At 38.5% G+C, this 72,089-nt stretch overlaps 3 protein-coding genes and 1 non-coding gene across 4 annotated transcripts in view; 2 read left to right on the top strand and 2 right to left on the bottom strand.

The window, feature by feature from the left end:
* Nucleotides 1–42,313: 42,313 nt before the first annotated feature.
* On the bottom strand, nt 42,314–43,899 carry LOC143631710 (uncharacterized). Its single transcript, XM_077100384.1, has 2 exons — nt 43,820–43,899; nt 42,314–43,641 (listed from the first exon to the last, which is right to left on the bottom strand). Exon 2 carries the CDS (start codon nt 43,400–43,402, stop codon nt 42,314–42,316), a length of 1,089 nt encoding a protein of 362 aa, XP_076956499.1. The 5' UTR covers nt 43,403–43,641; nt 43,820–43,899.
* Nucleotides 43,900–44,112: 213 nt separating this feature from the next.
* On the top strand, nt 44,113–44,219 carry LOC143631734 (small nucleolar RNA R71). The gene has a single exon (XR_013153420.1). It is a non-coding gene; the product is annotated as a small nucleolar RNA R71 (small nucleolar RNA).
* Nucleotides 44,220–61,256: 17,037 nt separating this feature from the next.
* LOC143631709 (uncharacterized) lies at nt 61,257–61,829 on the bottom strand. The gene has a single exon (XM_077100383.1). The coding sequence runs from the start codon at nt 61,827–61,829 to the stop codon at nt 61,257–61,259; it is 573 nt and encodes a 190-aa protein (XP_076956498.1).
* Nucleotides 61,830–71,953: 10,124 nt separating this feature from the next.
* The window catches only part of LOC143631721 (protein LATERAL ROOT PRIMORDIUM 1-like), a 2,004-nt gene continuing 1,868 nt past the window's right edge, over nt 71,954–72,089 (top strand). Inside the window, exon 1 of the mRNA XM_077100391.1 lies at nt 71,954–72,089. This exon is cut by the window's right edge and continues 1,293 nt beyond it. The gene's annotated coding sequence lies outside the window, so the exon portion shown is untranslated.

Raw genomic sequence — 72,089 nt, 5'->3', positions numbered from 1 at the left:
CCGAAGTGTGGAAAGTGTACTTTGCATCATACTGGAGAATGTCGAACGACCATATGTCAAAGAGGCAGAAATATTGGGCATTATGCCCCAAGTGGTAGAACTATAATAAATACTTCAAACCGACAGTTTCAAACAACCCAACCTCGTCGTTCACAAACATCTAGTCCCCAACCAATTCGCAACAATATAATCAGCAAACTCCATCTACAATGAACCCCATACATGTTATAAATGCGGTAGTAGGAAACACTTTAGGAGACACTGCCCCAAATTGAATCCCGATGTAGTAAAAGGACAAAACAAGGGCAAACATCAACTTCCAATCCAGCTAGGGGACGCGCCTTCATAAACGGATCAGACGAAGCGCGACAAGGCCCACATTTAGTAACAGGTACATGCTTAGTTTCTAATCATTGAGCTTCAGTCTTAATTGTTACGGACGCCAATAAAAGTTTTGTATCTACTAACTTCTTACCATTGAGGAAAATTTCGGTTACTGAATTAACAAATCCTTATACTATAGAACTCGCTAACAATAAGTCTATGATTGCTAACCAAATAGTTCGTAACTGACCTTTATCCTAAATGACACATCCTTCCTTATCGACGTATTCCCAGTAGAATTAGGAAGTTCCGATGTTATAGTCGGTATGGACTGGCTATCTAAGTTTAAAGGAGAAATTGTTTGTAAGGATAAGACTGTTAGGATACCTCTTTCAAATGATGAAGCAATGATTGTTCAAGGTTTGAAATCTGGTACCGTATTACCCTCGTATCCCAACTAATGGCTCTAAAGTATTTTCGCCAAGGTTGTACATTATACTTAGCGAGTGTAATAGTTTAGGAACCCGATGAAAACCGAATATAAGACATCCCAGTGGTACGAGAATATGCAGATGTGTTTCCCGGTGAGTTACATGGTTTACCACCGACCCGACAAGTCGAATTCCATATAGACCTAATACCAGGAGCAGCTCCAATTGCTAAGTCACCCTACCGACTTGCACCTTCTAAAATTCAAGGATTGTCCAACCAATGGCAAGAGTTACTAGATAGAGGTTTTATATGACTTAGTTATTTACAATGAGGAGCACCGGTTTTATTTGTGAAAAGAAAAACGAAAGTTTTGGGATATGTGTATTGTTTACCGGGAGTTAAATAAAGTGACTATCAAGAACATATACCCTTAACTTGAATTGATGACTTGCTTGATCAACTCCGGGGTGCGAAGTATTTTTCAAAAATTGATCTCAGATCAGATTTTCATCAAGTAAGAATTATGGAAGAAGATATCCCAAAAACAGCCTCCTGAACTCGGTAAGGTCACTATGAATTTTTGGTTATGCTGTTTGGGTTGACAAATTCACCTGCAGAAATTATGGATCTCATGAACCGAGCTTGCAAACCCTACCTTGACAAATTCGTAATAGTAATTATCGTGACATCTTGATACAATCGAAAAGTAAGAAAGGACACGAGCAACATCTGCGGGTAATCTTAGAATTGTTGTGTCAAGAAAAATTATACGCCAGGTTGTCCAAATGTAAATTCCGGCTGTAAGAAGTACAATTTTTAGGACACATTGTGAATCAACAAGGAATCCAAGTAGACCGATGAAGTATTTTATTACAAAATTGGGTCTGAATTCCCACAATTCATAATCTTCGTGAACTGATTCTTGATGAAAACACAAATCCAAGTATTATATCCACCCATTTATTGATAAGATATATAAAAATGATAACGAATTTTACCGGTGGCCTGGTATAAAGAAGGATATAGCCTTATATGTAAGTAAATGCATGAATTGTGCATGAGTTAAGACTGAATACCAAAGGCCTTCGAGAATGTTGCAACAACCCAAACATCCCACAATGGAAACGGAAATAAATTACCATGGACTTCGTAACACACCTTCACAAAACCTCCCAAAGACACAATGCCATTTGGTAATTGTAAACCAATAAACCAAATCCGCACACTTCATTACAATCTACAACAACTACACTATCAAAAAACTCACTCAAATTTGCATTGATGAAATTATATCCCGACATGGAGTACCACTTTCAGTTATTTCAGACCGAGACAATCACTTTACTTCACGTTTTTGGAAAGCGATTCAAGAAGCTTTGGGAACTCTAATGGATCTGAGTACCTCTTATCATCCCCAAACAGATGGCCAATCCGAACGAACCATCCAAATCTTAGAAGACTTATTTCGTACTTGGGTACTGGATTTCAAAGGAAATGGGGATCAACATCTCCTGTTAATTGAATTCTCATACAATAACAGTTACCACAATAGTATACAAGCATTACCTTATGAAGAATTGTACGGGCGAAAATATAGATCGCCTCTGTGTTGGACTGAAGTGAGTGATATTCAAGTTACAAGATCTGAATTTATTCATGTAACAACTGATAAGACTCATAAGTTTACACGAAAGTTGAAAGCCGCCCGTAACCGACAAAGAGCTATGTCGATATTCGTAGAAGACCGTTATCGTTTGAAATAGGAGACAAGGTATTTTTAATGGTATCGCCATGGAAAGGTGTTATAAGTTTTGGAAAGACTGGTAAGTTAGCCCCGAGATACATTGGACCTTTCGAGATTATTGTTTCGTAGCCTAACGATTGAAATTACCCCTAGAACTGAGCACTATTCATGATGTATTTCATGTGTCGAATCTGAAAAAGTGTCTGACTGATGAAATGGCAATAGTACCAATTGAAGATGTTCATATTAATGAAAAGTTAAACTTCGTAGACGACCCATGGAAATTGTAGACGGAAAAACCAAGCAGTTACGACACAACAAAATCTCATTGGTAAAAGTTCGGTGGAACTCGAAACAAGGACCCGAATTTACTTGGGAACAAAAGGACAAATTCCGAAAGACATACCCACACCTGTTCCCTAAAAAGAAAAACGATGACATATCAAATTTCGGGGACGAAATATCTAAACGGGGGGAGAATGTGACATTCGTGACAAAACGGGGTATACTTTATTCACTACGTAGCGAGTAAACGATAAATCGGTTAATTCTTACCGATTAAACGAGTAACCGACTGATACTGACTAAGACCCGTATATATAAACCGAAGGGTCATATATGAGTTATATATATTATAGAGGCTAACATATTGATATTTAGGCCCAGTACGTTTAAAACCATTTAAACGAAAAAGGTTTCGTTTATTAATACGCTATGAGTTTAAACGCAATCGTTAACATCAAAACGAGCATTGTATCATCCGTCAAGCCGAAAAAGATTTATAAAACACTTATATGACATGTTCTAAGCATCGTGAAAATGTTTTGGGTTTTTACAACTATATAAAATGTTTTTATTATTTTGCAGAATTTAGCCGAAAAACGTTCATTTTCGCGTTGTTTATTAAACCCGAACTATTTTTCTCGCGAAAAACCAAACCCGAACTTAAATTGGACTTGAGATGGATCAAGAGTAAACATTAAATGACAAATATATTTTAAAACAAGGGTGTGGAATCACCCCAAAAGTTCCGATCGGAACATGGGGGTGTCCCACCCCTTTGTTATCTTGTTTTACAAGCTTCTATGCTTGAGATATTTTCCCCTTTTCACACATACAACCTTTGCTCACCCATCTCTCATAGATTTTCAGCCAAAAACCTACAAGGTATTAATCAAAACTCATAAGATTTTGCTTGTTTAACAAAGTTTAAACATAGAAAATTAGTTCTTGATTAGTTTTAAACATGTTTAACCATCCAAAAATCATAAAAATAAAGTAAAATAATGTTTTGATGTTAAGCATGTCTACAAAGCAAAATCATATAGATTTTTGGTAAAAAAACGCGGCTTAGAACATGAATACAATGTTTTTACGGTTCGAAAGTTCGGTTTGAAATCAAAACCGAAACCCTAATTAACAATGCTGTTCTATGGATGATTTATGCTTGGTTTGATGTTATATGATATGTAGATACACTTACTTTATGACCCAAGACCCGGGGAGTTGTTTAAACCATCGAAAACCACCGAAAATTGACAAGGTAATACCGTATTACTCGTTTAGGGGCTGTTTGTGCTTCGATTGTGACGTGCTTGTTGTTAGGTTATGAAACTATCCAGGTAAATTAGGGATCATGTAAATGAGTCCTTGTTAAAACTTGGTAATTTTTTGATAAACGGATAATATTTGGCGAATTGATTACCATTTATTATCGTTTATTTGGGAAAAATAGTTAAACTTTATGAAAAATTAAGAAATTTGGCTATGAACTCATAAATGCTATGTTAAGATCACTGGAAAAATTTGGGGAAATTTATAGAGGTCTAAATAGTTTTAACAGCCGAAAAACACGCAAAAAGGTATTTTGGCCAAAGAGTTATATTCTGGAGATTTTGCAGGAGCTATTTCATGCTATTGTGACCACTTGGAAAAATTAATGGATTTTTCGGATGTCGTTTGGTATAAACGGGCTATTTATTACTTAATTATAACACATTAAATGAATTTTTATAAATAGATAATTAATTATAAGAATTCTGAAAATATTTTTATAAAATTCTCCATATTTTAATTTATTTTTACAAAAATTTTCATTTTCATAATTTATATATAAGTGCATAATTAGTTTTGATTAATCAAAGATTTAAATTATATTTGTTTTAACGAAACCGGCAGTTTTGTGTTTAACGAACTGATTGGTATGTCAAAATATCAAAAGTGGTTAAATATCATAGTTTTAAATGAATTTGATAAAAATGAACTTTTTACGAGATTTTCGAACAATCCGAGTGTATTGTACGCGTTTTGTGCAATCAAACCCGTATGAAAACTGAAACGAACCCTGCGATAAATCCCGATACCGAAACTTCAAAATTCTTTCATAAATCGAATCAGTTTATCAATCAATATGTTTACTTAAGTTTGTGTGATCTTACCGAATCCCGAAACGCATAAACGATCAACATGGCCAGGCTTGGAAAACGGTGAAACTGAGCCAAATCTGGTTTTGAACATTTCATCGTGTACAACGTCACAATCTAAGACTACAGTCATGTTATGGGCTTAATAGCTATACCCAGACTAGTTATACAGCCCGATTTAGCTTAAACATTGTACTAGTATTTACAGTACGATACCGGTTATAGGATTCAAGCTATAATGGAGGCACATTACTTACTGACATATATTGCTAGCTCGAACTACGATAAGGTGAGTTTCACGACCCCACTTTCTAAATTGTTTTACGAACTTTTGGGGTGGAAAGCATGTACTTATATACTTGAAAACTTGTGATGATGTGAATTATCTAAGTACTAACACTTGAAAGTCCCCACAAACAGAAATGATTAACTTCGTGCCAGTGACGTGTGGATAGTACTATCGGTTTGACAAACCCAACTGAAGGCGTCAGAGGGGTATGCCGGATATACTTGTTAACACAGTTGCACTTTGTCATATAAATTTATTACATTCTTCTATGTGGTGTTAGACATAGTACATACTTGGGGCAAAGTGGCTATTAAATGCCAACGGGAGTACATGGGCAAGGGTGGCCATGCGTGCGAGCTGTCTTGGTTTCACTTGTGGCTTAGTATAAAAACATCATGCACATACATACATAATTACATACGTACTATGAACTTTACGAATTCGTATACTGATTTTGTTCGTACTCGTGAAACTTGAAACTCACCAACTAGACGTAGTTGACCCGTTTTAACATGCTTTTCAGGTAAACTGAAGTAGGAATGAATTGCTTACGTGCTTGGTGTTAGAAGTGAAGTACTTAGATATATATATATATATATATATATATATATATATATATATATATATATATATATATATAAATTTAAGTAAAAGTTCCACACAAATCGGGTTTTAAAATAGGTTTTCACCTACAACTAAACCACACACGAAAGGCAAGTGTACCTATCGTTTGTAATAAAGTGTTGGCAAGAACCGAGTATCAATCCATGGACACGGCAACTTTCTAGTACTAAATCTTTGTAAATGACCAAACGAACAAAGAAATCTTGATTTGAATATTTAACTAATTAAACTAGCATACAATGAAAATAAGCAAGTAAAAACTCAAGAATATAATCAATCCAACAAACTACCTAAACAAGAATCCACTCTACTAATATGATAAAATATTAATAATACAGTAAAACATCATGAATCTAAACATAAATACTAGATTACAAATAAGCAACCTAATACTAGCAAATAATCATCATGATGGGTTTTCAATCAAGAGATAAACATAGACTAACTTGTTTGTCAAAATAATAAAATCTCATAATCAAAGGAAAGCTAGCATGAACAGCATTCTAACCACCTAAGATTACACTAAAGTAGCCAAATTCATTAAAATTAATATAAACTTATGAAACTTTAACTAGCAAGTCATCACCAAGTCAAGAATCATAACAACACTCATCAATTTTCCAATATTAAGTGTAGGTTTCATACTCATCATAATTATATAACCAAGTTAATTTTTACTAGTCATTCCTAACTTAGTAATGTAAACAAAGATTTCATGAACATTCAAAGTTTACAAACAAGCATCTAGAACATAGTTTTCCAACATGAATGCCTAAACATTTGCAAAACTAACAAGGTTATGTAACATAACCAGCAAGAACACCATCAATTTCAACTTATAAATTCAACCATATTCTTGAAAGAAAACCACTTTACCAAAATCATGCATAGATAATAGATCACATTAATAAGAGTTTCAACATTGTCTAGATAGCAAAAGTAATTAGCCCATAAGTCTTAATACAACTACAATCAAACTAGAAATAAGCTTACAAAACATGTTCAAGAACAATGGAGAGTAAACTAAGATCAAAGAAGGATTGAAGAATGGAATGATGGATCTTGAGGATGGTGGAAGCCTTCAAACTCTTAAGGAACACAAAACATAATTTTCAAGAGTTGAGAGAGAATCACCAAGGCTCCACACCCCAAAATGAAGTGAAAATAAGTGTTTATAAGCTTCTAGTCAAAGTGCATGGTCATGCACAAAAAGTGCATGGACGTGCACTATTTTGGGTAAGTCAAAGTTTCACTTTCGGCGGCTCAGAGTTGCAGGTTCCAAAAAAGTGCACGGTCATGCACAAAAAGTGCATGGTCGTGCATTACCGACACTAGCTAGTGCACTTTCAAAGTAGATGTGTCTTGTTCTTGGCATCGGATAGCGCACGGGCTCGTGCACTCGGAAGAGCATGGTGGTGCACAAAAGTGCATGATGGTGCAGTTTCACTTTTGGCACGATATCATATGTGCACGGGTTCCAATAAAGGTGCACCATCATGCACATAAAGTGGATGATGGTGCAGTTTCTCAGCATGGTCATGCACTTTCCTAGTATGGTCATGCACTTTAACACGGTATCAAATGTGCACGGGTTCCAATAAATGTGCACGGTGGTGCAATCAAAGCGCATGATGGTGTAGCTTGGTCAGAATGGTCATACACTTCCTTAGCATGGTCATGAACCTGCAGCATGGTCATGCACTTTCTTAGCATGGTCATGCATTTTGGGCAGATTCTTGAATTTTGTCCGAAAAACACCATATTTTCATTGTTTCTTCATTGGGCGGGCGCCCGGACCTGGAAATTCATGGAAATTCATAAATAACTCAATTAAGTACTAAATACAACGAATTTGCTGTCACACCCCCATCTTAGGCCTAGGCGTGTGACCCAAAAGTTGGTATCGTAATTGTAAATAAATCAGAGTTGTTTGCGGAAGACTTATAAAACTTTAAGGATCAAAACATAACTTTTATATATACATTCAAAAGACGGGAATTGTAAAACACCCGCTTAGAGTTGTTTAACAAAAGATTACTTTTTTATGTTTACAAACCACCATTTATGTTTATACAAAATAAAATCCGAGCCATCGGATATATAAGCACTTCGTCATTTCCAAGCTCTAATTTTGTTCACCTGCAAAATGTAAGAAAATACGTCAGCAACGAATGCTGGTGAACACGCTGACACAAAAATACTTTCTTTTACTTTATTACCCCTTGAGACTACGCCTGCCTTGGCCCAACGTGGTTAGGAATAACAAAGTCAAATAACACATTATAACTAGAGCCTCTACACTAGGTCACCTCAGCAAACACCGCATCGTTCGACTTAGTTAAGTACTTATAAATATACACAACGGTCGTACTCCCTGCAGGAGAGCGTCCTAAGACCAAGGGTGGTGCGATCATGCCCATACATCGCATAGTACCACCTATGTAAAGATCCAGACATATAATACCACAGCATGAGAGCTAGGTTCATACCCATAGTTATAACGGTTTTATGAACACATAGTTCCTTGTAAAAAATTTTATATAACAAGTTGACTTATTTTGAAAATAAGTTTAAAGTTTGGGGGCGTATTCACCTTCACTCACCATCCAAGGGTCTTTCCCTTTCTTTATCCCGCACCTATAGTACGAGTATAAACATTTGTTAGTCGGATACACGATACGGCTGAACACCTTTAGTCTTATATCTCAATCCTCGATGAACCTTTAGTTCATTTTCTTTTACTTGAAAACCTTTAGTTTAAAAGTAAATTATAAACCTTTAGTTTATAATAAAAACCCGACGTTTCTTATTTTCCAAGAAACGTAATCATTTTCTTTTATTATTTAAGAATACTCTTTATTCATTAAATAATATTTTCATAACAAAGAATATATACATATATACTTACACACATATATATATGTAATCACAATATTCACTAATCATTATTTCATTCATTTCTTTTTTATGTTTTCTTTTCTTTTCTTTTATCGAGGTATCGAGTATAACCTCGACTTAAGGCTTAAGCCTTTAATATAATATTGAATTATATTGAATTCATTATTACGCCTAACCTTAGTGGCGTATAGAAATCCTAGGGACTTGAGCAGCACTCCGACGCCGCTTTACTTTTCTCGACACGCAAATCGAGGTACGACAAATCTGCAACACTTGTTGGCACGACCTCCAAGAACAAACACCATCTTAGTTGTATGTGGGTGGAGGGTGGCACGCACTTCGAGAAAACGTTGGTATATAAATGAAGGTTCGGGACACGCTTTACGAGGGAATATGGCACGTTTATCGAGGTGAATCGTTTTTATGATTGTCGGGTTATAGAGAGAAGTTAGAGAGAGGTAAGAGAGCTGAGTTTTGGTGTGCCAAATGAAGATCCCGGACCTTGCTATTTATAGACGAAATTTGGGCTCCCATCGCGGTACGCGATGGGTCCCTGAGCAGGCCTATCGCGTACCGCGATATAGGCCTGATGACGCAGAGGGTAGGTCTGCCATGTTTCGACACGTGGTAGGCGCCGCTCTACGTGGCGACACGTGGCTGCAGTGTGGCCACGTGGGACACGTGGCAGCACATGGTGCCACCGTGTGCCACGTGGCACACGTGTCACATATTGTCAGACTCCCCATCGCGGTACGCGATGAGAGTCTCTTCTCATCCATCGCGTACCGCGATGGGTCAGGAAAATAGATTTTACAACTTTGACCCTGGAGTTTGGAATTTGGCAATTTCAGTTCCTAGACTTTGAAAAGTTGATACTTTGAACTCGAAATTTTCACATTGTTACATCCTCCCCACCTTCAAACAAATCTCGTCCTCGAGATTGCTTTACAAGAATGTTGGGGGTATTTTTTTCTCATTTCCGATTCGATTTCCCAAGTATATCGGGCCCTCTACGTGAGTCCCATTTTACTTTCACTATTTTCAAAGTTCTTCTTTTCAATTTCTTTGTTTTCGAATCTTCTATTTGAATCAGACGTTCTACAAATTTTAAGTTCTCGTTTATTTTAACGTCTTTTAATGGCATAGCCAAAGATTCGTCTGCCAAACACTTACGCAGATTCGAAACATGGAATACATCATGTATCCCTTGCATTTCCTCGGGCAGTCACAATCGGTATGCAACAGTGCCGATTCGTTCAAGTACCTCGAAAGGTCCAACAAATCGAGGACTCAATTTTCCTTTCTTACCGAAGCAAACAACGCCTTTCCAAGGAGAAACTTTCAATAACAATTTGTCACCGACATTAAATTCTAACGGCCTTACGACGGACATCAGCGTAACTCTTTTGGCGATCACGTGCCGTCTTAAGTCGTTCACGGATTTGGAGTACTTTGTCGGTGGTTTCTTGGACTATCTCGGGCCCAGATAACTGATTGTCTCCAGTTTCAGACCAGCACACGGGCGTTCTACACTTACGACCGTATAACGCCTCGAATGGTGCGGTTTGAATACTTGTGTGATAGCTATTATTGTATGAGAGTTCCATTAGGGGTAAGTGGTCGTCCCAACTTCCACCTAAGTCGATCACACAAACGCGGAGCATATATTCCAACGTTTGGATTGTCCTTTCGCTTTTCCCATCAGTTTGTGGATGATAGGCGATGCTAAGGTTAAGCTTCGTACCGAGAGCTTGTTGGAAGATTTTCCAGAAATGAGATGTAAAACAACTGTCTAGATCAGATATTTTAGATAGCGATACTCCATGCAAAGCGACAATGGTGTGTACATAGATACGCGCTAATCTATCCATTGAGTACGACTCATTAATAAAATACATAGTAGATCAGGTATAAAGTGTGCGGATTTCGTCAATCGATCCACAATCACCCAAATCGTATTGTGTTGTCGAGTCGTCTTCGGGAGTTTGGTAATAAAATACATAGTGATTAACTCCCACTTCCAAACGGGAAGTTCGGGTTGCTGAAGCAATCCCGAAGGCCTTTGGTGTTCAGCCTTGACATTCAAACACGTCAAACATTTCGCAACATGCGAAGCAACATCCCTTTTCATTCCGTTCCACCAATAGTTAGCCTTAAGATTGTGGTACATCTTATCACTTCCGGGATGCATCATGTATTTCGACTTATGAGCTTCGTTCAAGATTTTCTCACGAAAGCTTCCAACGATTGGTACCCAAATCCTATTACCGAGTCTAAGGATACCGTCATCAACTTTGACTAACGAGTCATTGGTGCCATTACGTTTTTCGTCGGAGATTTGGTTTTCAATGATCGCTTGAGTTTGAGCCAATTTGATTTGCTCGATAAGATCGATTTGAATTTCTAGCCTTAACGCTCGGACTCTTTTTGGCTTTTCGTGCTCTTTACGACTCCAAGCATCAGCCACAACATTGGCCTTACCTTCGTGATAAACGATTACACAGTCGTAGTCGTTAAGAGTTTCCATACAGCGTCGTTGGCGCATATTAAGCTCTTTTTGCTCGAATATGTGTTTCAAACTCTTATGATCAGTGTACATGGTAAATCTTACTCCATAGAGATAGTGCCTCCAAATCTTAAGTGCAAAGATTATGGCGCCTAATTCTAGATCGTGAGTCGTGTAGTTCTTTTCGTGTACTTTGAGTTAACGAGAGGCGTAAGCAATTACTTTCTTACGTTGCATTAGTACGCATACCAAACCCGAGTGAGATGCATCACTAAAGACTACAAAATCCTCAGTACCTTCCGGCAAAGCCAAGATAGGTGCTTGAGTGAGTTTTTGTTTAAGTATATCGAACGCCTCTTGTTGCTTCGTTCCCCATTCATACTTGATGTTCTTACGAGTTAAGGAAGTTAGGGGAACGGCGATACGAGAAAAGTTTTCGATGAACCTACGATAATAGCCAGCCAAACCTAAGAAACTTCGGATCTCGGTTGGCGACTTTGGGACCTCCCACTTAGAGATAGCTTCAATCTTAGCGGGGTCCACTTGAATACCGTTGATGTTAATGATGTGACCAAGAAATTGCACCTCGTGCAACTAGAACTCGCATTTCGAGAACTTGGCGTACAACTTCTCGGTTCTAAGAACTTCAAGTAATGTTCGAAGATGAATTTCATGATCAGCCTTTGACTTAGAATAAATAAGTATGTCTTCAATGAATACGATAACAAATTTATCCAAGTACGGCTTGCAAATACGGTTCATCATGTCCATGAAAGCGGCTGGAGCATTAGTAAGTCCAAACGGCATGACCGTGAACTCATAATGCCCACACCTTGTTCGAAAATCAGTTTTCGGAATATCTTTGGATTGGGCTTTAAGTTGGTGATAGCCGGAACGAAGATCGATTTTTGAAAAGAAGTTATCACCTCGAAGTTGGTCAAAAAGATCATCGATACGAGGGAGTGGATATCGGTTCTTGATTGTGACTTTGTTTAACGCACGATAATCGATACACATTCGCATGCAACCATCTTTCTTTTTGACGAACAGAATTGGCGCTCCCCAAGGCGACGAACTCGGTCGAATGAAACCTTTCTCAAGAAGCTCATCATGTTTTTTCTTTAACTCCTTCATTTAGGTTGGCGCTAAGCGATAAGGAGCTTTGGCAATCGGAGCAGTACTGGGGATAAGATCGATCCTAAATTCTACTTCACGATCGGGAGGAATTCCGGGGAGTTCATCAGGAAAGACGTCAGAAAAGTCAGAAACAATTGGAACGTCTTTGATTTCTTTTGGCTTAGACTATTCAGTGACGTAGGCCTTGAATGCGAGGCATCCTTGATTCAAACATTTGTTAGCCCTAATCATGGAAATTATGCTAACTTGGAAAACGTCTTTATCCCCTTCAATTCGAATCGTTCGTTTATCTGGGGCTTAAAGTTCAATGGTTTTGCTATTGCAGATGATATGGGCTTGGTTATCGGATAACCAATCCATACCAAGTACAATATCAAAACCAGCCAAACTCATAGGCAAGATATAACCAGCTAAAAGAATTTTTCCGTTTTCAATGGCTTCAGAGATCTTAACTATTTGGCCACTAGCAGTCTCGACGCTTAGAGTTTTATCTAATTTAGTTAATGGTTCGTTTAATAGACTACAGAAACTATAATCTATAAAACTTAAATTCGCACCCGAATCAAATAAAACTCTAGCATAGGTGTCGTAGACTAGAAACGTACCGATGACGGTTTCCGGCAAATCAGCGGCCTTCTTTGTGTCGAGTACGAAGACTCGAGCATTTCCTTTCTTGTTCTGGCCACTTCCACCCGCATCACCAGCAGCAGGTTTGTTCTTTGGGCACTCGAAACTTAAATGGCCCATTTCCTTGCAATTAAAGCAAGTCATCTTTTTCTTCCAACAGTTAGCAGCATCATGTCCCGTACGATTACAGGATTCACAGACTTTAGGAGACGGGGCGAAATTGTATCGGCCCTTGTGGTACCTCCTACATGTCTTGCATGGCGTAGATTTGTTTCTGTTTACGCCTTTGCTTCTAAAGTTGGAACCTCCTCCAATCTGCCCTTGAGCAGTTGTTGGTGTCACCTTCTTGTCCTCTTCCTTGTTGCGGACTAGGCCGCCCATCAAATAACCGGCTAACTCCATCGCAGAGTCAGTGGTTTGAGGTAGGTGAGACCTCACCATATCGCGGATTTCCCGCGTCAGTCCCCATATATATCTTGTGACTTTGCTGGACTCAGGGTTAACCAGCTGGGGAACAAGGCGACAGTACTCGAGGAATTTAGTATTGTACTCTCGAAGGTTTGTCCCTAAGACCTTATGATTAAGAAATTTCGTTTGAATTTGGTCGGTTTCGTGCATAGGACAAAACTTCCCCATCACCATGGCCTTAAACTCATTCCATGTCAGGCCGTACATCACGTCTCTTCCTTTACTCATCAATAATGCATTCCACTACTCATGCGCTTCTCCCTTGAACATCAGGGCAGAGTACTGGATCTTCTCCTCCTCAGAACACTTACTCGTGATAACAATAGTCTCCATCTCCTCGAGCCACCTCACAGTTGTGATGACTCCCTTATCACCACGGAACTCTTTCGGACCATAGTATTTAAAATCCTTGAACGAACAACCACTGATCTTGAGTTTCTTGAACTCACGTTTAACACCACCATCGACGTTAGACTCATGTACACTACTCTCATCATAAGAGGGTTTCGGACGGGATTTCACAGATTTCGAAGGATGAACGGAAGGGATAACAGTTCGGGAATGTTTAGATTGTCTAGATTGAGATCTAAACTCAGATTCCTCCCATACGACTTGCTTAATCATCTTTTGGATTTTATTCATGTATTTCTCGGGAATTTCTTCCTCTCGCTCGTTTTCGGGGTCTTTCCCCTTATCTCTCATTTCTTTTTCTTTTCTAGCGTTTTCATTATTGTTACTTTGTTCAGACATTTTCTCTTAATATGTCCTTTAACTGAAATTTAGCAAATTTCTCATATTAAACATACATTTTATTTATTATACAATGATATATATATCATGAGGATATATATATATTATACATACACATATATATATCGTTTCAACGATTTATATATATCTTACCCTATCATTACATCAGAACGTTTCATAGTTCTTTTATTCATCACATAACATACAAGACTATTTTTACACACATACACTTCACACCATAATCCACCATCTTCATGCCTTCAAGAACTTCTTTACAACCTTCGTTAGTTTGTTGCACTTACGAAGGAGTGTTTCTCCCACCTTCTTCTTTTTCTTTCCTTCCTCGTCTACCTTCTTTCTCCAATCGTCAGTTTCATGTAGAGCGCGATCCAAATGCTCTTCATATGACTGTGGAATTACATCAGGGTATCCATACTATGGTGGTGGGTGACGGTAACCCAGTGTCACTATCTCGTAATGATTTCTCGGTTCAGGATACGGGACGTAATCCGTATTGGATGAAAGGTATAGGTATGTCTTGGCAGCTTGGTTCTGCTCTCGAATCTCGACAGCTTGCTCTTGGATTGATGGAATTTCTCCTTGAAATGGTGGAAAGCTTGACAAAGTTCGGATCCTAAGTTTCTCAAGGTATTGGACAAACGGATCCACAGAACCATAGCTTGCGTTTTGAGAAGTGAGTGATCCTTCCATTGGACTTGACATCTCATTAGGGTCATCAGGATGCTCTTCTTCCGGTTCTTCCTCAGACTCTTCCTCAGGGTCTTCCTCTTCATCTGGGTCCTCCTCTTCATCGGGATCCTCTTCTTCCTTGGGTTCCTCTTCTTCCGGTTCATCTTCCTCCATGGGTTGTGTAGTCTCAATGTTCATTTAGGGCATCTGGAAAGTCTCAAAAGGCATCATAATCCTCATCTTGGGCTTTCGGGATGGCCCTTCACCATTGTTTGGTTGAGAACTGACTTCATTAAAATTTGAGCTTCCGGTATACCATCGGCATGGATCAGAGTGACATTGCATCCATTCGGAAGATGGGGATCTCGGTTCTTCCTTGATAGGTATGTTGGAGAGGAAAGCATAGGATGGATGAGGGTTCAGTGGTAGGTATCCAGTTGGCAATTCAGTAGGGTAACATGACGGTATCTGCCAGGGTTGGTAAGTGGGGATTTCTGTTGGATGGTATGTCGGTACTTCTGAAGGTTGATATATGGGTATAGTCGGTGGATGATAGCTTGAGTGTCTTGGTGGCTCAATACTTGGTTTTGGTGGACTATCGGGAATGTTTATCGGATAGTGTCTACTTCCGGGATAGTATAAAGGTTTGGACAAATCTTGTTTCACGTCTTGGTTAAAGTACACCTCATAGTAGCCATCACTCATATTGTCTTCAGGGTAAGGTTCGGCAATTCCGGCTTCCTTTGCCTTGCGTATAAAGTTCTCGATATGAGCTTTAAATGACATCTACATTTTATGGGTGTTTTAGATTGTAGAGAGGGAAAAAAAAGTTACCAGCCTATCTTATCCCTAAAACACATAAACAATTATTTCCTATACTTGGATCGAAGCTTGGGTATTGTTTTATGATACCCAATTCGCTAAGAACCTAGCTTTGATACCAACCTATCACACCCCCATCTTAGGCCTAGGCGTGTGACCCAACAGTTGGTATCGTAATGGTAAATAAATCAGAGTTGCGTTCGTTTGCGAAAGACTTATAAAACTTTAAGTATCAAAACATAACTTTTATTTATACATTCAAAAGACGGGAATTGTAAAACACCCGATTTGAGTTGTTTAACAAAAGATTACTTTTTTATGTTTACAAACCACCATTTATGTTTATACAAAATAAAATCCGAGCCATCGAATAACTTTGTCATTTCCAAGCTCTAATTTTGTTCACCTGGAAAATGTAAGAAAATACGTCAGCAACGAATGCTGGTGAACACGCTGACACAAAAATACTTTCTTTTACTTTATTACCCCTCGAGACTACGCCTGCCTCGGCCCAACGTGGCTTAGGAATAACAAAGTCAAATAACACATTATAACTAGAGCCTCTACACTAGGTCACCTCAGCAAACACCGCAGCGTTCGACTTAGTTAAGTACTCATAAATATACACGACGGTCGTACTCCCTGCAGGAGAGCGTCCTACGACCAAGGGTGGTGCGATCATGCCCATACATCGCATAGTACCTCCTATGTAAGGATCCAGACATATGTATACCACAGCCTGAGGGCTAGGTTCATACCAATAGTTATAACGGTTTTAGGAACACATAGTTCCTTGTAAATAATTTCATATAACAAGTTGACTTATTTTGAAAACAAGTTTAAAGTTTGTGGGCGTATTCACCTTGTCTCGTTAGGATCGGCTTCACTCACCGTCCAAGGGTTTTTCCCTTTCTTTATCTCGCACCTATAGTACGAGTATAAATATTTGTTAGTCGGATACACGATCCAGCTTAAGACCTTTAGTCTTATATCTCAATCCTCAATGAACCTTTAGTTCATTTTCTTTTACTTGAAAACCTTTAGTTTAAAAGTAAATTATAAACCTTTAGTTTATAATAAAAACCCGACGTTTCTTATTTTCCAATAAACGTAATCATTTTCTTTTATTATTTAAGAATACTCTTTATTCATTAAATAATATTTTCATAACAAAGAATATATACATATATACTTACACACATATATATGTAATCACAATATTCACTAATCATTATTTCATTCATTTCTTTGTTATGTTTTCTTTTCTTTTCTTTTATCGAGGTATCGAGTATAACCTCGACTTAAAGCTTAAGCCTTTAATATAATATTTAATTATATTGAATTCATTATACGCCTAACCTTAATGGCGTATAGAAATCCTATGGACTTGAGCAGCACTCCGACGCCGCTTTACTTTTCTCGACACGCAAATCGAGGTACGCCATGTCTTCAACACTCGTTGGCACGAACTCCAAGAACAAACACCATCTTGGTTGTATGTTGGTGGAGGGTGGCACGCACTTCGAGAAAAAGTTGGTATACAAATGAAGGTTTGGGACACGCTTTATGAGGGAATATGGCACGTTTATCAAGGTGAATCGTTTATATGATTGTCGGGTTTTAGAGAGAAGTTAGGGAGAGGTAAGAGAGCTGAGTTTTGGTGTGCCAAATGAAGATCCCGAACCTTGCACTTTATAGACGAAATTTGGGCTCCCATCGCGGTACGCGATGGGTCCCTGAGCACGCCTACCGCGTACCGCGATATAGGCCTGATGACGCATAGGGTAGGTCTGCCACGTGTCGACACGTGGCAGGCGCCGCTCCACATGGGAACACGTGGCAACACGTGACAGTAGTGTTGCCACGTGGTGACACGTGGCAGCACATGATGCCACCATGTGCCACGTGGTACACGTGTCACATATTGTCAAACTCCCCATCGCGGTACGCGATGGGAGTCTCTTCTGATCCAACGTGTACCGCGATGGGTCAGGATAACAGATTTTACAACTTTGACCCTAGAGTTTGGAATTTAGCAATTTCAGTCCCTAGACTTTGGAAAGTTGATACTTTGAACTCGAAATTTTAACATTGTTACATTTGCATGGAGTTTTATCAACATAAAAGGATAATTTGATGCTAAAATGTGTACACTTTGTATTACATCATTAGACATAAATACATAGTAATGAATAAGAAGCCCGTGAACCAGTTATGTTATTTTCATCTAGTTTGTAAACATAGTACCAACCCATGCAATATGATGTAAATTAGTTTGTTGAATTTCTTATAAACAATGTAGTTGATACCTAAATTATATGTTACATTCTTGTATTACGCATCCGCGATTACCTAGTCGGGGTGTGACAACAAATCACAAGGATTCCATGCAGTAATATTTGAGGGCGGGGTCAATCCAATATTTATTCCTTAAATATCTATGAACCTTGGTAGAAAATCCTTGCTATATTCATACCTCATGAATATCTACCAATCCAAGTTCATAATAGTCTTACATCCATATTTGTTCCCAGAACTATAATCGACTACGGACATTTAGAATAATCAAATTATTCATTGATTTAAACATGCTAAAATGGAACATAACTCAAGAACATAACCATAACCAAAACCATATGATTGACTAAAAATAAAATTGTTCTGATATTCAAATACAAAATTTTGATCAAATCCAATCACTAGAATATCGAAGTCCTAAGGCGCAAGTATGACCCTCATGCTTCGGCCTTTCAAGGAGTTTTGAGTGGATCCGCAATGTTTTGATCAGTGTGAACTTTGCGAATACATATCTTTCCTTTTTCAACTTCATCCCTTATTTAGTTGAATCTCCGCTTAATGTGCCTAGTCTTTTGATGTGCACAGGTTTCCTTGATTTGAGCAATCGCACCCTCGTTGTCACAAAAGATTTCTAGTGGGTCCTGAATGGTACGGACTACCCCTAGGTCGGCAATGAACTTTCTAATCCACGCAGCTTTTTGAGCTGCCAAGGAGGCGGCGATGTATTCTGATTCAGCGGTGGACAAGGATACCACGTCCTGTTTTGCGCTCTTCCAAGAGACAACACCACCATTACGAAGACATGTCCCGATTGTGATCGAGAATCATCTCGATCAGTTTGGAAACTCGCATCAGTGTAAGCTTTTACAACGAGTTCCTCCTCACTAGAGCCATATATTAGAAACATATCCTTAGTCCTCCTAAGTTATTTCAATTTGCTTTTAGCCGCCATCCAATGGCTAGTTCCCGGATTTTGTTGGTATCTACTTGTCATTCTCAAAGCGCATGACACATCCAGTCGAGTGCATATCATGGCATACATGATGGATCCTATAGAAGATGCATATGGGATTCCATTCATTTTATCTTGTTCATCCTTTAAGCTTGGAAATTGAGATGCACTCAATATTGTTCCTCTTTGAATAGGTACAAAACCTTTCTTAAAGTTGTCCATCTTGAACATTTTCAAGATTTTGTCAATGTATGTACTTTGATTCAAACCTATCAACCACCTTGATCTATCCCTATAGATCCTTATTCCCATAATATAGGCGGCTTCACCAAGATCCTTTATGGAAAAGCATCTTCCAAGCCAGGCTTTTACACCTTCTAAGGTTGGAATGTCATTTCCAAATAGTAGTATGCCATCGACATATAATACCAGAAAGGTAATGATGCTCCCACTAGCTTTCTTATACACACAAGCTTCATCAGCGTTTTTGATGAATCCAAACTTCTTAACTTCATCATCAAAATGGTTATTCCAACTTCTAAATGTTTTTTTAAATCCATAGATTGACTTCTTTAACTTGCATACTTTATTAGGATGTTGTGGATCGACAAAACCTTCTGGTTGAACCATATGGACATCTTCTTCAAGTTTCCCATTTAGAAAAGTTGTTTTGACATCCATTTTCCATATCTCATAGTCATAATATGCGGCTATGGCAAACAATATCTTTATAGACTTTAGCATCGCTACAGGCGAGAAAGTTTCATCATAATCAACCCCTTGAGTTTGAGTGAAACCCTTTGCTACAAATCTAGCTTTATAAGTATCCAACTTTCCATGCATATCAGTTTTCTTCTTGAAACCCCACATACTTCCAACCATTTTAGAATTTAGAGGTGGTATAACCAAGTCCCATACTTGGTTATCATGCATAGATTGCATCTCTACGTTCATGGCTTCCAGCCATTTGTCACAATCAGATTCTAACATTGCATCTCGGTATGTGGTGGGTTCATCAAAATCTACCACATAGCATCCATCCATGAAAAATCCATATCTTTCAGGTGGGTGCTAATTTTACCAGATTTGCGAACGTTTTGTGTGTTATCATCAACCGTTTTTAAAAGATTTACAAGCAAGCACTATTGATATGTCCAAACAAGCTTATTAAAAATGAAGACATAGTCTAAAGAACATTACATTTGTTGCCATCACATTCCCCACCTTGCAAACCTCACAATGTTCACTCATACACTCGGCTATATTTAGTGATCATACATGTAATGTTGTATGTTGAGAACACTCGATGCCAAGACGATGACTATACAAAGCATAGGCTTGTTTTAGGCTCAAATCTAACCGACACATACATAGCATAAAACACGAGTACTTGAGGGTTGTAATTTGGCTTAAGGTTAGGGTGAGGAATTTTTGGGAAAAGTGACTAAAAGGATAGAAAATCCGGAACTAAGCTAGCTATAAATAAAAAGTAACTACTAACAAAACCAAGTGGTCTAAACGAACCGAGAGCTAACGAACCAAAAATTGCTCTTTGAAATCAAACTTCATCAATATGGGATGAACCAAATTTCTTATTCTTCTCTTCTTTTCTTGTAACATTTTTTTTGGCATAAAGACTACACAAATGAATACAAAAACTAATAAAACACTTCGGGAGATAGAATTGTGCTTCTAATATTCCCAAGTGATAAAATACATGAAAATGAAATGAAAAACAAACTAACTTAGCCGAACCGGAATTCTAACCAAAAATGGGTGAAAAATAAAAGGCTTTATGGCTAGAGGTATCGGGAAGGAATTGGAATGGAATAATATCGATTCAGACAGAAGAAAAGGCTAAAAGAGGCGGCTCGGCAGGGAAGGAAAGGGAAATCGTCAAAGATGACTTCTTTGTTGTCGAAACGAAGGACTAAATAGCACCAGTGATTTTCTGAGCCGGTCTGGATTTCCAACGCCTCGGGAAACTGGTCGAGATAGATGACCAGGATGAAGCTTGGGTGAAACTAAGTGGAGGTCCGAACCGACTGATGTTGAAGAATCAGCGGAAACATGGGCTACTAGGGGAATAATGTGGGTAAGGGAAATATAAGTGAAAAATGGCTAGACATGGGTTTATCCTAAATTCCTCAAATGGTTTATACTATGTATGTGTATATGGTTTGAAATGCATGCCAAAAACATGTTCTACTCGCAATAATCACCCGGCTCATTCAATTGCCCGCAAAAACATGAGCAAAAACAACTGACGAGGCTAACTCACGAAAACGGGCGGGATGGGTAATTTTTGCAAAGTAAGAATGTGAATCTTTTTGTTTTGTCATGTTTAAAGGTATGACTTTTTAAAGATTTTCGAATTGAATGTCTTAAAGATTTGTGCTTCAAGACAATGCAATTAAAGTTTGAATTAAAAATTGCTTAATGGTTATTATTTGTTATAAAAATTTATTTAGGAGTTTTGCAAAAAAATTTAATTTTAGACAAACAAAGTTCAAATTCCCTCCCCACACTTGAATTGTACAACGCCCTCGATGTACAACAAAAAAACTATAAAAGTAAAGTGCAATAGAGAGAACAAAAAAACTCCCCTGAAATCCAGAAAGCTGCCAGAAGGTGACTCCCAAGACTCGGCAATGTGACAATCCAAAGACCCGACCATGCGACCGTGAGCATCCAACAACCAACCTGGCAAAGCAACCAAAGCAAAACAAAACAAACCAAACCAAAACATGCCCTTGACAAGCTCAATAAACACAACAATCCCAAATCCATAACATAACAAAACAAACAAATCCACAATACAATCCATGAGATAAAGTCTACACACCAGCAAAGTACTACACAAATAAACATAGAACCAAGAAACACAAAACACACAAATCACAAACATCAAGTGCTACTCCTCCACATTATCAAACACCAAGCCAGATGGAGTACGATCATGGTTGGCAAACAAAGAGGAACCATACATGTCGGGCTGAGGTGACTGATCAGGACTAAACAAAGCATATTGATTCGGCTGAATGAGCCCCAGTGGATGGGTGCTGCCAGAGGGTCCCGAGTGGTGGTCAAACGGCTGCTACTATGACGGGACAGTTCCAGACGAGGAGGAACCAAAAGTCCACGAAGGAGTGGCGGAAAGAGTGTAGCCATTATGGCTGGCGTGTGCCTGCTCGGCTGAGTATGTCCACTCTAAACCCCGACGTGCGTATACATAAGTATAATCAAGCAGCTCCCCCTGACGAATCTACTCAGTCCGAAACTCCCGCTGGGAAATCTCGAACTAGTCGAATCGGCGCCTAAGGTCGTCAAAAGTGTGCGACGCCTCGCCATTGTGGGAATCCCCTTGATCGGGCATGGCCTCGTCCTCGGATGGGGGCCGTGGGTCCCAAACCCGTCCGATCTTGTCGACCCACCGTGGAGCACCATTAACATCCCGGAATATGCTCATTGACCTAAACTGCCTGATGTCAATGAGAAAACCCGGACCGCGCATGGTTAAGATTCGAGCCGCAGTAGATTGAAACACTTTAAGACGGTGGGCTAGCTCGGTAATAAGAGGACCACCACAAATGCTACTTCCCGGAGAGGACCCTCCCGCACGCTTGAAACACTCGACAACACTAAACCCCAAGTTACAGTTGTGATGCTAGATGATACAGTATAAGTGAAACAAATCCCGGTTCACGACATTTCCAACACTGTCACCCCGACCTCCTATGCAATGGAGGATAGTATGGTGCAGTATGCGGTGCAGGGGGTCCATGAGCAACGTGGCCTTTGAGATCCTGCCACTGTGTCTCTCAGGTGAGATGCGGGTCCAAAAGGCATTCTTCTCGGCAGCGCTCAATAAACTTCGCAACCCATCAAACATCTCACTTTCAAGCTCCTCATCCGTGTATAATCTGAGCTTACCAGCGAGAGTGGAAAGGGACCATGTGTGCCACTTTCCACAAAGATGGAATCGAACTCCCCCATTTTTATTATAAACATCAGTAGTGGGCTCTACGAGTTCGAACGAAGCGAGAAACTCGACAGTCAACTCAACAAAAACCAGATGTCGGATATTGAACAATCTTTTCCATGGCTCAGTGAGCATATCCTCGAATCGGGTACGCTGATTAATTTCCTGAAGCGAGTCATATCAGATGAACCGACCCGTGTTGATGTTGCCAATTCGGCCCCATATCTCGACCACTCTTTACTTTGTGGCTCGACTCTTGGCGGTTTACCTTTGAAGTCTAGGAACGGATGATCAAGCAGTGACATCTGAACAAATTATGAAGGAATTAGCACAAAGAAACAAGAAACGAAGAAAATTAGGCATTTTGACCAAAGTGCACGATCATGCTGGAAAAGTGCACGGTGGTGCACAGTCAAGGTGCACTACCATGCGGAAAATGTGCACGGTGGTGCAAAGTCCAAACGCACGACCATGCTAGTCAAGTGCATAACCATGCGAGTCATTGGCAGAAGATTTGGTCTGGTAACAGGTCATGCACGACCATGCTGATCAAGTGCATGACCGATCGAGTCATTGGCAGAAGATTTGGTCTAGTTACAGGTCATGCACGACCATGCTGGTCAAGTGCATGACCGTGCACTTTGCATAGTGGCCGGAAAAACGGGCCAAAGTTGGCAGGAATCCCTACCAAACAACCAAAGCGAACACAACCGAACCTAACAAAGACCAACTCAACCCTAAACCTAGCCCCTAATGCATCAAATCGAGATATTAAGAGGGTAGATTTAAGAAACCCAAAAAAAGATTACCAAGATCAAACCCTAGAATAATGAAATTGGAAGATGAAAGATAGGGGAAACACACCTTGGATGATGATTTCAGGAATGGAGTGCAAGATATTAAAGCTTAGAGGTTCTAATCGGGTAATATATTAAAAATATGAAGTTTGGTAGGTGGAATGGATGGTTAGAATGAACTGCACGGTTTCCAAGATCTGATGTATGGTCATAGAGAAAATAGCACCACCATGCGGATAAAAAGCATGACCATGCACTGTCACTTTTGCACACTTGCACGGCTTCCAATAAAATGCACCATCATATGGAAAAATAGCATGACCATGCTTCTCCGAAGTGCATGACCATACGTTTAATGTGCACCACCATGCACATTGAGCAGTTTCTTAAATTTTTTACTCCAAACACCATTTTGACCCCCAATTTCGATCATTATTAGATCTAAACTAGAAGATCAAGCTGGGAAAATCACGCACGAACCCAGAAAACAACGAAGGCATGGAACCCGACTCTCGATTCCACAAAAATAAACGAGAAAACGAACAAAAAGGCACAAATCTACAATTTCCTAAACATGCTAAGTTTTGAAGGAGTCGATAGCTAGACTCACACTCCCCACACTTATTTCATGGGGTGGAGAGCAAGAACCTCCAAAGAAACCTCGACCGGCTCACCCAAATAGTATTTCAAACGATGACCGTTCACCTTGAAGATGCTTCCATCCTCATGGCCGATCTCAACAGTACCGTAGTCAAATACTTGCCTCATACTAAAGGGGCCCGACCATCGGGATTTCAACTTCCCGGGGAATAAACGAAGGCTTGAATTGTAAAGCAAAACACGATCGCCCACTTGGAATTGTTTGTGGTCCTTCAAGCGGGCATCATGAAGCCTTTTGGTCCTTTCCTTGTAAATTTTCGAATTTTCATAAGCTTGGCCTCTCAATTCCTCAAGCTCATGAATCTGACCAAACCTGTTTTTGCACGCACATGCAAGATCAAGATTAACACTTTTCAAAGCCCAATAGGCTTTATGCTCGAGCTCAACAGGGAGATGACACGCTTTCCCGTACATCAATTTAAACGTTGTCGTACCCATCGGTGTTTTGTAGACGGTACGGAAAGCCTATAATGCATCATCCAGCTTCTCAGACCAATCCTTACGGTTTTGACTAACATAGTCAACTTTGAAACATAGTCAACGGCTACTATGATATAACGGTGGCTGAAAGAAGTCGGGAAAGGTCCCATGAAATCGATGCCCCACACATCAAAAACCTCGCAGCCCTGAATCGGTCGCTGGGGCATCTCGTCTCGTGATGAGATGTTGCTTGCCCTTTGGCAAGCATCACAAGACTTCACAATTGTTGAGTCAAAGATTTGACCAAAATGAAGTATATGGAAGATTGGAATCTTCTCAACCTCCTCAGAATTCACTAAGTATGGATCCGGGCACACCTTAGACCTCCGAGCAAGCTTTTACTTTGCCAGGTACGATATTTTGTCTATCGGGAAAGGTTAACTTCAAGTAGTCTTCTTTAGTGGATATCCGAGCTGGGTTTGCAAATTAGTGCATTGCCGGGTAAGGTTCACTATTTTATGTAGATCCGAGCAAGGTTCACTTTATCAAGCAAGTCTGTTCTTCATAGCCAAGCATAGTTCACTTCCGAGTAAGCTTTTGGCTAACCAAGTCCATGAAGCCAAGTGATTGGAAGACCGGGCAAGGTATTCATTAATAATAGTGGTCCAAGCAAGCTTGATGATTTAATGAAATATCTTTAAGTAATATCGGGCAAGGTTCAACTCAAGCAAGGAACAGTACAGCCGAGTACACTTTGCTAATAAGTTACTTTATAGCAAAGAGTTGAAATGGACCATTGAAGAACAAGGTTGCTCGTAAGGGTTTGTCGGGAAAAGTCTGGCAAAGTCAAGAAGACTGAAGTCTACCCGGTGAGTATTTTACTTGGTAAAATACTCCTCAAGTAAAGTCTAGCCGGAAACTAATCTCGGGCACACTTCTATGTTACCAAGTTCTGAAGGATGGAAGAGTACACAGCGTACTCGGAGAATGAAGATTAATGCAAAGCCTACCCGGATTACTTGTTTTACACTTAGACTATTTTCTGATTATGTAATTTGAATATGTATGTACATTTGGGGTTTCTAGAAGGAATGACAGCTGTCCTAGGGTGGCAGGCCTATAAATAGAATGTTTTAGGGCACGCCGCCTATGACGGACAAAGGCAGACAGACACATTTATTAAGAATAGAATATTGTGTGTGACGGATGTCTTTGTACGGATAAACCCTCCTTCAAGAAACCTTAAATCGATTATCCAATTTGTATGATGAATATTATATGAATGGAAATCTTTTGAGTGAATCTTGTTTGTGTTGGTTACCTTTGAATACTGATTAAGCAACCGTATGTTTGTTATTGATTCCGCCTTTAACAAACTGTCATCTATCTAAATATAGCAACCCGTCATTAACTCCCTTGTAGACACATCTATTTGTGTGAGTTATGACATGATTAAGTAAGATTCAGCTGAAATCAAAGGACCAGACAAGTGGTATCAGAGCTGATTAATGCTATTTTGGAAAGATCGTTGCTGATTGAAGTTTTGAAGAAGAATGACGTCAGCAGACCATTGTTACATTGAACGTGACGTCAGCAGCTCTGTTCTTCATTTTTCTTCCAGATCTACAATCTTTTGGTGTTTTCTCTTCCTTGTTCTATTTAAAGTTTTAATCTTTATAGTTAAATCTTGTTCTTATCGAATCAGACACCTCAGATCTGAACAATCAATTTTCAGATCTGAATATTTTTGAAACTCTATTTTTATAAAGAAATTACTTTTGTTTTCACAAAATGTCTGGTTATGAGGTACAAGAGGTGTCTACTAACAAGATTCTTAGATTGTATGGACAGGAAAATTTCACAAAATGGAAGGTCTTGTTTGAAGCAGCCGTTTGCTATAATGATGTTAATATGTGGAACTCCATCAAGAATGGCCCACAAGGGGAAGTTGTAGAATGTGCAAATCCAGCAACAACTGCTGCTGTGAGAGAAAGGATGAGAAAGGTTGATGACAAGGCTTTAGCTATGTTGAAGCTAGGTCTGTCTTGGGAAATACTTACCAAGGTTGCACATCATCCCAATGCCAAGGCAATGTATGATGCAATACTTGAAATGTTTGAAGGAAATTTTGAACTCAAGAACATCAAGAAGCAGAGATTGAAGCAGCAGCTAGAAAGATTCAAGTATAAAGAAGGAGAAAGGTTGAAATCTATTCTGGAGAGGTTCTTATCAATTGTGAATGATCTCAGAACCACAGACTATGTAATGACTGATTTTGACCTCAATACCAAGCTGCTCAACTCTATGCCAAAGAAATGGTATACTGCCTGCAAGTTCATCCTTACAAAGCATAACTTCAATGAGATAAAAGTGGATTATGTAGTGTGCTTTCTTCAAGCTGCAGACATAGAGATGATAGAGAATGAGATGATAAAGGAGGAAAGACCCTGCTTCAATGTTTCAAATGCATTGATTGCACCTATGGGTAATCTGACTACTAAGAATCAGCAGCAGATTCCTATCATTGAAGAACCTGTTGAACTCAATTCTGATACTTCAAAATCATTTGTTGGTGTGAGCACAAGCAATCAAGGAAACCAACAGAGATTCAATGTGTAGCTGATTGATGACACTAATTCTGCCTCTATGGAAAGTGGAAATGTTCCTCACACTAATGGTGGACATGGTCAAAACAGTGATACACGGGCATTGCTCTCAATGTTCACTGAGTCATATAATGCTTTTGTTGCAAAGAATTTAATCCACACAAGTGTAGTGCAAGATGATCTTGAGCAGATAGATGCTGATGACTTGGAGGACATGGATTTAAAGTGGCAAGCAGCTATGTTGGCTCTTAGAAGCAAGAGGCTTTACAACTGGTAGGTCACTCCTATCAGGACCAAATGAAAGAATTGGTTTTGAAAAGTCAAAAGCCATTTGCTACAATTGCCAACAGCCTGGTCATTTTGCAAGAGAGTGTAACCTGCCAAGAAATTTCCAAATGAACCAATTTCAGAACCAACCAAGAAATCAGAAGCCTCAGTATCAACCACAACCTCAGTATCAACAGAGACCCAACACCAACAACTTCAAAAACAACTTCAACAACAATCCCAACAGAAACTATAATCCCAACTTTAACAACTTCCAACCTCAAATGAACAATCATGATCAAAGAATGCCTCAAAATCAAGGTTTTTAAATAAATAATCAAAAAATTCAAATTTTTCAAACAACACTGTTCCAGCCAATCAAAACCATATTAGAAATCAAGGAAATGTTGTTGTAACTACACAACATGAAGGTAACTTTGATTGGAGCAATCATGAAGAAGACATTGCATATGATATCAAGAGAGCAAATGTGGCATTCATGGCCATAATTGAGAAAGAAGCTAGATCAACTTCTCAGGAACAGTCCAATCCTCTGAATGATATATGGTACATGGATAATGGTTGTTCTAGGCACATGACTTGTGACAAGAGGTCCCTTGTCAATTATGAAGAAAAGTTTGAAGGTCCTGTAGCTTTTGGTAGTGATAAAAAGAATCTTAATAAATGGGAAAGTCTCATTTGATAATGTATTTCATGTTGAAGGTCTTCAGTACAATCTACTGAGTATATCACAGATGTGTGATAAGGGATACAAAGTCAGTTTTGATGATTCACACTGTTTCATTCTAAAACCTGAGTTTGTGATTCCACCAGAAATGATTATGATGATGGCACCAAGAAATGGCAAACAGTATGAACTGAATATGAAAGAAGCTGTTTCAGGAGGAGGTGCATGTTTTGTTTTCAAAGCCACTGAAAATGAGTCAAAATTGTGGCATAGGAAACTATGTCATGTGAACTTAAAGAACATGAATAGACTTGTTAAAGGTGAGCATGTCATAGGCTTACCTACAAGAGAGTTCAAATTGGAAGATCATTGTAGTTCATGCCAAAAAGGAAAACAACACAAATCTACTCATAAGCCAAAACTCATCAACTCAATTGATCAAGTACTTGAATTACTTCACATGGATCTCTTTGGTCCTGTGAGTGTACCAAGTATAGGAAAGAGAAGATATTGTCTTGTGATCATTGATGACTATTCAATATACACTTGGGTTTATTTCCTAATTACCAAGGATGAGACAAGTGAGTTGATTAAGGGTTGTGTAACAATGATTGAGAACAAATTGAATAAGAAAGTGAAGATGATGAGAAGTGACAATGGCACTAAGTTCAAGAATTGAGTTATGCAAGAATTCTGTGAAGCAAAATGAATACAACAACAATTCTCAGCTCCTAGAACTCCTGAACAAAATGGTGTTGCAAAAAGAAGAAATAGAACTTTGATTGAAGCTGCAAGAACCATGTTAGCAGATGCTAATCTACCTGTCACTTTCTGGGCTGAAGCCATAAATACAGCCTGCTATGTTCAGAACAGGGTGCTTGTCAACAAAAGGCATAACAAAACTCCTTATGAACTATTCAACAACAGAAAGCCTTATATCAAGTTTTTCAAGCCCTTTGGATACAAATGTTTTCTTCTGAACACAAGGGACTATCTGAACAAGTTTCAAACAAAATCCCTGGATTATTTCTTTGTTGGATATTCTACACACTCAAAGGCTTACAGAGTTTATGTGAAAGACCATTTGAGTGTTATAGAATCATCTGACATCATCTTTAATGAGAATCAATTTAATACAGTTGATGGTGCAGCATGGCTGTTTGATCATGAGAAGTTGATAAGGTCCTTCAAGATTTATCCTGAAAACTTTGATGACTCATTCTACAAGACCAGTGTAATTGAAAAGAAAAAGAAGAAATAATTGGACTTGGAAGAATTATGGAAGAAGGTTGCTAGAAAAGACAAGGAGTATACATTTGTGAAGAATTCCTCATGTGACATTGGTGAACATGATCATGCTGAAAACATTCAAGACACTCAAGATGTACAGAATGATCAAGTTCAGAATGAGGAAAACACAAGCAACCAAGCAAGTGGAGAAGAAGCTGCATCTACAGCAAGATTTCAAGATCTATTTCAGAGATTGAATTTAGAAAATAATGGTGCATCTACTTCTGAACAACATAATGATGAAGCACCAGAATTTCATGAAGCAGAAACTGATTTGATCATTGAAGAACCAGAGCTCAATGAAACAAATCTTGACACAAATTTGTCTACAAATATGATTATACAAACTCCTTATGTGGAAAAGAATCATCCTTCTGAAAACATCATTGGATATTTGCATGAAAGAGTTACAATAAGTCATTCAGAAATTGCAAACATCTGTCTATACTCCTGCTTTCTATCCCAAATAGAGCCAAAGAACATTGCTCAAGCATTAAAAGACAATAGTTGGGTAGAAGCAATGCAAGAGGAACTAGCACAGTTCAGAGACCTACATGTGTGGGATCTTGTTGATAGGCCAATAGACAGATATGCAATAGGAACCAAATGGGTTTTTAGAAACAAAAGTGATGAAAGGGGTTTGGTATTTAAGAATAAAGCTAGACTTGTAGCACTGGGATGTCTTCAAGAAGAAGGAATAGACTTTGAGGAAGTCTTTGCACTTGTTGCAAGACTTGAAGCTATCAGAGTCTTTCTTGCATATGCTGCCTCAAAGAACATTAAAGTATTCCAGCTTGATGTTAAGTCTGCATTTCTAAATGGAAAGATTGATGAAGAGGTGTATGTAGCTCAACCTCCAGGTTTTGAGGATCCAATGTATCCAAACAGGGTGTATAAGCTAAATAAAGCCCTTTATGGATTGCATCAAGCTCCTAGAGATTGGTATGATGAGCTGTCAAATCATCTTCTTGAAAATGGTTTTAAAAGAGGAGCCATTGACAAGACACTCTTCTACAAAAGACAGGGATCAGACTTACTTCTGTTACAAGTGTATGTGGATGACATCATCTTTGGATCTACAAATGAACAAATGTGCATGGAGTTTGAAGAGGTAATGAAGTCCAAGTACAGCATGAGTTCTATGGGAGAAATGAACTTTTTTCTTGGATTGCAAGTTCAACAAAAGGCTGAAGGGATCTTCATTCACCAAAACAAATATGTGCAGGACATCCTGAACAAGTTCAACTGTCAGGAATACAAGACTGCTTCAACTCCAATGGACACCAAAGAAAAGATGATTGCGGATGAAAGGGGGAGCCTGTGGATGAACTTGAATATAGAGCCAAAATTGGATCTCTGATGTATTTGACTGTAACAAGACCAGATATCATGTTTGTTGTATGTGTGTGTGCAAGATTCCAATCAAGTCCAAAAGTCTCCCACATGAATGCTGTTAAAAGAATATTCAGATACTTGAAGGGAAGACCAGACTTAGGAATTTGGTATCCAAAGAACCAATCTTTTGATCTGATTGCACATACTGACAGTGATTATGATGGCTGTAACATAAGCAGAAAGTCAACCTCAGGAGGATGTCAATTTTTGGGTGAAAGGCTAGTGTCATGGCAATGCAAAAAGCAGACTACTATCTCAATCTCTACTGCAGAAGCTGAATATGTTGTTGCATCTGTCTGCTGTGCACAAGTTCTATGGATTCAAAATCAGATGCTGGACTATGGTTTGAATTTTCTAAACACCCCTATTCTTATTGATAATACTGCTGCATACTTTACTGTTAAAAATCCAGTTCAACATTCTAAAACTAAGAGATATTGGGGTGATTGAATATTAAACTATTTTATATGGGAAATGATAGTACATTGACTACTTAGTCAATCATATGGATTTAATAGGCTAAAAGGACCTTAGTATAGTCATTAACATGTATGGTTGCTTCCCATGATGATGTAAAATTTAAGGTGATATAAAAATAATGAATATGCTAATATTTATGTGGAGATACATAGTTGTCTTTGCATGTCTCAAGATAAATCTCTCCACATGATAGGCAGAAAAGTGATTATCCAGTCATACACAAGCCTGTTGTTATTTGGTCAACCAAAAAGGAAACATCTTTATATATGACAAAGAACATGCTTTAAGAAAATTTGAGAAAATATCAAAAACAAGGGGAAGAATGAATAAATCAACCGAAAGTTGATAAGTGTTTTAAATATTTTATCAAACAAGAGGGTTACAACAAAGAACTACAAAGATGTTGACAAATCTGTCTCATCTTGAATGAAAGGCCTGTTATTTAACTGTAAGTCCAACGTTCAACCTCTACATATGTTTGAAAATCAAAAAATACAAAAAGATCCAATAAGTTATGTCATACAAAAACAATTTTTGACCAAATACAGGAGGTTGGAGTCAAATTGGGGTGATCTGGGGAAAGCCAAATAAGCTTTGAGAAGAGATATGAGGAATCATAGCACAGTGTTGACCATTAATGCATTATGCTTATATTGAACCTTAATCATATCACCAAAGAGATGAAACTCATGCTCAGTTTATACCAGCTGTTAACCTATTTATGTTGTCATAATAATGCTGAGAATTAAGTATTGAGAAAGCTACTTAGTCAATATGATCCCATTCTTGAGATCTTTTCAGAAAATGGAAAAAACTGTTTTGAAGAGAAATATAACTGAAATTTGATCTCTAAATGCACCATTTGCTCTTAAACTATGTTCTGTAATGAAAAATATGTTTTGATAAATTGGTTTAAGTCAAAAAGTGCTGCATTTTGCCTTTAATTGGCTGAATATGTATGTTCGGGTAAGGTTTGATGTTTTATAACCTTTTCGAGCACAAAACAGTTGAATATGTTTAAATATGTATTTTCGGGTAAGGTTTGATGCTTTATGACCTTTCCGGGAAAGCTTGGTCATTTTTGACTAAGTTTATGATTTTCGGGAATGCTTTGAAGTGTTTACACTTTTCGGGTAGAGTATACTTGTGTACTCATTTCCCGAGCAAGCTTGAAGTCTTGAGATGATTATGTGTTGTAGCTTGCTTTTAACAAATTCCTGTTTCGGGCAAGCTTTGCATTTTATATGCTGATTGTTACTCCAAGCAAACTTTGTGAACTTAAGTTAGTACACCGAGTAAGCTTTGTGATTTGTGTGAATATGTTCTTAGGAAAGATTTGTTTACCTTTCTAGGCACACTTAGATATTGTTATTTAAGTTTGTCATTTTCGGGTATGGTTTAATATGTTGAAACCCTTTGGGTAAGGGCATACCTGATGATTGAATATATGTATCCTAGTAAGCTTATTGCTAACTTAGGTGTTTCGGGCAAGCTATTTGAAATTCAAACTGTAGCACACCTAACTGTTTATATGTTTAATTTCATTCATAGCATGCTCTGTAATATTTGTGTTTATGAATTTCTTTGAAATTAGAAGTGTTTTCGGGAAAACTTTGTTTTCCGGGCACACTTTATATTTCGGGTACACTTTGGTTTCCTTAATATACTTGGTAATTTCAAAACTTGACTTTCCGAGTACACTGTCTGCTAAAAGTTCTCTTCCGGGCACACTTTGTATTCAAGGAAGGTTACTCGAGTATACTTTGCATAAGAAGGCTGTTCGAGCACATTAAAACATTGTGATGGTTGCTCGGGCACACTATGCTCTCAAGTATTCTTGACCGAATATGTCTATTAGTAAGTCTGATTGATTATATTTTCTTTTTAATAGGGTTTATGCTAGATTAAGTCTTTTAATTTGAGTTTAAGAAATTTATATGGGGATCTTAATTGATTTCTAGCAAGGATGTTTATTTGATGATAAATACTAGATTATTTTCCTAGTGATTAATTTCTCAAGAAATCTGGTATTTCGGGTAAGCTTTCTTCAACAGTGTCTTTACTTTAAATTATTTGGTTTGACCAAGCAAGGTTTGATGTTTTTATTATTCGGGTAAGCTTTGTGTAAGTGGAAGTATACCAAGTAGACTTTGGATATATTAATCTTCCGAGTAAGGTTTTATTAACTTAAAAGATAAATATTGTTTTTAATATTCAAGTGGACAATGTTACTGTTTGACAGCTAATAATTCACAAAATGATAAAAAGTATTTAAAATCCACTTTCAAAAGGTATATAAGAGGGAGTTAGGAAAATTTTTCAACATTACTTTTCCCTCTCTCTCCTTCCACTGCAACTGCTTACTCGCAAAGAAACCTAACCGACTTATCGCATTCAACTTTAATCCAAACCCTAAATTGAATTAGTCCTCTAATTCCGACTCGGTAAGCAATAATAATGTGTTTTCCTACCACGATTAGACTATAATGGGCTTTGATTATGTATCTGATTACTAATACTCTGTTTATGTGTTTAGGTTATAAACTTGTCGAAGAACAGGTTCTTGATGATTTTCTCTCTCTTTCTTCTTCATTTTATAACTTGAAATTATCTAAAGTACTGAACTTTATGACTAATTTCACTTTGAATATGTTTATTTATGTGATTCAGATATGGCAGACGATGAACCCAAATATGTCTTTGAACCAAAACACAATATGTTTGCACTGTTACAAGTCACACCTGACAATGAGCCGATGGCGAGGATGATAAGATGGATGGCACGGTCAAATGTCAGCTTTGCATTCACTGAAACCCCTGTCATCTACAGAAATCACTCTTTGGATTTCTGGAGATCTGCAGAACTGGTTGAAGATATCAATGGTAAAAGAATCGAAGCAACCATTGCTAGACAAGAAATACACATTACAGAGAGGTTGATAAGAAGATGTCTACGGTTAAATGATGGTGATCATAATTCTATAAACTTCAGCACACCTCACTTGATGAGGATATTTGAAGAGACAATGGGGTATCAAGGAACTGTACATGATGGACATTTTCAAAAGGGTATGTTCCCTATGTTGTACAGGTTTCTTATTCACCATGTGATACATGGATTTTCCCCAAGGAAGTGATCATGGACCTTGATGAGTCATGATTTGGCAAATGCCATGGTTGGAATTATATATGATCTACCCTTCAATTTTTCAAAGATGATATTTGAAGGATTAGTAGGAAACTTGAAGAAGGCAGAAAAGAAAATATTTTTACAATACCCAAGGTTCCTACAAATAATCTTCAATAGTTAACTCCAAGATCTACCCACTGTTGGAACTACACACCTGCTACAAAACCCTGACACATACAGAAGAATCAAAAATCCAGGTGTTTCAAATATGTATAACTCAAATGTCCCATTTGAGATCTTGTCATGGTTGTTGGACCATGACTTGAATTTGATGCCAGTGCCTGAGTTAAACTCAGAGGAGGAAGGAGGAGATGATGTTGAAAGTGATGATGATGGAGATTCTGATGATGGAGATGATAATGGAGATGAAGGAGGAGCTGGAGTAGCTATGGATATTGTTGCACCTGATCAGGGGGAGCAACTTGAACAAACAGAACAACCTATTCCAACACCACCACAGTCACCACCACACATTGACCAACCAATTATTCAATCACCACCACAAACTCCACCACATCAAACCACTCAATCCCCACCACAAACCTTAACCATAAGCCAACCTGCAACTTCAACACATACATCCTCCCCAACACCACAAACACCACCAACAACAAGCCCAACTCATACTGATCCATTCATTCCAAGCCCACCTCATACACAATCACCACCACCATCCATATTTCAAACCCACACCACAAACCAAGAACAGCCTGAATATGAACATTTCACCACATCACCACCTACAACGCCACCCACTGATACTGACACTGACCTTTTGACCTTGTTGAAAGAAAATGCTGAGCTAAAGAGAAGGAATGAGGAGGTGACAGAGGAGAATGTGATGCTGTTAGAGAAGTTGGTACAAGCAAACTTGAGAATTCAAGCCCTGGTGCAGGAGGTTGAGAAGACCTCAGCTGCCCCAAAACAGGGGGAGAATGACTATATGCCAACTGTCTCTAGTGTGAATGTTGAAGAAACTGTTTTGGAGACTACAGACAGTTTAAAATTGATTATGATTGATTATGATGATGGAGGGAGAGTGGTGAGGAGAGGAGAGCTGAGGATGATGAATATAAAGGTGACAGATCAGATGTGGGAGAACAAGATTATGATTACAATGATGAAACAGTAAATGTGGAGAGGGATGAAGAGAATGTTGAGAAAGAGGATGAGACTAAAAAGACAAATGTTGAGGAAAATGTAGCTTCTACTAATATAGCTACTGATGTCTTAACTGACATGCAAATTGGAGTTGAGACTGAAGTGTTGAATGAAGGAGATACTGCTGTTGAGGAGCCCATCACTCAAACTGGACAACCAGAAAGCTCCAAGAGGGTAGAGTATGATCCTGAGTTAGAGGCACTAGAAAAGGAGATTGATGACTATGTACAGTCTGAGGATGAAGAGGATGTGAGGAGGAGAATTGAGAAAGGTAAGGCAAAAATCAGTATAGAAGAGCCTATTAAGGCATATCCAGAAAAAGATGTGTCATTTAAAGATGATGATATTGCCAATGAAGATGCCTTAAGAGAACAAGAGAACATTCTGAGAGAAACAAGGGATAGAGAGATACTGGCTCAATTCCTAACTCCTGGAGAAATGGTAGAACAGGAAATCTTGATCGAACAAGCCAAACATGCAAAAGAAATTATTGATGATGTGGCTGATCAAGAAGCAATTGAAACTTTGGTTATGATGAACAGAGCTGAGGAAGCTGACAATTCCCTGGCTATGGTGGTTAGCATGTTTCAAGCCCAGAATCAACAAGAGAGAAAGTCCTCAGAAGCTGCTGAACCTGATAATTTGAATACTGATATAATGATTGAAGAAGAAATTGGTGAGTTCATTTCTTCAATGGCTGCCAAGAAATGGACTGAACCGGTGAGAGAAGATCTGAAGAAGAACCCAACTGACAGCTGGTCAGCAAGGGTGAATGTGACTAAATCTCATGAAACACTTGAACAGAAAAGAGAAAGACTTTCAAAATTACATGAAGAATTTGCAGAGAAAGTCAATAGGTTTGCTAAGACCTACATGAGAAGAAAGAGGGCATCCGAGCATACTGAGCATGAAAGATCTGCCAAGAGAGGAAAGTGGGATGACAAGAACAAGTACTTTGTTGAAACTCCGGAAGATGATGCTAGTCCTATAAGGGTTGTCCCACTACAAACCTTGCAACCAGGTGAAAGAGTTCAAGGTGTTCCTGATTTGCCAATCAGAAGTGAACCAGATCATCCACTCTCTGATGAACCAAAGATTGATGCTATGAATGACTTAACTGAAGGAGAGGATGAGTCTGAGGGTTCTGATGATGATAATGATGATCCTGAGAATGATCAAGGGAAGAGTGTCAAAGCTACTAATGTTGAATCTCCACAAGTTGAATTGACAGATGAGCAGAGATCCAACATTGAGTTGAGCATGAGAGAAGCTAAAAAGGGTCATCCATTGGTTGTAAAGCTGAGAAGATATGGGATAAGTTTTGAATCTTTGGCTGATCTTGATGATGATCAGTTGCAATAGAGACTTGATAAAGAGAGATATGCCTTGAAGAAAAAGATGGAAGAGAAAAACAGGGAAAGTCAAAAGTTTAGAGAATACCTTAGAAGGCATAACTATTCAGAGAAAGATCTATCTCACTTTAACTTTGACCAACTCCAAGATTTATATAACAGTGAGAGAGAAAAGGTGATTGAGAAGTATGTGAGAGAGAATGAGAAACTTGAGAAGATTGATATTTTGAAGAAAAAGTATGGAGGAATGTGTGGATATTTGCTGGAAAGATGTTTGAAGCCTGAAATTGTTGAAAACTTGTCAAAAGAATCAGTGGTAGACCAGTACAATAAATTGAAAAGAAAAGAAAAGCTGAAAAGGGCTCAAACTGAAAAGTCTACCAAACAGTCTAAACCAACTGATGAACCTCAGACAAAGAAGAGAATAATTCAGACCATGAGGGAGAAATTAAAGGAACAAGTCAAATCTGTTGAAACTTCTACCCCACAAGAAGTAAAGCCTGAACCAGAAGATGAACCCATAGTCCCTTGGGAAAATGAAGAAATGATAAATATTCTAATAAGGGTTATGATTGATCAAAGGGGAATGAGTGAAGCAGACTTCATTGTCTTGGAAAAGGAGGATTTAAAGAACCTTTTCTATATTCAAAAAGCAGAATGGGAGAAAGCTTTGAGGGAAAGTGATAACCCTAGAAGCTTTGTGGATGGAAGCTTTGTGCCGGCTGGATTGGCAAACACTCCTAGTATGGCAAGAATGCTGCTGGATCTTAAAAGACTAGCAGGACAGAATGTTGTTGAATTAGCCAACCTTCCAACCGAAATGGTAGAAGCCATCTATATCAAAACTTTTAATTTGGGGCCTAGTAAACCAAAGAAGTCTATCCCTTTTAGGCCTCTAATTTCAAGAAGACGACCACAAGGAGGATGAGGTGAATCAAGTAGTTCTGCACAACAAAGAACAAGACCACAAACTGATGTGGATCTACCAAGAGAACTCTACTTTGATTATGTTACTGAGTCCTTGAAGGTGATTATGGAGAGCAGACAATTGAAAGAGATTGTTGTTAGGAGTGACTTTCGTGAGTATACAGAAGAGCAACTGGAAAGAATGGCCAATCTTAATATGTATGACTTTAGAAACAGGAAGAAGAAGGCTGGAAGGCAGATGAACGATCTGTCAAAATTTTTGTATGAAGAAGCTGACAAAGGGTTCAAGTTCTTAAAAGAAAAGAGAAGCTGGAGATTGATTCAGCTTCACAAGTTAAAGAGGACAAAAAAATTGAAAAGAATGGACATTGTTGAAAGAGATTTTATGATGAATGTCAGAGATAGGAATCCACTATCAAATATGAACACATGCATAAGTCTTAAAAGAAGAATGATACACCCAAATTACACAGTACAAAAGAATGGCATCATAGCTGAAATTGAGTATAAAGAAAAGGATGACCATTACTTGCTGAGAAACTCATGGAAATATATTGGGTATCATTAAGAAAGATGAAGACTTGACCTACCTGCATGATGAAGATTTAATGGATATAAGGGATTGGTTGTACCAGAAAGTCATACTCATTACTGAATCCTTAATATCTTCAAATTGAAAGCTGGATCTAAGATAATCAATAGAAGACAAGCCGTTCATAATGCAAGGAAGAGACAAGATCAATAGAATAGGCTTTGTTTTGTAATGTCTTCGGACAGCTTTTGATTATGTAATTTGTTTATGTTATTTGAATATGTAATTTGATGTGTAATTTTGACTAAGTGTAAGTAACCTTAGAAATGTTTTGGGTCAGCTGAAGTGTTCCAATCTAGGGGGAGATTGTTGAGTCAAAGATTTGACCAAAATGAAGTATATGGACAATTGGAATCTTCTCAACCTCCTCAGAATTCGCTAAGTATGGATCCGGGCACACCTTAGACCTCCGAGCAAGCTTTTACTTAGCCGGGTACGATATTTTGTCTATCGGGCAAGGTAAACTTCAAGTAGTCTTCTTTTTGGATATCCGAGCAGGGTTTGCAAATTAGTGCATTGTCGGGCAAGGTTCACTAGTTTATGTAGATCCGAGCAAGGTTCACTTTATCAAGCAAGTCTGTTCTTCATAGCCAAGCGTAGTTCACTTCCGAGTAACCTTTTGGCTAACCAAGTCCATGAAGCCAAGTGATTGAAAGATCGGGCAAGGTATTCATTAATAATAGTGGTCCAAGCAAGCTTGATGATTTAATGAAATATCTTTAAGTAATATCGGGCAAGGTTCAACTCAAGCAAGGAACAGTACTGCCGAGTACACTTTGCTAATAATTTACTTTATAGCAAAGAGTTGAAATGGACCATTGAAGAACAAGGTTGCTCGTAAGGGTTTGTTGGGCAAAGTCTGGCAAAGTCAAGAAGACTGAAGTCTACTCGGTGAGTATTTAAAATACTCTTCAAGTAAAGTCTACCCGGAAACTGATCCCGGGCACACTTCTATGTTACCAAGTTCTGAAGGATGGCAGAGTACACAGCGTACTCGGGGAATGAAGATTAATGCAAAGCCTACCCGGAAGACTTGTTTTACACTTAGACTATTTTCTGATTATGTAATTTAAATATGTATGTACGTTTGGGGTTTCTAGAAGGAATGACAGCTTTCCTAGGGTGGCAGGCCTATAAATAGAATGTTTTAGGGCACGCCGCCTAAGACGGAAAAAGGCAGACAGACACATTTATTCAGAATAGAATATTGTGTGTGACGGTTGTCTTTGTACGGATAAACCCTCCTTCAAGAAACCCTAAATCAATTATCCAATTTGTATGATGAATATTATATGAATGGAAATCTTTGAGTGAATCTTGTTTGTGTTGGTTACCTTTGAATACTGATTAAGCAACCGTATGTTTGTTATTGATTCCGCCTTTAACAAACGGTCATCTTTCTAAATATAGCAACCCGTCATTAACTCCCTTGTCGACACATCTATTTGTGTGAGTTATGACATGATTAAGTAAGATCCAGCCGAAATCAAGGGACCAGACAACCATGTCATGAGCATCATGGAAGATGGTTGGCCAAAAGAAACCGGCATCAAAGACCTTCTTCGTGGTGGAAGTGACTCCATGGTGTCCTCCGATCGGTCCCTCGTGGCAATGACTCAAGATTTTGCGTGCTTCATCACCATACACGCACCTACGCACGAGCAGATCGGCTCCGACACGAAACAAATAGGGATCCTCCCAAAAATAATCCTTAATGTCAGAAAAGAAATTTTTTCTTTTGCTGATGAGTAAGGCCCTTTAAAACGATCCCACTCGCGAGAAAATTTGCAATGTCCGCGAACCAAGGATGATCATCATCTCGTGTCTCAATATACATGAGGAACTCGTGGGGAAAGTTTCCATTTGTGTGGACCCCCACTTGTTCTGATGAAGCTAAGCACTCAAGACGAGACAGATGAACGGCCGCGACATTCTCAGCGCCCTTTTTGTCACGAATCTCAATGTCACACTCCTGCAGCAATAAAATCCAACGAATGAGTCTCGGCTTCGCATCTTGTTTACTGAAAAGATAACGAAGTGCTGCATGATCCGTGAACATGATGGTCTTAGAAAGGACAAGATAAGACCGCAATTTATCGAATGCAAAGACGACCGCAAGGAGCTCTTTCTCGGTAGTCGTGTAATGCTCCTGTGCGTCATTCAGAGTCTTGCTTGCATAGTAAATTGGGTGAAAATGCTTATCCCCTCTTTGACCTAAAACTGCCCCGACTGCAAAATCGCTAGCATCACACATCGACTCAAAAGGAAGAGTCCAGTCGGGGGCTACCATGATAGGAGCGTTTTCCAATTTCTCCTTCAACAACTCAAATGCACGAAGGCACTTTGAGGAGAAAATGAACGGGGCATCCTTCTCGAGGATCTTAGTCATTGGGCGGGCGATTTGGGAAAAGTCCTTTATGAATCGCCGATAAAAACCCGCATGACCAAGAAAACTCCTAATAGACTTCACCAAATTTGGTGGCGGAAGCTTAGAAATGGTATCAATTTTGGCTCGATCAACCTCAAGCCCCGCCTGTGAAATATTATGCCCTAATACAATGCCCTCCTTCACCATGAAATGGCATTTCTCCTAATTAAAAACAAGGTTGGCCTCTTCGCACCTGGCCAACATTTTCTCTAAATTTCTCAAACAATGATCAAAAAAAATCCCAAAAACAGAAAAGTCATCCATGAAAACCTCCATGGAGGCCTCGATCATATCATGAAAAATCGCCACCATGCATCTTTGAAACGTGGCAGGGGCATTACACAATCCAAAGGGCATCCGCCGGTAGGCGAATGTGCCATAGGGACATGTGAATGTCGTCTTCTCCTGATCCTCAAGATAGATGGGGATCTGAAAATATCCCGAGAAGCCGTCGAGAAAACAATAGAACATTTTTTCTTATAGTCGTTCTAACATCTGATCGATAAAGGGGAGGGGAAAATGATCCTTTCTCGTGGCGTCATTGAGTTTGTGATAATCAATGCAAACTCTCCATCCCGTGACTGTACAAGTAGTAATTAAATTGTTTTTCTCATTCATCACAACCGTCATACCGCTCTTTTTCGGGACAACCTGCACAGGGCTCACCCATGGGGAATCAGAGATCGGATAAATCAATCCAGCATCGAGTAGCTTGATGACCTCTTTCTTCACAACGTCTTGCATATTAGGGTTGAGACGCCTTTGATGCTGCACCACAGGTTTGTTCTCCTCCTCCATCAAGATCTTATGGGTACAAAAGGATGGATTAATCCCTTTTATATCCATGATCTTCTAGGCGATCGCGTGTGTGTGCTATTTGAGAACCGTAAGCAATTTAACCTTCTCCTCACTCGACAGGCTCGAAGAAATGATAACAGGCAAGCGGGACCCATCCTCCAAAAAGGCATACTCCAAATGGGACGGGAGCTCCTTAAGATCAATGGATGGTGGGTCCTCAACAGAAGGTTTTGCCTTAGGCTCGGCAACGCGATCAACATCCTCAATTTTCTCCAAACACTCAGGAAGCTCGTGGTCTATACCATAAACCAACTCCCCTCAAGTAGAGGCTCAATGACAAGGTCAGATTCAACTCCACTAATCAACTGAGTATCAAGAGAACTCTTCTCACACGTGTCCTGAAGGTGTTCACACACACAAGAATCAATGGTATCAATGTAAAGTACGTCATCATGATCTTGTGGGTCTCGCATGGATTTCCCAATATCAAAGGTCACCTCCTCGTCTCCAACTCTAAGAGTAAGTCTGCCGGTGCAGACATCAATGAGAGCTCTAGCAGTGGCCAGGAAAGGAAGACCTAGGATAAGTGGTACATTTTTATCCTCATCCATGTCTAAGATCACAAAACCGACAGGAAACACGAATTTGTCGATTTTCACAAGCATATTCTCAACTATACCGTGAGGATATTTCACAGAACGGTCGGCAAGCTGGATGCTCATGCGAGTAGGCTTAGGCTCACCCAGGTCTAGTTTGGAAAAAACGGAATAAGACATCAAGTTTATGCTAGCACCTAGGTCGGCTAAAGCATTACTAACCGACAAACTATCGATCAAACAAGGAATGGTGAAACTGCCCGGATCGGTCATTTTTTTGGGCAGTTTATTCTGAACGACCGCGGAACACTCCTCGTTCAAAATAACACAAGAAAGCTCCTCCAATTTCTTCTTATTCGAGAGGACCTCTTTCAAGAATTTAGCATACTTCGGCATTTCTTTCAAGGCATCAAGGAACGGAAGATTAATGTGTAACTGCTTAAAAAGCTCTAAGAATTTCCCATACTGCTCTTCCATCTTTTGTTTCTTTAAACGGCCTAGGTATGGAATGGGAGGAGCATAAGTCCTGACTGGCTCACTGGGTTGTGCGGTACTTGCTGGGTCTAGCCTCGAGTGCACCTCACCAGGAGTCTCAGTCTCGATCTCATCAGCAATCAGTTTTGGTGTGGAAACCGATGCATCAACAGGAATGGTAGTCCTACCACTCCTCAGGGTAATAGCCTTAGCTTCAGCATTTGGATTCCTTTCGGTGTTACTAGGAAGGCTACCCTGCTGTCTCTTAGAGAGGAGTTGAGCAATCTGTCCAACTTGATTTTTGATGGTTTGCATGGACGCTTTTTGATTCCTCAACTCAAGATCGTGCTTCTAGAGAGTCTCATCAATTTTCAGGTTCCTTTGCTCAGCCAATTTGTTTGAGGTGTCGGTCTTAGCCAAAAGTTGGGACAAAAGGCTTTCAACACTAGTCCCCCCCACCTGACTGATTACCACTGCTGGAACCATGAAATTAAGGCTTTTGCTGGTAAGATTGATTTTGGGTTTGACTTTGAAAATTTGGCTTTCTGTCAAAACTCGGTGGCATTTGATTTTGATTGCTGCCACCATCTTTCCAGCTGAAATTGGGGTGGTTTCTCCATCCCAGGTTGTAGGTGTTGTTGTAGGCATTGTTTTGGCGGCCCACAAAGTCAACATCCTCCACCACCATGGCCTGTTGGTACTGACTGGTTTGGTGTTTTCCGTCACACACACCACAACGAGAACTAGATTTGACAAGATCGGATTGCATTTGGTCAAATCTTTTAGTAAGAGCTTCTAACTGGGCGGAGACAAGGGTGTTTGAATCAACGTGATGAACACCCTTAGAGGAAGGAATACAACGAGGCGGATTATATGCGAAACTCTTCTTAGCGGCTTTCTCCAAGATATCAAGCGCCTAATTTGGGCTACACCTACCGAAATCTCCTCCCGCAACCTGATCGACAGCCTGCTTTTGTGCCCTAGATAGAGCGTCAAAGAATGTACGGAACTGAAGCCCGCAACTCAAACCGTGATGAGGAAATTTTCTCAACAAGCCCTTGAACCTCTCCCATGCGACATGAAGTGACTCGTCATCATCAACATGAAAACCAGTGATGTTTGCTCGGAATTTAGCAGTTTATCGGGTGGGAAATATTGAAGAAGAAACTGCTCAACTAATTGATTCCAAATGGTGATGGAACCGGAAGGGAGTGCCTCTAACCACTCCAGAGCAGACCCGCAAAGTGAGAACGGAAAAAGTCTAAGTCAAACGGCATCATCAGAACAATTATTAATTTTGAATGTCCCACATAATCGAAGGAAATGTGAAACGTGAGCATGAGGGTCCTCGTTCTAGAGACCATGAAAAGAAACGGAATTTTCAACCATATGAATGATGCTCGACTTGACTCGAAACTCACTGCAATCTCGGGATGCGTGACGTTGCTGCCAAAACCTTCAAGTGATGGTGTGGCAAAGTCGTCCATGTGACCTTGATCGTTCGGGTCCGCCATCTCTTCTTCTTCTACCTCGGGGGTGTCAGTATCCTCCACTTATTTGTTTTCAATGACCTCGGCAACCTCGCGTGCTCTCCTCCTCAAACCTTCTCGAAGATGTTGCTTAGGCTTAGAAAGAGGAGAAACAAGCTCAGGACCGGGCATGGTGGACATTCATCACCCGGAAGAACGCGGAATGGAAAACGAACAAATACACGGAAACTTAACTAAAAATTAAACTAAAATAAAAATAAGATGAATAAAAATGATATAAAACAAAATAACATAGATAAAAAATTATCAACAAGGCTAATTAAAGACTCGAATCGTTCCTTAAAAATCACCGTGTCCCCGGCAACGGCACCAAAAACTTGACGTGTGTGAATATATATAAAAAATTTAAGTAAAAGTTCCACACAAATCGGGTTTTAAAATAGGTTTTCACCTACAACTAAACCACACACGAAAGGCAAGTGTACCTATCGTTTGTAATAAAGTGATGGAAAGAACTGAGTATCAATCCATGGATACGGCAGCTTTCTAGTACTAAATCTTTGTAAATGACCAACCGAACAAATAAATCTTGATTTGAATATTTAACTAATTAAACTAGCATACAATGAAAATAAGCAAGTAAAAACTCAAGAATATAATCAATCCAACAAACTACCTAAACAAGAATCCACTCTACTAATATGATAAAATAGCAATGATATGGTAAAACATCATGAATCTAAACATAAATACTAGATTACAAATAAGCAACCTAATACTAACAAATAATCATCATGATGGGTTTTCAATCAAGAGATAAACATAGACTAACTTGTTTGTCAAAACAATAAAATCTCATAATCAAAGGAAAGCTAGCATGAACAACATTCTAACCACCTAAGATTACACTAAAGTAGCCAAATTCATTAAATTAATATAAACTTATGAAACTTTAACTAGCAAGTCATCACCAAGTCAAGAATCATAACAACACTCATCAATTTTCCAATATTAAGTGTAGGGTTTCATACTCATCAACAATTATATAACCAAGTTAATTTTTACTAGTCATTCCTAACTTAGTAATGTAAACAAAGATTTCATGAACATTCAAAGTTTACAAACAAGCATCTAGAACATAGTTTTCCATCATGAATGCCTAAACATTTGCAAAACTAACAAGGTTATGTAACATAACAAGCAAGAACACCATCAATTTCAACTTATAAATTCAACCATATTCTTGAAAGAAAACCACTTTACCAAAATCATGCATAGATAACAGATCACATTAATAAGAGTTTCAACATTGTCTAGATAGCAAAAGTAATTAGCCAATAAGTCTTAATACAACTACAATCAAACTAGAAATAAGCTTACAAAACATGTTCAAGAACAATGGAGAGTAAACTAAGATCAAAGAAGGATTGAAGAATGGAATGATGGATCTTGAGGATGGTGGAAGCCATCAAACTCTTAAGGAACACAAAACATAATTTTCAAGAGTTGAGAGAGAATCACCAAGGCTCCACACCCCAAAATGAAGTGAAAATAAGTGTTTATAAGCTTTTAGTCAAAGTGCATGGTCATGCACAAAAAGTGCATGGTCGTGCACTATTTTGGGTAAAGTTTCACTTTCGGCGGCTCAGAGTTGCAGGTTCCAAAAAAGTGCATGGTCATGCACAAAAAGTGCATGGTCGTGCATTACCGACACTAGCTAGTGCACTTTCAAAGTAGATGTGTCTTGTTCGCGGCATCGGATAGTGCACGGGCTCGTGCACTCGGAAGTGCATGGTGGTGCACAAAAGTGAATTATGGTGCAGTTTCACTTTTGGCATGATATAAGATGTGCACGGGTTCCAATAAAGGTGCACCATCATGTTAAAGTGCATGATAGTGCAGTTTCTCAACATGGTCATGCACTTTCCTAGTATGGTGATGCACTTTGGCACGGTATCAGATGTGCACGGGTTCCAATAAATGTGCACGATGGTGCAATCAAAGCGCATGATGGTGCAGCTTGGTCAGCATGGTCATACACTTCCTGCTGCATGGTCATGCACTTTCTTAGCATGGTCATGCACTTTGGGCAGATTCTTGAATTTTGTCCAAAAAACACCATTTTTTCATCGTTTCTTCGTCGGGCGGGCGCCCAGACCTGCAAATTCATAAATAACTCAATTAAGTACTAAATACAACGAATTTTCATGGAGTTTTACCAAAATAAAAGGATAATTTGATGCTAAAATGTGTACACTTTGTATTACATCAATAGACATAAATACATAGTAATGAATAAGAAGCCCGTGAACTGGTTATGTGATTTTCATCTAGTTTGTAAGCATAGTACCAACCATGTAATATGATGTAAATTAGTTTGTTGAATTTCTTATAAACAATGTGGTTGATACCTAAATTATCTGTTACGTTCTCATATTACGCTTCCGCGATTACCTAGTCGGGGTGTGACAACAAATCACATGGATTCCATGCAGTAATATTTGAGGGCGGGGTCAATCCAATATTTATCCCTTAAATATCTATGAACATTGGTAGAAAACCCTTGCTATATTCATACCTCATGAATATCTACCAATCCAAGTTCATAATAGTCTTACATTCATATTTGTTCCCACAACTATTATCGACTACGGACATTTAGAATAATCAAATTATTCATGGATTTAAACATGCTAAAATGGAACATAACCATAACCAAAACCATATGATTGATTAAAAATAAAATTGTTCCGATATCCAAATACAAAATTTTGATCAAATCCGATCACTAGAATATCAAAGTCCTAAGGCGCAAGTATGGCCCTCATGCTTCGGCCTTTCAAGGAGTTTCGTGAGTGGATCCGCAATGTTTTGATCAGTGTGAACTTTGCGAATACATATCTTTCCTTTTCCAACTTCATCCCTTATTTAGTTGAATCTCCGCTCAATGTGCCTAGTCTTTTGATGTGCACGGGGTTCCTTGATTTGAGCAATAGCACCCTCGTTGTCACAAAAGATTTCTAGTGGGTCCTGAATGGTACGGACTACCCCTAGGTCGGCAATGAACTTTCTAATCCACGCAGCTTCTTGAGTTGCCAAGGAGGCGGCGATGTATTCTGATTCAGTGGTGGACAAGGCTACCACGTCTTGTTTTGCGCTCTTCCAAGAGACAGCACCACCATTTAGAACAAAGACATGTCCCGATTGTGATCGAGAATCATCTCGATCAGTTTGGAAACTCGCATCAGTGCGACCCTTTAGAACGAGTTCCTCCTCACCAGAGCCATATATTAGAAACATATCCTTAGTCCAAGTTATTTCAATTTGCTCTTAACCGCCATCCAATGGCTAGTTCCCGGATTTTGTTGGTATCTACTTGTCATGTTCAAAGCGCATGACACATCCGGTCTAGTGCATATCATGGCATACATGATGGATCCTATAGAAGATGAATATGGGATTCCATTCATTTTATCTTGTTCATCCTTTGAGGTTGGACATTGAGATGCACTCAATATTGTTCCTCTTTGAATAGGTACCAAACCTTTCTTAAAGTTGTTCATCTTGAACCTTTTCAAGATTTTGTCAATGTATGCACTTTGATTCAAACCTATAAACCGCCTTGATCTATCCCTATAGATCCTTATTCCCATAATATAGGCGGCTTCACCAAGATCCTTGATGGAAAAGCAGCTTCCAATCCAGGCTTTTACACCTTCTAAGGTTGGAATGTCATTTCCAAATAGTAGTATGACATCGACATATAATACCAGAAAGGTAATGATGCTCCCACTAGCTTTCTTACGCACACAAGCTTCATCAGCGTTTTTGATGAATCCAAACTTCTTAACTTCATCATCAAAATGGTTATTCCAACTTATAAATGCTTTTTTCATTCCATAGATTGACTTCTTTAACTTGCATACTTTATTAGGATGTTGTGGATCGACAAAACCTTCAGGCTGAACCATATGGACATCTTCCTCAGTTTTCCCATTTAGAAAAGCAGTTTTAACATCCATTTGCCATATCTCATAGTCATAATATGCGGCTATGGAAAACAATATCCTTATAGACTTTAGCATCGCTATAGGCAAGAAAGTTTCATCATAATCAACCCCTTGAGTTTGAGTGAAACCCTTTGCTACAAATCTAGCTTTATAAGTATCCAAGTTTCCATGCATATCAGTTTTCTTCTTGAAACCCCACATACTTCCAACCAGTTTGGAATTTAGAGGTGGTATAACCAAGTCCCATACTTGGTTATCATGCATAGATCGCATCTCTACGTTCATGGCTTCCAGCCATTTATCACAATCAGATTGTGACATTGCATCTCGGTATGTGGTGGGTTCATCAAAATCTACCACATAGCATCCATCCATGAAAAATCCATATCTTTCAGGTGGGGTGCTAGTTTTACCAGATTTGCAAACGTTTTGTGTGTTATGATCAACCGTTTGATCATTTTCAACAAGCTCTTGTTGATTGCTAGTGTCAACCAAACGTGTATCGACTTGTGGTACTCAATTCTCTTCGAGTTCCACAGTTCTATCAATTCCTTCCATAAGAAACTTTCTTTCCAAGAACTCAGCCTTTCGAGCAATAAACACTTTATGATCGCTTGGATTGTAGAAATAATATCCCATCGAATCTTTGGGATATCCTATAAAGATACACTTAGTGGATCGGCTTTCAAGTTTGTTTTGGGTGTTGTTCTTGACATAAGCCTCACAACCCCAAACCTTTAAATACGATAACGATGGAAACCTTCCATGCCATATTTCAAAAGGTATCCTTTCCACTTTCTTGGTTGGTGCCATATTTAAAATACGGGCAGCGGAGATCAATGCGAAACCCCAAAATGATAGAATTAATGTGCTTCTAGCCATCATGGATCGAACCATATCCAATAGAGTTCGATTCCTCCTTTCGGACACACCATTGTGTTGCGGTGTTCCAGGTGGAGTAAGTTGTGAGACAATCCCACAACTCCTAAGATGATCTTGAAACGCATCATTGAGGTATTTACTTCCTCTATCGGAACGAAGTACTTTGATTGTTTTGTTGAGTTGATTTTGTACTTCATTTTGGAAGACTTTGAACATTTCAAAGGCTTCATCTTTGTGTCTTAACAAGAACACATACCCATAGCGACTATAATCGTCGGTAAAGGTAATGAAGTATCTTTCGCTACTCCTTGTCATTGTCTTAAAAGGACCACATACATCCGAATGTATGATACCTAATAAATCTTTCTACCTTTCATTAGTTCCACTAAAGGGCTCCTTAGTCATCTTTCCCAATAAACAAGATTCACACTTATTAAATGAATCATCATTCGATTCCAAAAGACCATTCTTTTGAAGTGTATGAATGGGATCCTTGTTTATGTGACCAAGGAGACAATGCCAAAGAAAAGTCTCACTCAAATCCAATTTGAGTCTTTTGGTGTTAGCTTGTTACAACGAGTTATCAATGGATATATTATCATGAACTAATTCATAAATGCCATTACACGGCATCGCTTTAAAATAAAAGACATCATTCATGAAAACACAAATATCATTGTTTACAAACTTAAAATCATAACCAAATTGTCTTAATAAAGAAACAGAGATAATATTCCTAGTCAAACTAGGAGAATACAAAATGTTTTTCAAAAGAACTTCCAAACCATTTGGAAGCTTCAAAACATAATCTCCTCGGGCTTGGAGGTCAACCTTTGCTTCATTACCCATGAATAGACTTATATCTCCTTTCTTGTAATCACTTCTTCTTTTGAACTCCTGCAATGAATTGCAGATATCAGTTCCACATCCGGTATCCAATACCCATGTGTTAGAAGAAATAATATTAAGATCAATATGGATCATGAAATTTATACCTGAGGTTTTCCCCACATCCCTCTTAGCTTTCAACTCCTTGAGATAGGTCAGACAGTTCCTCATCCAGTGACCTATCTTCCCTCAACCAAATCACGGATCCTCAGCGCTAACCTTTAGCTTCTTGAGTTTGGGTTTCGCCTTTGCCTTTCCCTTGAACCCCTTCTTGACTTGCCCCTTACCAACGGCAACCTTTGCCTTTGGTTCCGGGTGATGCCTCTTCTTCAAGCCACCCTCATTGATCGCAGGAACAGGTAGAAACTTTTTACCCATCCCGGCTTCGGTTGTTTTGAGCATTGCGTGAAGCTCACCAATACTCTTGTCCCATCCGTTCATGTTGTAGTTCAGAACGAATGTCTCAAACCTTTTAGTTAAGCCATTAAGGATTAAATCCGTGGCTAACTCTCTTGAGATGGGACAATTAAGCCGATCAATGTGGATTTTCATCTTAAGCACATAAGATGAAACAGATTGGGTTTCTTCCATACATGCATGAAACGCTCAAACCGTTTCAAAGCGTTCTACCCTAGCTTGTGGAACATTTCCTTAAGCTGGTGATCATGTCATACACCCCATGACTCTCGAAATCCTTTTGGATCTCGGGAATCATTGTTCCCAACATGAGGCAAGAAACTTGCACCGAATCCTCAGTGTATTTTAACCAATCCTCATAGGCATCCAAGTCATTGACATCAGGTTCATTGGGAATAGGATCTTCCAAAATGTAGTATTTCTTATCTTGTTGAGAACAATTCTCAAGTTTCGATACCAATCCATGAAATTGTTATAATTCAGACGATCCTTATCCAAAATGGATCTTAGTGATAGATTATGCACAAGTGGGATAATAGTGTTTTGTGGTTTTTTGCGGCCATCTATAAAAGAATTTAACAAAGTTCAATTTAGTTTTTCGATATCAATAAAATTTTAATCGTTAATACCCTTTAATGTATCCAAGACAATTAATGATTAAAATCTAGAACCCAACGTTTCATCCAAATAATAGTTAGGTGACCTTTATCCTACTATTCAAATTAACAAGGTAGTCAATGTTTGACAATTGCAACCCTTTGCAACTTCTAGTTTTATGGGATCGGTTAAACATCATATGTTTAGTTTGGCATGTTTAATCCCATCAACACCTTTGTACACCATGCTTCGGTGACCCTATTCACATGGTTTCCAAATCAAGTCATCCTACTTACACATGTGTGAGTTTGCACATACAAGTGGTTAGGTGACCTTTATCCCATAAGTATTGTAAATTCACCTTAAGATCACAGTTTTTCTTAAATGTGGTTAGGTGACCTTTATCCCACAAGTCATCCTACTTACACACGTGTGAGTTTGCACATACAAGTGGTTAGGTGACCTTTATCCCACAAGTATTGTAAATTCACCTCAAAATCACAAGTTTTCTTAAATGTGGTTAGGTGACCTTTATCCCACATCAAGTCTCCAAGTGACTCGAGTGTCATATAAAAGGATGGTGTTAAACTTTTTTTAAAAGGGATTTAAGTTTTCAAAATTCTAGATTGGAAAACTATTTATTGTACATTTCCATTTGCATGCATACAAATGTATGGTACCCTTTGAAAACCAATTTTTCAAATTCCTATTAATAAAACCCATTTTATTATGAAATCATTAACAGTTAATAAAACCAATTTTATATCTTGATAATTTCAAAGGAGTCAATTTTATGCAAGTTGTCGATTTTAATTGTTAACATCGAAACATGATAAAACAGTTAACATAAATCAACCACACAAGCATAAAATACAATCACATGTCCATAACCTTAGCCACCTAAAATTTGACAACACTTATTGACCGAAACAAGTGTGTCATAAGGTCTCTCCTATGGGACGTGCATGACACAAGGTATGAGATGTGAACTCCCACTTGACTCCGCATCCATATGCTTCAAGTGTTTACTTCTTGTTGTGATCCTTCTTCTTTATTTGAGCTTTCATTTGGGCTCCAACCAAAGTGGTGTTGTAGTTGCATCTTCTTTTACAAAATATATCCTAATACATTTTCGATCTAATAAAATAAATACAACTATTCTACTTTTTATTACAAACCATTTGAAAGAATAAATAGATTACAAACCCGAATAAAGAATATTACAACCAAATGAATAGATCACAACAAGACTCTTCAATATACACAAGGTCATGGCTAGGTTATGAACATCCACACAAGCAGGTCAACCCTTGACCAATTAGGTCAATCTTTGACCAGAGTGGTTCCCCTTTGGCCCTTAGTTCTCGGCCTAGAACAGAGAACACGGAGTTCTCGGCCAAAACCAAAGTTTTAGAGTTTTCGACCTGAAAACTTTGGTCCACAGAGAACCTAGTGTTCTCGGTCAACACTGAGAACTAGTTTTCGGTCAACCGAGAACCGTGGTTCTCAACCATGAGTTCTCGGTCCAACCAAGAACATGTTTTTGGTCAACCGAAATCTCATGGTTCCCAACCATGAGTTCTCGGTTTACCGAGACAGGGTTTCGGGTGTCTTCGGCCATACCGAAAACCATGGTTTCCAACCATAGTGTTCTCGGCCAGAGTTGAAGAACCCAGATTCTGTCCAAAACAAAATATCATCCAAATGATTCAATTTTTCCAGATTTACCACATGCATGTATGGTGCAATCTTGAAAACCAATGGGTAACCAGTATGGCTAAATTTTTTGGCCAATATGGTAAAGAATACCATCAAACCCGAACACTTTAGATCCCATTTTGAAGCATGTAATCGTATAAGCGGCTCTTGATGCCATTTTTGGGTTTTAGCAAGATTATCAAAGTCCAAATAAACCCTTTTATTAGGAATAAGCAGCGGAAATAATAAGTTTTAAATCTTGTTTTACCAAAACACATAAACCCGTTTATGTTAAACCCAATCCAGGATCCATATACGATTAACATACTATCAATAACAACCATAGGGTGTTTTCAAAACATACCTTCAATTCCGAAAGTTTGAAGAGGATGAAGATACGAATGGCGAGATTCCAATAGAGAAATCCTCAAGCTTGTATACCCAACGAGCTCCAACAAACACCAAGGTTGCTAGGGTCCTTACACTCTTGCAATCTCTTGTTCTTCCTTTGGGTTTTCGGATTTGAGAAAGAGTAGAGAGAACGTGTGTGTGAGAGGTGTAATCTTGATACAAACGAGAAAATTTGTGATCTCCCTTCACAATGTTTTGCATGTATTGGAAAAACCAAAGGAGGAGAGGGAGATGGAGGGGCCTGCCCACTTGGGTCTTTTCCCCTAAAACCAAATCCCAATTGTTTTGTATTTTTCCGTTTATAAATATGTTATTTATCCAAATAACATCTCTCATAATATAAATTATCCACATAATTTATTTAACACACAAATGCAAATATCTAGAAAACCCATTTTCAAATGTTATAAGTGTTGATATTTATTACTTAGGTCATATCTAACAATAAATATCGTGGCATTTGTCTATCTTGTTATTGGGTATGACCCAACTTGGATCTAGCCACATCAACTCAAATATGTGTCTTCGGCAGATCGATTCCAACAAGAAAATGTCTGGACTCGTTTTCGTGAAAAACTTTCTGTTAACACAGCCCATCGCGATACGCGATGGGCTTATTAACAACTCCATCGCGTGGCACAACGGAGTAAGGGCGCCAGGCGTCAGTGACATTTTCGCAATACGCGATGACGTCACCAACCACCCCATCGAGTATCGCGATGGGGTTTAACCCTAATTGAAATTCAATTGGGTTGCGATACACGATCGCCACCCATTTGACCCATCGCTTATCACGATGGGTCATGGACAACCCGAATATTTTTTATATTAACGCTTTTTCTTCTTCTTCCTTCTTCTTTCTTCTTCCATTCTTCTTCTCCTTCGGTGATCACACCTACCACCACCACCTCCATCTCCATCCTACAATCCACCCACCCATTGTCACCACCCTTCGCCGTCACCATCTATCACCACCACCACACTACCATTCACCTACCACCACCACCTTCCCGTCCACAGTCAACGCCGACCATCACCATAACCACCACAGCCACCACTCACCTCCATTTATCTCCAATACCACCAACGCTACCATCCACCCACCACTACCAATCCCTGTCAACATCCACAGCCACCACCCATCGCTGTTCACCATCCAAAGCCAACACCCATCGATGTTCACCAGCCGTCCAGTCACCACCGCTACGCGTTTTGATTATTGTCCTTGGTTGCTCGATATCGAGGTATGTTTTAATATTATTTTATTGCGCATGTACCTATTTTCAGTTGGTATTTTTTGGATGGGTATTATCAGGTTAACGTGCTTGACGAGTTGTCGGTTTTACTCGATATCGAGGTATGTATTAATATTATTTAATTGTTTGTTGCTTTGTAACCCAAAATCATGGTTGCCAGGTTGTCGAGTAGCGTGATATGAAACTTCTTTCAGGTTGGTTTGGGTGGTTAGTTGAGATGTTGGTTACCGGGTGTTGGGTAGTTGGATAGTTAGTCATTGATTGTCGGATTTCGTTAAATGTAAACAACGTGACATGTTGGGTTTAAGTTCAAAATGGTAAAATCATTATTTTATTATTAATACAATGATAGTGAATTTCCGGAATTAAAAGAAATATTTTTTTAACTTGATTTACGAATATGTTATATCCTAAACCCGACGCGTGTAAGTTTGTTTTGACCAAAGTGTTGATTGGTTGTTTGCACTTTAATCGAGTCAGTATGTCATTTGTTTAGTTTGTTCGTGTCAGTTTGTTTAAATAGCGTCCATTTGTTATGTGTCGAGTCGCGTCGTTTATGAGTTCTTTAGTCGAGTCTCGGGAGCACTTTGCTAGTTTGAAATTATTGGGTTTTGAATTGCAATTTGATTACCCGCTCGTACTCAATCTCCATTCGGTAGGATAATCTAGTTTTTAGAAATACGCAAAGGATGTCCCCTAATTTTTCGTCTTTATTTATTTTTATTTTATTATTTTATTAATATTTTAATATTACTTTATTATGTGAGAATACTGCGACCGAAATGATATATGGCCGTCGCTATGATCACTGTTGACATATCTGTCTTACATGTTTAATTCTGCAGATATGTCTGATGCACCAGAGTCTTCTCGTGCCACTGAGCGCAAGAGACAGAGGCCTCAGGGCGCAGGCCACCGTGGTCCCATCGCAGCAGCTCGGGGTGAGCCCGAGCCACCCTGCTTCATTCAGCGGAGGGACCCTCGGGTCATATATTATGATGGTCAGGAGTTGCCGATTACTCCTGACATCGACCCTGAGGAGATCATTGGTGATAGACGTCGCACACATCACCAGGTATTGAGGTTCAGGATTTTTACGGATGAGTATACGAGGCTAGACAGGAATCGACAGATGCAGCTTTTGCACCACCACTCATTCGATTGGACGTTGCTGCAGGATTTAGGCATCGACGTCCAGGTACGTGCGTTGTTGACTGGTCTGTGGGCTGACGTGCTCACGTGTGACTCGATTAAGTATGTCGAGCTCACACGCGAGTTTTACTCGACTGTTGCATTCACGCCCACGGATTTTCTTGAGCCACACGCGGTGTCCTTTTCGCTGGGACGGCATCTGTATGAGATGTTCGTCCCTGACTTCGCTGTGGCCACCGGATTTTATACGGCCAAGCAGGTTCTGGGTGCTGACTTCCTGCAGAGTTTTCATGGTTACACGACACATACCAGCAGCCCCGTGAGCACTGGCTCACGGAGGACCAGCTCGGCCAGTATTAGGCGAAGATCGCCGACGGGGCCCACTCCAGCACCGTTGTGGAGTCGTCCATCAGGGACCCCGTCCATCGCTACATTCACATGATCATTGCTTGTACTATCGTGGGCCGACATTCGGTTCACGAGAAGTGCAGCAATCACGATCTGTTGTGTCTTCTTTCCATCATTGGCCACCGACAGGCCAATGTGGAGATGCTCCGACTCTCGTCGTTCGCACGAGGTCCCAGCTTACAGGGATCCTCGACATGCTTATCTTTAGGGCCATACATTACGAGGATCGCCTAGCGACTCGGTGTGTTCGACCGTTATCCGGTTGGATTTTTTACTATCGATCCAGCTACCGGGGATTTTGGATTGGTGGAGGCCTTTCGGGCCGGGATCGTTGATATGTATGATCAAGTGGCATTAGTCCCGGTGAGAGAGGGACCGCAGGTACCACCGCCTGTAGGATCAGCTGTTGTCGTAACTACAAGGGGCGACACATAGGCAGCATGTTCTGATCCCTCATATTATGCGTCCTTAGCAGTAGCATCCGTTGAGGCAGGCATCATCATCATCACAGTCGCTGCCGCAGCAGCCAGTCACGCTCGCATTGATTTATCAGCAGCAGTTGGTGATGCAGCAGGATCAGATGGCACAGCGGGCCCACCGGCCTATCTTGACGATATTTTCGATTATTATTTGTTGCTTTGCAGGTACCGCTCCCGCAGTCACTGATTATCACAGTGGAGCAGCCTATGGGCCAACAAGATGATACGGAGGATCCGCCAGCACAGTAGACTTTTGGTTACCTTTTACTTTATTTTGTTTTTATTCTCATGGTATGTATTATATTAATATTATATTATTAGGAATATTGTATGGGTAACCGGTTGTGTGTCTATGTATATATATCTTTTGAGTTCTGCTGTGTTTGATTTATTTGTATATTATGTTGTAACCGAACTTTGTGGGTGTAGTTCACTATAAACCCTCACAAGACCCCACTCGTCCTCCCAGGCTATCGGGAGGTTTAAAGGGCTTGTTGCATACGCTAAATGCAATTGTGATTCCTACAAAAGTGAGTTAGGCCTTCTAATGTTTTTAACTTGTTTAACAAAATTTATTATAAAACGACTTAATTTGGCTCAGTAATTGTTTTAATAAAATTAGCAGAAAATCATTTTCATAACTCTTAAAAGACCTATGTCTTACACTTGTGAGAAGATTTCTTCTACACGTCTCGAGATTTGCAGGTTCGGTTTTCAGTTTGGTACTTGGTCGAAAGAAGAGTATACGAGTGGTTATGAGAGTTCGCGAGCCGACTGGTCCTTTTCCAGTCTCATTGATATCAGGTGATTTCATTCTTATAATTTATTTTGTCTTATTGGTTTAAATGTTAAAAGTGTAATTGTATAATTGTGAGTAGAACCATCACATTTGAGCCACGAGTTTTTAAAAGTGCTTAACAGTTAAAAAGTCTTTCAACCCCGTCCCTCAAATGTTCGTTAATTGTTTAAATATTTTAACATTGAGGACAATGTAAACCTCAAGTGTGGGGATGGGGAGAAATTTGAAAATTTTAACCCGATAGTACCTCGAATAGTGTTCGAAAACCAAAGTTGTTAACTGTTAATTATTTCCAATAATGTCAAGTATAGGTTTCTGGTCATGGTTGATTTTTCAGATTCTCGATAGTCTTACTCACAAATTTTTTTCATAACGAGAAATTTAAAATTGGCTCGTTTAGGCGGGGATAACGAGTCATGGGGACAGGTACACATGTTTATATCGGCAACCTAATTCCTCCGGTACGTGTGTAAGTTTGACCACATATATATAATACACATATAATATATAGTACACACATGTCATTTGAGTGCTTTCATCGAGAGTGATTTGATTATTTCATGGATCGGGATAGTAGTTGGCATAAATGCAAAAGTGATAGAGGCATTAGGTTAAGCCTCGTCTGGATGAGTGAGAGTGTGGGTACTGGGGGTTGGGCCTCATACATTATACATATGAGCATGGGTAATGAGAGGGGCGGGGGGTTGGTTCTCTTAGAAAACATTTCTTGGACCTATTCTTTCATTCGACTAACCCCGATATTATATTACGAGACAATCCGGCTTAATAGGTTTCTTTGTATTTGTATTTGTCCAGTATTAAGCATCACGTTTATTATGGTAAAAAAAATATTAGCAAAAAGCCAAAAAGATGTCTGTTTATATTCAATTACGTAATTAGTAGTTCGTTTGGTAAAAAAAATGAAATCAGTGTTTATGTTAGTATTGTTAGTTAGTTGTTATGTAATAAGCCGTGTCTGATCCTTTGAGCGACTTAAAAAAATCCTTCCATACACTTGCACCTAGCCCCGTTACAACCCTTTTTAAGTCCTCTTGATTTGCATTTGTGTCAAAGCAGTTTATGGATGGACAGTTGTTCGTATTGGGTACTGAGAGCAGAGTGATACTAGCACATATTTTGCTAGTCCAGATATTAAACCGAGAGGATAGATATATATTATGAGGGGTATGAGTATGTGTGCCTTAACCGGAAACAAAGTACACTCGTCTGGGCGGCTCTATTGTTTTTATTATAGCACTTAACCTTATTTGTGGGATGTCAATCTAAAAAGTGTCAGTCTGGGAAACTGGGTATGACCTTAAACCTTACTAGTATTAATGGCGATCATTTACATACCTATGATGGAGGTTGATGTTTGCTTTAGAGTTTGCTTGAGGGAAAGAAAAAGATAAGTGTGGGGATGTGATGGTTGGTTAATTTGTATATTGTTTAGTTCATTTATTTTTTAGTTTTAATCGTGTATTTTAGGAACTTTAATATTTCATACGTGTATTATTGTATTTCATGTTACAGGAATTAAAGTACCTAATTTGGACCTGTTGATGCATGTATTAAAGACCCGGGATGTCCAGCACGCAAAACGAGAAGACAAATGAAGTTTGCTAGTGACATGCCCCATCGCGATACTCGATGGGCATGCTTAGAGAACCATCGCGTATCGCGTTGGGTGTTTAATGAAGAGTTGACCAAATAGTCCATCGCGATACGCGATGGACCAGTGAAGGCCCTATCGCGTATCGTGATGGGGTGTGCAGACGGGCTGTTAGGGTTTTAATCAATTTTTCATCATAAATAACCCTAACTTAGTTTTTTTATCAAAAGGGGCGGTTTCCAGAGCTTGCATAGGGCGATTCCATCATTCCAGCTTGTGTTAAGATCACATACATGTTCCATATCATCCATATCGAAGATCTAACGATGTCAAGGCTCGGCTAATCTCCTAGAATCTCACCCGGGAATGTATAGTTTGTAATTCTTTCAGTTTTCTCATGTGACTAAGAACACTATGTATAATTGTTTATGGTTGATATATGATTATTGATGTTTGGTATTTCTGTGTGTTCTATCGGTTTAGGTTTACGTTGGTTTGAACGATTTGTTACCAGTTGCTATAATAATTGATCATATGACAGTTTGATTAGATTGAATACGATAAAACATATAATTGCCCTTAACTGATCCACACTGGCAGGGACTGTTTGATAACCAGTGTCGTGTGTAAAGCGATTGTTGATGTCTAAGGTTTTGTCTGATTGATCAGTCTGCAGTTAAACATTAGTAATTAATCTGTTAGGCTGCATGAGATCACTATAGGTTGCTTACTTGAAGTCCCGGGTATGATTTGCTCTTGTTAATTGATTGAAACTTGGTTATTTGTTTGTTTGCTTAATTCTATTAATTCAACTTATTTGTTTATGTGATCAGCACTAAATCTGTTACTTCATAATACTGAAACTGTTTACACGATTACATTGACCACATACTCCTGGTGGATACGATACCTTATTTACCCTATCTGCTTAGGTTATTTAGATTTTTGCATGACTCGAACGACGGTCATCAGTTATTGGGTAAATGGGTAAAAGATATAATAATATAATATTATTACTTATTTTGCAAAATAGTCCCTCTAGTTTGGATATGGACACAAAAGTAGGTTAAAGTTTAGATTTGGGTTATAAATGTATATTAATCAAAGTAGTTTTTAAATCATCAGATAAATATTAAAATAATAATAAATCGTTAAACGCGATAATTATATTGTTAAAGGCTTCCGAACATAAGAGCTGGTCAGGTAAACGGATAAGATAATATTAAATATATATATATGAGTTGTTACAGATGTGATGGTCGTGGATGAACGGCAATGGTTGGGTATGATGGTGGTGATGGTGACTGATGATGGTGGACGGCGGTGGTTATGGTGACTGGTGGTGGTAGGGTATGGTGACTGAAGTGGTGGTGCGTGATGGTTATGTGTAGTGTAATGATGAAGATGGTGAGTTATATTATTTTTCTTCAGATATACATGACCCATCTCAATTCGCAATGGGTAAAACAATGGGACATCGCGTATCGCAACCAGCATTAATTTAACTAGGGCTTAGGACCGTCGCGATACGCGATGGGGGCGTGAAAGACGCCATCCGGTATCGCGATGGCGTCACATGTGTCAAGAATACCAATGACCATCGCGACACGCGATGATATTGGAGTAGACGTCATCGCGTATTGCGATGATGTCATTTCAAGGATTATATTATATAACCATCGTGATACGCGATGGCTATGTGGATGAGGCCATCGCGTATCGCGATGAGACCTTTTCCGCAGAAAGTCCCTCCCGATATTGGGTCCGGACATTTTCCTACCCGAGCACTTTTCGGCATCATGACAACACCCTGAACACATTTCCTAACTCAAAACATACTTTACATTCCTGGAAAGGCGTGTAAATGACCAACCTCTTATCGAACTTCATGACAATGCAAGTCCACCTACAAGATTCCCCACACTTGATGTTTGCTGCACAAAACTCAAGACAGCAATCAATACATGACTCACTAAACTGAAAACAAATTGGAAAGACACTTACGAACCCCGGGTTGCCTCCCGGTAAGCGCTGAATTTCGTGTCTATAGCTCGACAATGCCTTGAACGCTCAATTGTATTCATAAACCGGTGAGGTCACAACGAAACTCACTGATTCCTTGTCCACATTGTGAATATCCTTCGTTTTCAAATATGGCTTCAATCTATAGCCATTCACCACTTGTCTCAAATGATCATCAAAATCTTCAATATCAAATTGATCATGATTTCCAACTCCAAATACCAAGTACGGTCCCGTCCACTTACTTTTCAACTTACACGGGAATAGCTTCATTCTTGTGTTGTATAACCAAACCTTTTGTCCAACTTCAAAGTTCTTCAACCGAATATTAGCATCGTGGACTTTCTTCATCTTTGACTTGTAAGCGGATGCACAATCATACTCCTCGTCCCTTAACTCTTCAGTTTCACACAAAGCCAACTTCCTTGCCTTACATGCATCATCATAATTCATATTAACCTGTTTAGTAGCCCAATATGCTATTTGTGCAATCTCTACAGGTAAATGGCAATCCTTTCCATACACAATTCTATAAAGAGTGATTCCAATCGGTGTTTTATAAGAGGTTCGGTAAGCCCATAAAGCATCGGTCAACTTGGTTGACCAATCCTTGTTGTTCATCCGAACTATTTTTTGTAAAATCTGTTTAATTTTCCGATTAGATACCTCAACGTGTCCACTCGTTTGTGGATGTTAAGGTGTTGCAATTTTATGATCAACACCATATCGTTTAAGCATTTTTCCAAAATTAAAGTTTTTGAAGTGAGATCCCCCATCACTTATGATGGTTCAGGGGACTCCAAATCATTAAATATATTACTTTGCACAAAATTGCAAACGACCGTGTGATCATTTTTCCTAGTGGTTATCGCCTCAACACATTGTACATATAGTCTACGGCCACAATGATGTATAAATTAACGTGTGAATTCAGGAATGGGCCCATGAAATCGATCCCCCAAACATCAAAAATGTCAACTACAAGGATCGGGTTCAAGGGCATCTTATCCCTCTTAGAAATGATCCAGAGTTGTTGACACTTCAAACAGTGTGTCGCGAGCTCGTGAGGAACCTTAAACAATGATGGCCAAAAGAAGCCACACGTAAGGACTTTTCTGGCCGCTAAAGTGACCCCCACACGCGGATGAATGCATGTGTTCCAACATGGATCTAACATCCTCCTCGAGTATGCATCGTCTGATCATCTGATCTGCACCAATTTTGAACAAGTCCGGTTCATCCCAAATGTACTTTCTAGCTTGGGACATCAAATGCTTCTTCATCCTCCTTGGCCAATGCTCTAATATATCACCTGCCACTTCAAATTAACAATATGAGCAAACCAGGGTTTTGTGAGACTGCTAAAATGTGCTCATCCGGTAAAGACTCGTTAATGGGTCCGTCCTTGTCTCTATCTTCCACCATAATTCGGGACAAGTGATCTGCAACAACATTTTCACTTCCTTTCGTGTCCCGAATCTCTAGATCAAATTCCTGAAGTAGCAAAACCCATCTAATAAGCCTCGGTTTTTGCATTCTTTTTGTTCATAAAGTACCTGTCTGTAGAGTGGTCAGAATAAATAATCACTTTACTACCCCAAATATAAGACCGGAATTTATCTAGAGCATATACTACTACTAGTAACTCCTTCTCGATTGTTGTGTAATTCAATTAAGCACCCAAGAGGGTTTTACTTGCCTAGTATATGGCAACGGGTTTTGAGCATCCAAGAGGGTTTTACTTGCATAGTATATAGCAACAGGTTTTTTTCCAACCCGTTGACCCAAACAGTTACTATAGCATAATCACATGCATCACACATTATTTCAAAAGGTAAATTCCAATCAGGTGGTTGCAAGATTGGGGCTTGAACCAATTTCAATTTCAAAATGTCAAAGGCTTTCGCACATTCCTCATTAAAGTCAAATGGGGCATCCTTTAGCAATAAATTGCATAATGGTTTAGTGATATCACTAAAACCTTTAATAAATCGTCTATAAAACTTGGCATTCCCCAAATATGATCTAGTTACCTTGACATTTGTGGGATGAGGTAGAGTGGAAATAACTTGAACCTTAGCTCGGTCCACCTCAATCCCACGACTCGACACGACATGGCCCAAAATAGTCCCCTCTTAGGCCATAAAATGGCTCTTCTCCCAACTAAGAACCAAGTTCCTTTCAACACATCTTTTAATACTCTTTCGAGTTGATTTAAACATGCCTCGAAAGATGTTCCGAAAATCGAAAAAACATCCATGAAAATTTCTAAAGACTCCCCCACCATATCAGAAAAAAATACTCATCATGCACCTTTGAAAGGTGGCGGGGCATTACATAGCCCGAATGACATTCGCCTAAATGCGAATGTGCCATACGGGCACGTAAACGTAGTCTTCTCCTGATCTTCAAGATGAATAGCTATCTGGTTATACCCGGAATAACCATCTAGAAAGCAATAAAAAATTTTACCAAATAGCTTTTCAATAATTTGATCGATAAACAGAAGCGCAAAATGATCTTTCGATGTTGTCGCATTCAGTTTTTGATAATCAATACAAATACGCCACCCGGTTACTGGCCGGGTGGCGACCTCATTACCTGAGTCGTCCTTGATAACTTGGATGCCCTTTTTTTGGTATTGTCTGTGTCGGGCTTACTTACGTGCTATCAGAGATGACAAAAATAAACCCAGCATCTAGCCACTTCAGCACTTCTTTCTTCACTACGTCCCGCATGCTCAGGTTCAACCTCCGTTGAGCATCGTGTGCGGGTTTGACATCCGGATCTGTTAAAATTTTATGCATCCCAATTGAGGGACTGATTCCCTTCAAATCCATTATTTTCCACCTGATTGCTTCCTTTTTTCAATCAGCACCGCCATCAAAGCACTTTAATGTTCAAAAGATAAATTAGCAGCTATGATAATAGGTAAAGTTTCATTCTCACCAAGGAAGCATATTTTAAATGCTTTGGGAGCTCCTTCAGCTATACTTTTGGTGCCTCCTGTAGTGACGGTTTCAGCCTGATATCTATTTTTCTCAGGAAGTGATTCCACCTGAACTAACCATGGTGGCCGGTCTCTTTGCACAGCTGCAAACTACAGCTGTCTCTCTTCATCTTCCAGCAACTTATTTGTTTCCACCTGTAACCTGTCAAACAAAAACACGTCTCCGTTGTGCCATCCGTGCTGACGACAGAGTGATATAGCAGGATACACTCGTCAATGACATCAGCCATGAAGCACCCATCATCAACCGGAGAATTATTTCCATGTGTGAAAACATTAATCCTCAACTTATGGTTACCAAATGTCATGTCAACAATACCATTTATACAATTAATGTTGGCATTTGTGGTGGCCAAAAATGTCCTGTCTAGGATAACCGTGGGCTGTTTGGTCTTTTCTCTCGAAACATAATCGATGACCGAAATATCAACTAGAAAGTAAAAAATTTTCCACCTTGACGATAACGTCAGTCAGGTGCCCCCCGAGGAAGTTTCGGTGTTTGGTCAGCTAAAACAATTGTGGTGGCGGCTGCCCGAAGCAGACGGAAATCATACTGATCGTATAGACTTCCCGAGAGAATACAGATGCTAGCTCCAAGGTCTAGAAGCGCCCGTGTCATTTTAAAATCACCCAATTGAATGGGTATAGTGGGCGTTCCCGGATCTTGTAGCTTGGGTGGAAGAGCACCCGAAAGGATTGCACTCATATTATCGGTAAAATCAATCTATTTAGGAATCGTATGACTCCTCTTTTGTGTGCACAATTCTTCAAGTACTTCGCGTAGGAGGGAATATCTATTTTATGGCATCTAGAAAAGGGATTTTATTTTAACTTGTTTAAATGCTTCCCACATTTCTTCTTATTGTGGATCGCTTTCAGATGCCATCTTTACCTTAGATGATGTTAACAATGCATCGGGATAGGGAACAGTTTTCACTTTTCCTTTGTCTTTAGGATTGTTTGTGTCATCTCTTGGGACCGGTTTATTAATATTATTTTCACTTTTGTTACATTCATTTAAATTAACCGGTGCCGGCTCGTCATTACTGACGAGAGTTTCATCATTTTCTTCTACCACCCCCTCAACCAATGGTGGTGGAACCCCAACTTTATTATCATACTTTTTTTCTATTTCTTAAATACTTACATTGTTAACGTGCTTTTTCGAACTTGAGTAGTAGTGGTTCGGGTTGACTGTAGTATCACTCAGGAGTTGACCCGCACTCTTCTGCAACTTTGCCATATGTACTGCGAGCTGACCAATCTGCTTTGACATTACCTCCACCGATTTATCCCGTAACTCAAACTGTTTTATAGTATCGACTTGATTATCTGTCACAATATTCAGCAACGCATCCAAATTCGAGTGTACCGACTCGTCTGCATTTCCCGAGGACCCTTTCTGCTGGTTCTGATTCTGATTACCCGATGAATTACCACCCCGGTTATCGTCTCTGTTTAACCCACGATTCTGATTATACGAACCATGCTGTTGATAACTGCCTTGGCGGTAATTTCCCTGTTGTCTGTACTGGTTCAATCCCTGAAAGTTCGGTTTTAACTGAGTCTTGTATCGAAAGTTCGGGTGATTCCTAGTGCCCAGGTGATAAGTGTTTGAATTAAACCCTTGGCCCTTGGAATCCCCCTAAGCATAATTAACCTCTTCGGAATCCTGATCATCATCATCATAAAACTCAGGGCAATTGTCTGCCTTATACCCAAGCTCACCGCATTCCTCACATATCGGGAATTTGACTCCAACTTTTCCAACCTCTTTCTTTTTCCCTTTTCTGTACCCAGCCAGTTCACGTTCCAATTTGGCTATCCGTTCAAATTCACTCGTGACTGACTTTACTAATCTGAAAGAAATTTGATGTCTTCGTCTTTCTGTTGCTGCCTTTGACTTTGAGTCTTCACACGTATTCCAAAAAATCTCAATCATCTTCCTCGGGTTGGTTCAACAATTGACCATTACATGAGGCTTTCAAGTGTTTTCTATCCTCGTAAGTCAACCCGTCAACAAAACACTTCACCAATTCCCACAATTCAATCTGATGGTGTGGGCATTTTCTGATCATCTCTTTGAATCTGGTGAATGCCTCATGAAACAGTTCGCCCAATAATTGTGAAAAGTAGCGAATTTCCATTCAAGCCTCGTTTGTCTTCGACTGTGAATAATATCTATTATTGATCTAGAGATTCACCATTTCCTTTTGGAAAGTTGTCAAAGGGTATTAAATTCTACCAAAGTGGTCGATCAAAAATATGTATTATATGAAAGTCGAGTCGTCTATATGGGGAATTTGTGGTTGGTTTTAGTTCAAACAGACTTTATCTAAATATTAAAAAGAAAATGATTTTAATTTAGTTTAGGATACAATATGAGAAAACGCAATATTCTTCGAGTTTCAAGTTCGTTAATCATAATCAATCCTTTTAACTAGTGGAAAACCATTAACAGTGATCATGCATAAGATTAATCATGTGGTAGTGTAGAACAAACTTATTTATTAAAATAAAACTGAATCAATTACATAAATATCACACAAACAATTCTTTAACACGAAAAATCACAATTTGAATTCAAATAACTTAAAGGGTTAACAATTCCAATCTCAATATCTGGTACAAAACATAATTCAATTGATCATAATACATGAATCTTTCACCCGAAAAAGATCACAGAATTGTTTAGCCACTCATGCTCGTCATAGAATCTTCAATCTTTATTGTGAAGCGAGCTGACATGAAGAAACCGATGGAACTGTGCTTGTATCCCCAAATTTAGCCCTCAAAAACTCCAATTCCGTCCCTCGTTCTCTGCCATATTTTTCCTTTTCCTTTTCCTTTTCTTTTACTAACAAATCCTTTTAGTTTGATTGGCCCAAAGGCCCATGTACATGTTTGACAATTTTCTCATGTGGGCTTGTCTCTTTTGATTTTCTTTTAATAGCCATGTATATTGTGAACACTGAACACTATTGGATGCATTTAAAATAAATAAAAGTTTTATTCTATATATATAGAGAGAGTAAAGTTAAAATACAGATGAGAAGGGTGAGAAGGAATACAGTCCACTGATCTTATATTTGAATGACTGAGATAAATTTAATAAATAAAAATTGATGAAAAGGGCATGAAGGTAATAACCCACGTTTGTTGACTTTCTCTCTCCACATGTCAATTCCCCTATAATTTTAAAATGTTCATAACTTTTTCATACGACATTATGTTTTAAAAAAAATTCACCATAATAATAAGCATTTTTTATCTTTAATATGAGTATTATATTGTTATATAAAAATAAAAAAAATAATGGGTTTTTTAATAGTGTTTTTTTGTTGTTTATTGTGTCTTTTAGTTGAGTTTTCATATGAATTGTATTATAGATTTTGATCATTATATATTTCAATTGGTACTCATATTAAAGACAAAAATTAAATCAAAGATTACGTCATTGTGTCGTTTTGTTCGTCATTAACTTTTAGTCATTGTGTAATACGTCCATTGTCTTTTATTCGGATTGACATATGACAAATTCATTTAATTTGAGAAAAATAGTATTGCGTTCATTGTATATTACGTTCAAGTCATTGTGTAATATGTTATTTCCATTGTGTTTTACGTTTCAAGTCATTGTGTTATATATATTCACAATTGTGTATTACGTTTTAGGTCATTGTGTTATACGTATTCACAATTGTGTATTACGTTTTAGGTCATTGTGTAACATGTATTAATCATTGTGTTTTATGTATTAGATAATTTGTTGTTATTTTATCATTATTTTTACATATTATTATTACACAACGGTGTTATTAGTATTTAAAAAAACATAATGATGAGTTGAAAGACAAAATGACGAAAAAACACAATGACAAAAAAAGACACAATGATAAGCGAAAAGACACAATGGTGTGCGAAAAACACAATTATGAAAAAAGACACAATGATAAGTGAAAAGACACAATGGTGTGCGAAAAGACACAATGACGAAAAAAGACACAATGATAAGCGAAAAGACACAATGGTGTGCGAAAAGACACAATGACGAAAAAAGACACAATGGTATGCCAAAAGACACAATGGTGTGCGAAAAGACACAATGACGTGATTTTTGTTTTAAATTTTATATAACAAAAATCATACTCATATTAAAGATAAAAAACGTTTGTTATTATGATGAATTTTTTTTTAAATATTATAAGAAAAGGTTATAAACGTTCTAAAATGATGGGGGTATTAACATGTGTTTTGCATGTGGAGAGAGAAAATGTGTACAATTACCTCTATACCCTTTTTATTTTGGTCCCCACTTGATGCATGTCAATTAATTATGGCTTCTCACACTTCTCATTTTTGTTACCCTTTGTAGAATAACTTGACCCATATATATATATAGAGCAAGGTTATAATAAAAAGTTAATATTTTCTAAAAAGTGTAGGAAGAGATATGGGCCATTAGATTTAATAAAACACATAGGGGTATGATCGTCAACAATAATATGTTTTAATTATGGAATAAACATCTATATTAACTAACATCCCATAATTTTCAAATAAATACAACGTGTTTTTTTTAATAAATGAGACTAATATTGTAGTGTGTTTCTGTTTCAAAATGAACCTCACAACCCAATACATCCCTAGCATAACATAAAAACTGAATTTAATAACACATCGAATATTTAAAATTTAGTGTGTTTATGTAATAAACAACACACCAAAACCCACCTAATGAAAATACTATATCCGAAGAATACTTCGATTAAAACACTACACGGTGATTTTGAAAAAAAAAATTAATTAAGAACATCAAAAACTATACATATAGGACAAAAACCACCGCTCGCCGCCAACATAATTAAGAGCATCAAACACACTAAAAACCACCACTCACCACTATCACTTGATGTGTTTATGATAGATTCAATTTTGATTCTTATAAATTTTTAAAGGAAACAACGAAAAGTAAAACTTTAGCAAATCTTCTTCTGTACATTCAAAAAAAAACACTTTGTAATTCACGATATAGATAGATAGATGGAAGTTATAGTGATTACATAAATATAGGAGTTTCCATATATATTTCAGTTGACTAGTTTGAATGTTTAAATAATTAGATGGACTATTTAATCCCTTCTCACATGTTATTAGGCCATTAAAATTAAACACACTCACAATTACCTTAACTTTCCATCTCAACCTTTGGATTACCACATCCAATGCTCCAAATTTCTTTCTACACTTTTTAGACACACTCAATTTTTTAGAATAACTCACCCTATATATATATATATATTCCATCTAATTGTTACTTTAACTTTATCATTAAACTCGTTTTAGGTTGAAACCTATAAAATATAATAACCACTTAAAAGTAATTACATAATTATAATTACATTCTAACAAATATTTAACTAAGAATACAATATTATTAACAATTCGTCATAATCAAATAACCACCCATCACAAATCCGAATCGTCACTTGTTAATATCGGTTCTTTCCTTGTCGTGTCGGACTGTTCGGCTCTTTTGGGAATGAGTATTCATCATCATTGAGGTCCATGCTAAGGTTGGTTGGGAAATTGGGCATCCAAAGACGTGTACATGTGAAAGGCTAATGTCTTGGTCATAAACTTAGCTACATTTTTCCAAAAAGAACTCCATTTCATATGGCCATAAGAACAACCCACGAGTATAAATGAGATTTTTTTTGGTAATTTCTTTCCTTTATTCGGAAAGTGACGTCATGATTATACAATCCTCTCGTCTTTACCACCCATTCCCTTTGAATTTGTTATTTTTTTTTATTGTAAATCTTTCCTTTGTGAAGTAATTTGATGGGGTGTGTACGACGGCTTAAACCAAGTTGATCGGTAAAGTAGTCAAGGACAACTCCCCAAAATGAGTCATTTTTTTTGTTGGTTTCCATTTCCCATGTCCTCTTATGACTCAATACCTTGCTAAGGCGTTCTTCTGTCTCGTTCCATGGTATCGCCTTCTTTCTCATGGTAGTTTTTAAGTCTAATTTTTGTGTGGGCGGTTCCAATGATTTGTCGGATTCTTCATTTATTGATCATGTTGGTGGTACGGGTAATAAACGAATCATTTTTGAATATTCGAATTAAATTATTTGAATTTAAAATTTTGAAGTTGGATACAAATTCAAAATAGATTTGAATTCAATAAAGGCAACTTAAAATTCGAATCCGAATGGATTCGATTCAAATTTGATATAAACAAGTTTAATTTAATTTCAATTTCAAAACTATTGTAAACTTGAGTTTTAATAACAAAATGTACAAATCTATAAAATAAATAAATCATTCCAATTAACCACACGCTCTAAATACTCAAAGTGAAAATGTTCAGTTACATGAATCAATAACTAAAATAATGAACTTCAGATTTTTAGTCTTTAGAAAATAAAGAATTCTGTAATGTATTTTTTTTTATTAATATGTATGTTTATGTGTGCGTTTAGCATGACTCGTTTAAAAAAAATCTCGGTTTAACCTTCTTGTTTGGTTTAGCTTTTAGGGTTAGCTTTTTTGAGAGGTTTAGTTTTTTTTGTTGGGGGGGGGGGGGGAGGTGGAGGAGGGGGTTGGTTTAGATTTTCGGGGGTATTGTGGTTTGATGAGATTATGTGAGATGCAAGAAAAAAAAACAAAAAGGGTGCACCCTAAGATAAAATTAATGGTCAAGATTGAATGATTAAAAACCGAATTAGAACCTTCAAATTCAAATGTGAATCAAACTGAATCTCGAGTCCCTCGAGTCTAATTCGAATACTGAACATCTCTAGTTGGTGGTAGTTATTGTAGTTGGGTTTTGAAATTGTTACGGGGATGGGTTTGATACGGATCAAGCATACTATCCAACAAAAGATCAAGAAATCCTAGAGATTGGTTCCTGAAAGGAGAAGGTCGGCTTGACATGTGTTTTGGGAAGTTTTGGTATTGGGACAGTATTTGGTTTTGCAGATACGATTTGAATATTGGTGGATCGGTTTTGGAATTGGGGCGACATTTGGTTTTACGGGATTAAACGTTAACACTGGGATTACGAGAAGTACCGGGGCTCTCTTTCTGCGAAGCCTTGTGACCCCAATCCATGATTGTTTTAAGAAGTTTGTAAAAAGTAGAAATTTTTAGCAAAGAGGGAATAGTATTTGGTGAAAAGTGTTAAAAGAGTGTTAGTTTATATACATTAAAATTGTAAGAAAAACAAATCTTTTTTGTTTTGTTTTTTGAAAAAATAATTGCATGATGAACGTTTACAGAAATGTTGTCAAACGCTCAGGATGTTCAGTATAGTAGTTTATTTTGCTTGATACATACTAATACGGGGGGTTTTCTATCGTTATTAAAACCACCTGTTCGATATTCTATCAGCCCTAATATCTTTAAAATCTTCTCTAGGCTTAGTGATAACGTTGAACTTTGGGTAGTTTCAAATCAATGACAAGATAATTGAGTTGATATCATGGTTTAAGAAGTCTCTATTGAATGTTTAAGAGAAATAATTAGGTTAGAGACTTGTGGTGAGGCGTAATTAATGATTTGAGTTAATGAAGTGACAGAAAACGATTAGGGAGCATTAGCGTCTAGACCCATAAGATGAAGGAGTAGTTTTGTAAATGAGATCTAGAAACCATTCACGCGCATGAAGTAAGAAGGTGCGAATTGTAAACAGAAGAGGGCACAGAAGTAGTAGTAGCCTAAATAATTACAAAAAACCAGAGAACAAAAGTCTTTATACCCTTTTCTTGGTGTGATTATTGGAGAGAGAGAACCCCAAAACCCACCTCTCATTTTCCAAGAACTCCACAAAAGATTTTAAGCAACCCACAAGCCCAAAGTTGATC

Source organism: Bidens hawaiensis, unplaced genomic scaffold, assembly GCF_021521415.1.
Source record: "Bidens hawaiensis isolate Kalapana, Puna unplaced genomic scaffold, B.hawaiensis_p1.1 tig00006250_1, whole genome shotgun sequence".
Classification (NCBI taxonomy): domain Eukaryota; kingdom Viridiplantae; phylum Streptophyta; class Magnoliopsida; order Asterales; family Asteraceae; genus Bidens; species Bidens hawaiensis.
Note: the sequence above shows the minus strand (reverse complement) of the source record. Positions and strands in the feature narration are given on the sequence as shown.

Excerpts from the sequence above, each read along its gene's own strand:
- LOC143631709 (XM_077100383.1), bottom strand. The coding sequence starts at position 61,829 with ATGAACAACAAGGATTGGTCAACCAAGTTGACCGATGCTTTATGGGCT.
- LOC143631710 (XM_077100384.1), bottom strand. The coding sequence starts at position 43,402 with ATGCAAACCATCAAAAATCAAGTTGGACAGATTGCTCAACTCCTCTCT.